Source organism: Micromesistius poutassou (genome assembly GCF_964030765.1).
Source record: "Micromesistius poutassou genome assembly, chromosome: 1".
NCBI lineage: Eukaryota > Metazoa > Chordata > Actinopteri > Gadiformes > Gadidae > Micromesistius > Micromesistius poutassou.
In genome coordinates, this window is record NC_140271.1 from 2,056,838 (window position 1) to 2,128,926 (window position 72,089).

General features: G+C 42.3%; 5 protein-coding genes across 6 annotated transcripts; 2 read left to right on the plus strand and 3 right to left on the minus strand.

Annotated features, from left to right (window-relative positions):
- Window positions 1-1,960: 1,960 nt before the first annotated feature.
- Window positions 1,961-5,187, minus strand: atf4b (activating transcription factor 4b). Its single transcript, XM_084467146.1, has 3 exons — window positions 5,038-5,187; window positions 3,820-4,287; window positions 1,961-3,604 (listed from the first exon to the last, which is right to left on the minus strand). The coding sequence occupies exons 2-3, from the start codon at window positions 4,184-4,186 to the stop codon at window positions 2,586-2,588; spliced, it is 1,386 nt and encodes a 461-aa protein (XP_084323272.1). The 5' UTR covers window positions 4,187-4,287; window positions 5,038-5,187; the 3' UTR covers window positions 1,961-2,585.
- A 1,113-nt stretch (window positions 5,188-6,300) lies between these two features.
- On the minus strand, window positions 6,301-11,628 carry LOC311381623 (uncharacterized protein; the record flags this gene model as incomplete). The annotated part of the gene is made up of 8 exons (XM_084488469.1): window positions 6,301-7,039; window positions 7,525-7,579; window positions 7,708-7,747; window positions 7,869-8,081; window positions 8,364-8,486; window positions 8,909-9,026; window positions 10,729-10,799; window positions 11,503-11,628. The coding sequence occupies 8 exons, from the start codon at window positions 11,626-11,628 to the stop codon at window positions 6,301-6,303; spliced, it is 1,485 nt and encodes a 494-aa protein (XP_084344595.1).
- Window positions 11,629-22,028: 10,400 nt separating this feature from the next.
- Window positions 22,029-22,868, plus strand: LOC311381639 (ras-related protein Rap-2a-like; the record flags this gene model as incomplete). The annotated part of the gene is made up of 1 exon (XM_084488470.1): window positions 22,029-22,868. One exon carries the CDS (start codon window positions 22,029-22,031, stop codon window positions 22,866-22,868), a length of 840 nt encoding a protein of 279 aa, XP_084344596.1.
- A 4,566-nt stretch (window positions 22,869-27,434) lies between these two features.
- Window positions 27,435-40,527, minus strand: prpsap1 (phosphoribosyl pyrophosphate synthetase-associated protein 1). Of its 2 annotated transcripts, XM_084482645.1 has the most exons (11): window positions 40,129-40,527; window positions 39,495-39,547; window positions 38,511-38,577; window positions 38,120-38,292; window positions 35,105-35,220; window positions 34,823-34,878; window positions 34,069-34,214; window positions 32,414-32,455; window positions 30,270-30,340; window positions 29,651-29,797; window positions 27,435-28,467 (listed from the first exon to the last, which is right to left on the minus strand). In XM_084482645.1, the coding sequence occupies exons 1-11, from the start codon at window positions 40,209-40,211 to the stop codon at window positions 28,309-28,311; spliced, it is 1,113 nt and encodes a 370-aa protein (XP_084338771.1). In that variant the 5' UTR covers window positions 40,212-40,527; the 3' UTR covers window positions 27,435-28,308. The 2 variants fall into 2 exon arrangements, with proteins under 2 accessions (XP_084338771.1, XP_084338772.1); XM_084482646.1 differs by lacking the exon at window positions 32,414-32,455.
- A 1,390-nt stretch (window positions 40,528-41,917) lies between these two features.
- On the plus strand, window positions 41,918-50,082 carry LOC311333464 (cytoglobin-1-like). Its single transcript, XM_084463390.1, has 3 exons — window positions 41,918-42,463; window positions 48,843-49,074; window positions 49,482-50,082. The coding sequence occupies exons 1-3, from the start codon at window positions 42,327-42,329 to the stop codon at window positions 49,686-49,688; spliced, it is 576 nt and encodes a 191-aa protein (XP_084319516.1). The 5' UTR covers window positions 41,918-42,326; the 3' UTR covers window positions 49,689-50,082.
- Window positions 50,083-72,089: the final 22,007 nt, after the last annotated feature.

Sequence of the window (72,089 nt, forward strand, 5' to 3'; positions counted from 1 at the left end):
AGTACAGAATATATTTACCATAATGCAAAAAAAAACATGCAAAATACGAGTTCTGAATTTGAATATCGGGATAATTAGCCTATGAAAAAAGTGCAAGAGCCTCACTTTCACAACTTTGACTGTCCTGTGTGGTCCGTCAACAAACTAGGATATGATCTCATTGTGTCATCCATGCAACATTATGTGTACAATATTGTCTGTATGGCCGAGACCTCTAAAGGCAAGGCACAGATAATGAGGTCATTCTTCTTCATTACCAGGGCGACAGAGCTTTCCTAGGAACAGTCCTGACAGATCCGGTTGGTTCCGATCCATATGAGGATTCACTGGTGTACCTGGAGCTCCTGGGCCGGCCGCCAGGGAAAATAGTCCTGCATCTTTAGGGACCACTTTGGATGCTCACAGATTCTGCGTGCATTGTAATTAAATCAAGAAATGCCTTCCTCAGCAGTCAGCACTCTCTCGCTCTCTTTCTCTCTCTCTCTCTCTCTCTCTCTCTCTCTGTTATACACTCTTATATCTCTCTTATATATCCCTCTCTCTCATATACCCTATAGCTTGTGTGGGACATACTCACAATGTCAAAGAAAGTCAGTCAGCATGAAAATAATTGCACACAGGGCTATAAAAATACCATCTTAATTATCTCTTTGTAAACTCAATAAGTTTTGAATAGGGTGTTGTTGTGGGTCCTTGCACATGATCATTTGACTAAGCAGTTGCGTACATCACCAACCACGGGTCCAACTGTTTCCCATAAACATTTTGGCTACAAACATGGTTTGCAGCACATAAAGACGGCTTCCACAGTCCCCCTAACTAAACATGTACTCTGCATAGATCATCAGAACAGGATGTGAGCCAATTATACTTTTCAGGCTCTTCTGGGAAAAGGGCTAATTTAAAATGTTTCATCGTAAAACATCCTGTAACTGAAAAGTCCATCAACTAAGCTTGCATTTTCCTGTGCAAGACAGTTGGTTAAGGGTGTTTGACTCAAAGTATTTTGTATTTAAACCCTTAAGGTCCTCAAGTCCTTAAGTCTATCTGAGGGCATCCTTGAGCAAGAAGCTGTAAGTGTTACTTTCGATAATAGTGTCTGTTCAGGATGCTATATTCTTTCTATGTACTTTCCGATAACTTTGTTCTTTGTGGTTTCCTGTTGTGATCACCAGTCCTTCATCCTCCTCTTAACCTCAAGTGAGTCGTCTTCTCAACTTAACCCTTCCCTCAGCTCATCTCGTTTATTTTATCTTGTCTTCTGTGTTGCTCTTCGCTACCAAAAAACCAAAACAAATAATGTAAATAATTGCTGCTCTTCAGTGGGCCGTGTTTGCTTTGCTCAATGTACGTTTATGCTCACAAGCAATCAATCATCCATTGATGAAAACAGAACTTTTGCTTAACATTGTTTATTCTCGTCCAACCATAAATATTATGTATACCATCTTGTTGGAGTGTTGACTTAAGAACGTTGAAAGCTATGGCAAAACGTTGCACAACATAGCATACTTGAACGTTCATGTAGGAACTGCTGCTTTGGCCTAATCATTTATCATAGAATCTAGAATGCAATTCAACTGAACTTGTGTCCCCTGGAAACGTTCATTCTATTCATTCTTCAAAGGTAGTTTCATGCCTTATCTTGTGTAACCATCGTTTCCGAACGATGGCGGGAAGTGTATTCATACACATGACTTGCATAACTTCAGCCTTTCCTCTGGCTCATGAGGCTAAAACTCGTTGGACTTGTAAACACAGTGAAGTGATTACATTCAACTGAAGATATATCAAATGTCTTCAAGGGTTCAGCGAAAGGTGAGAGTGATAACTCCATGGTAACCATGACTCATGAAAAAATGAAAAAGATTAAGCCCATGCATGTTTATAGTGTCCTGAACTTATGTTTGGTTAATTGTGCTCAAATATGACGGAAATATGACACTAAACTAAATCAAAGTAGGATATAATATCTTTATTGAGACATTAGACATGTTTATTCTAATTTCATTACATATTAGTCAGGTCCAGAGAAACAACGAGTAACAAATGCATAAGATACTGGATAGGCAATACAGCGTCACTAAACACTACTCTTCAGGCAGAAGTTATTAAAAACAAAGTTAAGAAATATAATTACACTGAAAACAAAGGAGACACATCAGGGCAAGTCCATAACTGGATAGTGGGTTATTCAGACATTGTAGGGGGGTTTTACAACTCAATACTAGCATTCGATTTAACAAATCTTTTCTTGATTTCCAATACTTATACAATACTATACTCAAAACGATGCAGAGAAATAGCAAGTATTCTGATCAGCTTAAGACGCATAGTTGCATTTGCTTGTCTTATGGGCCAAATATAAATATACGTGTGTGAATTTAAAACGTAGATACCGCAGCGAAAGTGATCTTGTTATCGGGTTTCGTTGTCGAGTTCAATACAGCCCCTGGTTCCGTGGTATCAACACTGAATCCTACAGCCTGAGACCCAGCACCCAGCTCTTTCTTAACACTCTTTGCACATACACTCGCCTTCCTCCCATCTCATCTTGCAGTCCTGTCACTTCCACTTTCCACCCACTAGAGGTCGGCACCGAGACCATTCCGGAGCCTGGCCGTGCGGACCTCCTCCATCAGCTCTTTGAGGTACTGGATCTCGCGGGCCATGGAGTCAGCCTTCTCGTTCAGCTCGATGTTCTTTCTCTCCAGGTTTGAGTACACGGTGCTCAGGGACTCTTGCTCCACACGCTTCTTTTGGCGGTATCGCGTGGCGGCTGTCTTGTTTTGCTCCATCTTCTTCAGTTTCTTGTCCTTGGGAGCCTTCGATGACCTACTACTGCTGCTGCAACTACTACTACTACCACCACCTGCTGCTGCTGCTTCCCCTGTCGATCCCCTGGTGGAGCGCACCTTGCCACCACCGCTGGTGCCGGGAGAATGGAGGCTGGGGTCGGGGTAGGGTCTGCTCCGGGAGGGCCTGGACGATGTGGAGGAGGCCCGTGGGGAGGACTGTTCCACTGCTGGCACGGTGGTCACGGTGGTGGTGACTTGGTCTTTTGGGGTCAAGAGGAGGACGATGCGGGTGGGGGAGAGGGAGAGGATGATCCTGGGGACCTGGGGCACGGCGGCGGCGGCGGGCTCCGCCACCAGCGCCGGCTTTGCCTCACATTCCTTCACCTCGCAGTCCACCACGTCCACCTCGGAACCCAGGTCCAGGGTGTAGTCGGGGGAGGGCGCGGGGGAGTCGGGCTCCGACTTGATCTCTAGCTCCTCCAGGGGTTCGGGGACGCATGGCGGCGGGGAGGCGGCTTCCCAAAGGTCGACCTCAAACGCGGGCTCGGACGAAGGTGACATAGACACAAAGTCGGTGGGGGTAGACACGGCGATCACAGCAGGGGGAGGGGGGCTGAGGGGGGCAGGGGGAGGGGGCGGTTGGGGGAGGGAGTCGAGCACCATCGGATCGTCGAGGGAGGTGAGGAGGGCTTCTGGTGAGCTAGGGGCGTCGTCATCGGCGCTGCACGAGCCAATCAGAGAGTCCAGGTCGAACTCGCTCAGGTCCATCCTCTCCGTCATCCAGTCAAGGTCACAGAACGCATCGCCTACAGGGGGACGGTGGAAGTGTTAATACATTAACTAGTTAAACATTTTATATATTGAGTGATAATCAAATCAAGTGAGATTGAGTCAGTTTTTGGCTGGCATATCGTTAACGACTTATTCAAATTGTGTACAAGATAATGCTACACTTTGAGCCCTTCTAAAGCTTCAAGATAACTGGGCGTGCTCTCTGCTCAGGAGACGTGAGGGTCTTTACCTTTGCCACTGGCCACTTCCGTTCCGACGCGGCCCAGCCTCGGGGACGGGGCTAACCAGGGGAGGGAGAGGACGTCCGGCCCAAGTCCGGCCTTGTCCCCGTGGGGCGGCGAGGCGGGGGGGGAGTAGAAGGCAGGAGGGGAGGCAGAGGAGGAGGAGGAGGAGGAGGAGGTGGAGGGGGAGGAAAATGAAGAGGGCAACGATGACGCGAAGAAGGACAGGGGGCCCTCCGGTCCGTGCGGCTCCTCTGCTGGATCAGAGTGGGGGTTCAGGAGCCCCGTGGGGTCAGCCGTGGGAGAGGAAGGCCCCCAGAGAAGGGCCTCCATGTCTCCCAGGCCAAACTGTGAGTCTGTCATCATCATGGTCATAGTGGCTGTTGTTGGTGACGAACGGTGTACGCGGCGATATGTGCGGGCCGGAGTCTTTTTTGCTGTCGACTGCAGCAGAACGGAGGGATTCCACAAAGGACCTAAAAAAGAAAAGAAAAAAAAAAGAAAAAACATGAGGTTAATGATTTTAACAACATTGATTTATATTTAATTCAGTGTATACACAAATAAAACTTATGAGAGATTATTATGTAATTACTGCATTTGCCACGGTGCCAAGGAAAAAGTGTAACATGATCTCGGTGTGCTTAACACTACACTGGGGTGGAGGGCGCTCATGCTCGGAACAATTAGGTTAAACTCCGCCTCGGCTCTTGTGACTCTGACGTCAATCGGGGTGTCAGCTCCAACATGGCCGTTCGGCTGCACCGCAGCGAGCCAGAAGGACGGCTCGAGCGGCCGCGCGCCGCTCCGCTCGAGCCGCCATTTTGGCCAAAAATGAGGAAACGACTCATTTTCTGAACGCCACGTTGGCAGCCAGCCCATCTCGGGAATTTGTATAATTAATAGAAATTCGATACGGTAATTTTTGTTTAGGTGATTTATGTCGAGAAAGGTGGATTATAACAACATTTAGAGTTAAGAGTATGTAAAGAGTATGTATGGAAGGATGTAGGCCTCACATCGCAGCTGTAACATTGAACAATGAAAACGTCTCAATATTGGGCAGGCTGCTATAAAATATTAAAATCAGACGGTACAATCTTTTAGAATCAGATTGTGGGTTACGAAAAACTCGTATTTCGTCGTTAAAATGTATATACTGGTACGCGAGCGGCATTTGAAGGCCTGTACGCAGATCATAGATAAATGAAGAAAATGATACTCACGTCATTTTGATTAATTAAAATTGGCTCAGTGCACTGGTTGGATGCACTGTTTGTTGGCGGCTGCTTGATCGCTGCTCTACACGGCCATGTCGCCAAAAACGCGCTGGTTCTGGTGGCTAATATGTAATTTGCTGGACCACAGAGGAGAAAATGGCGTTGTCGCGGGCGCGGTGACGGATATAGACGCGGAAGGTATTCTTCCGCTGAACTCAGTTTGTATCAATGCGCCGTCCAGTCACTATGCATTCCAGGGATAGCTTTTTTAGATACAAAGTAGAACTGGCAATTCATTGTGGAAATATAATAAACACATTTATATAAACACATTGGTAAGACCATTTCAAGTCTATGCGGAAGTATTTAAAATATATATGTAATCCAATTGTGGGATGAAATGAGTATCACAACAGACTTGAAATCAAGGCTAAATAATTAGTAATACAACCCTTATTATATACCCTAACCCTTATGGTCTTTTTTGATAAAAAATAAAACCTGCTTACAGTGAGTGAGTGAGTGAGTGAGTGAGTGAGTGAGTGAGTGAGTGAGTGAGTGAGTGAGTGAGTGAGAGAGAGAGAGAGAGAGAGAGAGAGAGAGAGAGAGAGAGAGAGAGAGAGAGAGAGAGAGAGAGAGAGAGTGTGAGTGAGAGGAACCTCCCTAAAAGAAAAAAGGCTTTCAAAACATACATTAGTAATTAGCCTACTTACACTTACATTGGCGCTCATATTACAATGCATAACATTTTAACGCAGCAAAGTTTATGCCATTTATTTCAAAGTAATGTGGCAACAACAATGTATGAAATAATACAGACATGGTCAGTTGTTGCTCCAACGGGTGTATGACGTAAAAAAGATACAAAAATAATGCAAATAAATATATACAGAAAATGTGTCTATACACATAATAAGAGTAGTATATGGGATATAAATGAGTTTGACTGATAGACGTTATTCTTTTAGTATCTCAGCAGCATCTCTTAAGATTTTCTCGAATGACAAGCCGCTCATGCCATGATGTCACAGAGCACACATCATCTCAAGCTGGTTCTAATCTACTGACGTGATGATGGGTTCAGTGGATCCATTCGCAGCAACTTTGTGATGCTATTATTTCAAGATAGACCAGAATTTTCTTGTGGAGCCAAGTGTAGTCCCTTTTTTCTAGTCTAAAGTTGATTATTCGGAAGTATACATTTTATAACAAACGAATACATAGATCGATTCTAGTATGATCGATCGAATGGAAAGGAAGCCAGGCATACTAACTACTTATCTTTTCCCACATTAGATACAGTTCATCAAGCACTTTCTGCAGATTGACTGCCAATTGGCGAACTCTGCATGCAAACTTCATCTCATTCGACTTTTTCAACTTCTGACCATTCTTCTCAGTGAAATACCAATCCAACTCTCTGGAAAAGGCCTGGAGCAGATTTACAGACAAATTCCGACCTTTGGTCGCCGTGGACATCCCTGACACACTCGACATGTCTTCCTCAAGCGTAAACTGCGATAGTTTGGCAATTCTCAGTGCCTCTGGCAGGACATCCGGTCCCCAGAGCTCCTTGCAGTAATCCCTCCTCAGCTTGTCCATCCCATCACGGATTAACAGCGAGCAGCGTTCCATGTCAACGACGTTGTTTGTGTAGCCGTGCACGATGCTCTCCATCGTCGATTTTTCCGGCTTGTGCTTCTTGTCGGCGATGGCGGCGCGGGTACCCATCCCGCCGGCGGTCGCCACCATGCCCACTCCAATCGCCGTGACGACCAGGGAAATGCCCATGGTGGCGGGAGCGAGGGCCACGCCCACCACCGCCGCCACCCCTCCCACGGCGCCCGTGGTGCCCCCGGCGACGCCCATGGCCTTGTTCTTCTTCTGCCGCTTGTCAAGGTCATTGCAGAAGGCGGTGAGCTCCGAGACGTGCTGTTGGAGGGCGTCCAGGAGGGACTTGAAGTGTTTGAGGGCCCTTGTCACTATGATGGCCTTCTGGTTGATGTCTCTGGTGAGGAGGAGGAGAAAAACATTCATTCATTAGACACGTATTGCTGTGTCTCAAGGGCAAGCACATTGTTGTAACGTGGTGTTATTCTTCTGCCAGATTTTTCTAAAGCATCTCCTTTTTCAGGTTGTGGCAGAATGTTCTGCAGGGTTCTGATATTCTGAGTTTCTGAGTTCTGCTGATTCGCCTAAATTTCCCGATAGGTATGCATTTATAAGTCATGCAGGCTTTACACTGACCCCTCTACTCACTTCCTTTTGAAAACAGCTTCAAGTAGAGGGGTCACATATCCTATGCCTATGCTAGCATGTTTGCCCATTAGCTTGCCCTTTAGCTTGTGCTAGCGTGCTAATGGCAGTAAGATATTGCTGTTAGGGGTCAACTGATCCAGCAGTTATGCTATACAATATACTATGACATGGCTGCTTACATGATGCCTTGTTAGCATGTTAGCATGCTGAATACAACTTGTTGAGTGAAGTTACCTGGTTTGGTCACCTCTACCATCGCCATTGAGACCAGGAGACATGTTATCACAGACTGCAGAAATACAAACAGAAAAACATTATTGAACATCAGTCTGAGAGAACAAAAGGCAAATACAATTTGCCTTTATTGACATTGTCATTATTTGCTATTTTCACTACAATATGCGTTTCAATTCTCACCATCGACCCTCTTCCAGTCGTCTAAAAGATCGTCTAAGTACTGTTGGGGAAAACAAGTGTAAAAATTGAATATGCGATAAACAGACAAACATCAATGTGGTGGTCTTCACAACACAAAAGCGAGGCGTGGTTAGAGTGGTGACAGTAGGCCGTTCTCTCACTGTGTGGCGGCTGCTCCTGTCTGGCAGGAGTTCAAGGTAAACGTGTTCCTCCAACTCCTCGTAGACAAGCTCTGTGCCGTAGCCTGAGGAGGAGTACAGGGAGGAGGAGGAGGAGCAGGAGGAGGAAGTCAGTGATGGCCTCTTGACCGGGAGAGGAGGGCGAGGAGGGGGAGGTCGTCGAGGACCTCCTGTTGTGATGTCTGGCCGTGGCAACTAGACAAACAACAATAAACGTTACCCTTTATTCAAACTTAAGTAGTATTTTTAGAGACAAAGTATTTTGTCTCTAGCCAAAGCAGCTTATTGAGGAGCAGGTAGGGTGAGGGCTCCTAGGCTAGGCTATGGACAGGTAACTTTTGGCTGGGTGTCAGACTCTCTCTCTCTCTCTCTCTCTCTCTCTCTCTCTCTCTCTCTCTCTCTCTCTCTCTCTCTCTCTCTCTCTCTCTCTCTCTCTCTCTCTCTCTCTCTCTCTCTCATAGTAAAAATATGTCTCACCTCATCGGGCAAAAGAGTTTTCGGAGTGTACGTCTGGGGGCGCAATAAGGAATTGGCATACATATAGGTCTTGGGAGGAAGAGGGGGAGGGACCTTTCTCTCTTCATACACAGGTGTAGGGTTCTGGAATAGAAGGAACAAGGATTAGTGAATGTTTTAAGTATATATGCAGGTGCATCTCAATAAATTAGTATATTGTGGAAAGTTCATTCATTTGAATAATTCTATTTAAAAAGGGAAACTCATATCATATAGATTAATTACACCCAAAGTGAAATATACCAAGCCTTACCTCAGATAATTAGTATCTCAGATAATTAGAATATTACATAAGTGCCGTAAATTCAGAAATTTCGGCCTTCTGATGAGTATGTTCTTGTATATGCACTCAAGAACATAGCAATAATATATGAAATCATGTTAATGCAACAACAAAAGCAACTACTTATATTACGTATCCTACTAAATAAATACGCCTTTAGCTAAAACGCCATTTATTTACAGGTAATTAATTTAGTCTTGAACCTATATTTCTTAACATGCACATAGAGCCTATTCCATAAACAACATTGACTTAATTTTTTTCTCCTCACATATAGCGGCTTTGAAGAGGGAGGGGGCGGTAGCCGTGGTCGTGGCCTTGGGGAAGGAGGAGGAGGCACTCTGTCGACATCTGCTTCCTGGAAACCAATGATAATAAAGTAAAGGGTTCAAGAGGGTTCAAGACATGATGCTAATCCTCTTGCATGAATTACTGCATCAATGTGGAGTGGCATGGAGTCGATCAGCTTCTGGCCCTGCTGGGGTGTTATGGAAGCCCAGGTTGCTTCAATAGCAGCTTTCAGCTCGTCTGCATTGGTGGGTCTTGTGTCTTTCATCTTCCTCTTGACATTCCCACATACATTTTCTATGGGGTTCAGCAGAAGGAAGCACGAAGTTCTCTAAAACGTACTGGTAGACGGCTGCATTGACTTTGGACTTGATGAAACACAGAGGACGAACACCAGAGGACGACATGTCATCTGCCAAATCATCACTGACTGTGGAAACTTCACACTGGACTTCAACAACTTGGATTCTGTGCCTCTCCATTCTTCCTCCAGACTCTGGGACCTTGATTTCCAAATGTAATGAGTCCACTGAGCAGAAGACCACTGAGCAGAAGAACAGTTCTCTTAGCCTAGGTAAGCTTGGTAACCTAGCCTAGCTTTCTCCTTTCACTCAACTTTCTATGAATATGCTTGGATACAGCTCTCTGTGAGGAGCCAGCTTCTTTAGCGATTCCCTTTTGAAGCTTAGCCTCCTTGTGGAGGATTTCATACCTTTGCACGTATTCTGAGGTAATTAGCTGATTAGTTGAGTGTGACACCTTGAGTCTACAATATTCAACTTTTTCAAAATATTCAAATTTTCTGAGATTTTTGGGGTTTTCATGAGTTGTAAGCCATAGTCATCAATATTAATTCAAACAAAGGCTCGAAATATTTCACTTTTGGTGTAAAGAATCGATATAATATATGAGTTTCACTTTATAAATTGAATTATTGAAATTAATTAACTTTTCCACAATATTCTAATTTATTGAGATGCACCTGTAGATGTGTGAAATCCTTACAGGGAAAGCATTAAATATTCTCCTTTGTATTGTTTGACAATAATTTGAACAACCTAGCAAGATCATTGAGAAACACATTTGAAGTTAGCCCATGGCTAGCTAATGGAAGTTTGCCTACATGTAATATGAATTGAGAAAGAAAATTATGCATCTGCTAATTCTGTTACAATGGACGTTTGTCCACTATTTAAGTGGAAAATACAAATGTTTGCTTCAAGTTTCCTTCATTAAAAACTCTGATTCTGGTTAACACACACACACACACAAAATAAAAACCTGCCCACTTCCTTGTTCCTGTAAGTACACAATGCCATGCAGGGGAAACCCTGCTTTCTCTGACACTCTTTACAGGGCTGAGTGACAAAGTGTCTATGAAGTAGTAAGGACTACAGTAAAATAATTATCCTAATAATAATGCAAGGTATTGTAATAATAGTACAAATTATATAGCAATAATAAGACTCAAATCATGTTAATGCAACAACAAAAGCAACTACATATATTACGAATCCTATTAAATAAATACGCCTTTTGCTAAAACGCCATTTATTTACAGGTAATTCATTTAGTCTTGAACCTATATTTCTTAACATGCACATAGAGACTATTCCATAAACAACATTGACTTAATTTATACATTTTCAAAGAAATGTCACACCAAGTCTTATGCAACATGAGGATGAGCTATTCACTCTTGTTGGTCAGGTGAGGGAGTTACCTGGAGATGAGGTTTTGAAGAGGGGGGGGGGCGGTAGCCGTGTTCGTGGCCTTGGGGAAGGAGGAGGAGGGAGAGGAGGAGGCACTCTGTCGACATCTGCTTCCTGGAAACCAATGATAATAAAGTAAAGGGTTAAAGAGGGTTCAAGATGCTAATATGGTGACAATATTCAATGGAAGTCAATCACCTTAATGTTTAATTGATTCATTTAGATAAATGGATGTTTTCAACCAAAGCAACATACAGGATATTTATAGTTAGGGCATCTTGCCTAGGATGCCTACAGGTAGAAATTGGGGATCGATAGACGCGTCTATCGATCAGAAGTGTCTTCCGGTCGGGAGTCAAACAGCCTAACCACTTCTCCACACCATCGTGCCCACCTTATCAAGCGCAATTCTCTCAAAACATCAGTGTTGCAGCTCACAATTTGTTACGACGAATGCAAAGAGCAGTGGGAGAATGAAAACATGACTGAGGTGAACTGGTCTTCCAACACCCCCACCCTGTGTCATTTGTCTGGTTAAAGTCACCTAGGTGGCGCTTTCACTTTAATTTGGCGCCTCCAGACAAAGCGGGATGGTGTTGGAAGAACGGTTTATTGTAAACATTTGCAGACAATGATGGATGAACTGGTGCTCCATGTTGCCATCCAGGAGAGCTCCTGGAGTGTGTGTGTGTGTGCGGTGATGGCTGGTTGTGCAGCCTCACCCGGGTTTAATTAATCAGATAAACATTAAGAAAACCACCACCAGGTTACTGATTGTAATAAAACAATAGATTTGAGACAATAAAAGCCCTCTTACGTCACCGTAACCTAGGTCCTCGTAGACGTGTTCGGCAGGGAGGGAATGCTGGTTATTCTCGTCCGTTGTGATGGAACTCACAAGCTGATGGGTTCTGAGGGGCTTGCCGGGCTGCTGAATACACATTTCACCCCAAGCACATTGGATAATTTTGGCACACTGAATATTTACTATTTACAACATTTACTGGATGATTTATTCCAAAGTAGTAGTAGTATTTTATGTTATTACACGGATCTTCTCAATGCTGTGGAACACTCCGTTCATGCATGGGCCTTCCCCACTTCCGGTGGTCAATTATTTTCTTTGATAATGACCGTTGCTAAGCATATAATGACCGCTGTCAAGGAAAGTGGATTTTTTTGCCTCTGATTCACGTCTTTCGTATCACTCCGCAAGTAGTCTGGTAACTTATCATCAACCCCAGCGTATTCGGTTGCTATGCGATGTCAACGTCTCTGCTGATCAACACTACGAATGCTGGTAACAAATAAATTGTAAAAAGACACACTGTGTGAAGTTTTTTTTTCAGTTTTTCAAGTAGCTGTGTAATAAGCGGGATAATGCATACGGTAGATTGTCGCCGGTCATTATCGAAAATAAGCCCCTTCAGAGCAAAGCGCGTCGGTGTCCGGTTCACCCTGTCGGGGCTAATTTTCCCGATAATGACCGGCGTTCTATACATTATCCCTTACTTATTTATCTAATTACAGAGCAGTGGTTACGGCATCTTCCTGAATGATGCCTATTAATACACTTCAGAAATGGGGGATCGAACCCAGAACCTTTCAGCTGGGAGTCAAACACCCTCACCTCTGACAACACTATCATGCCCCATATATTTTTTATTCAGATATCGTTGGGTTAACCCGAACTGAACTGGGCAATTTTTCCTAACCAATAAATGGCATGCCATGTTGGTTGATCTGGCACTCCTGGTTGAGTATAAGGAAATATTCAATTACAAAACAACAACTGCTAAGGTGAGATCAGCTGATAATACCCAAGTACCATACGCATACAACCTCAAGATACGGATAGTTGGTTATTTAACGGGTTTGTTTGTAACTTTGTTTGATTGTAAAAAAAAATTACAAATAATTTGTCAATGCTATTTTCAGTTTGTTAGTGAATTTGTTTGTTCATTTGTAAGTATTGTTTGCTTTCTCTTACCATTGCAGGCCTGCACTGTCCACTTTCTGTTCTTTTCCCCAAGTTTGAACTATTTAAACTAACTAACTAATTAAAACATACGTAAAAATAATGAATCGCCAATAATGTTCCTCAAATACGTTCAAATGTAAGGTGTGGGACAAAGAGAACCTAGTGCTGTGGACGTCTTTGTCTGTCGCTCAAAGTGAAAAATGAAGCTAGGGTGGATTCCTGCTTATCTTATACCATGTGTCTTTGGATAGTAGAAAACAATACACATGGGAACAAAACACCCACCTCAGGGCCCTCCCATGCACACATGCGCAACATTTTGAGATTGTTCTATTTTCAGATTGCTTAAAAGCTAAACCATTGCTGTTGTGCTAAAAACGATTAACACTACCTCTGATGGTTTTATGTATAAAAATGCATTCCCATCAACATCATCTTTACGTTGAATTCCTAAAGCAGCATATCATTCAAACCCATGAGAGACAAATAATGAAAGACTTGTCAACGTGTCTTTTGTTTAATCTTTGCTGTTGTTAAATTGAGGATAATGAATGGTTAAAGCCTGTTGAACAGGTCTCAACCGACCCTGCTGTAAGCTGTGAGAGACATCCAGTAGGCCGCTGCATGGCGCCCATCCATCATAAAACATCAAATCCAGTGCTTCAATGAAGGACTGGATATCTTTTATTTCATCATTTGACAGACACTTCTGTCAACAGTGATTTGCAATCTATTTGAGATACTGTACATGCCATTAAGGAGCAGGTATGGATTTAGGCACACAAAACATTGTATTATTGTGTTTCTGGGTTGCACAGTTACATTTCAAAGTAATTTCTAGGTCAATCTATTGACTATAATCTACAATCATAATCTGAAATTCTAGAAAAGGGAAAATGACAAAGTATCATTCTTTCCACCCTAATAGGTAAGGTCTAATTTGCAATGAATTACTATCTTCCATGGTACTTCTAGTAACAAATTTAAGCAATGACATTCTCTATAGCTCTGCCAAATGAAAAGCTTCTGACCCTACATAGACCATGACCCCCTATCCATATCCCAGGAATAGTATAGTTTACGCAATGATACCTAAAAATAACTATGTCTGAGGAACAGGTACGTCTGCGGGTAATTCCAAGAGTCTGTCATGGAAAGACCTTGTAGGCTTATTATGTATTACATATAGCAGTGTGAATGCGTTGCCTGTTCAAACCGTGCCCATTCAGAATAGGCAGATTGTCAAGAAAATCAAAGGACAGACACTCTTCTACTTTCGGGTTGATAGCGATTTAAACCTTAAACTAGAGTGAATTCATAAGATCCAGAGACCAATAGTAGCCTAAATGATTTGTCTCTATAGTGGTAATCAATTTGTTTCTTTATTCAATCATTGAAAGATTTGCTTATAGTTGTAGGATTTTATAAATGTATTCATTTTCATATTCATTAAGTCCCTAATCCAAATTTGTTTCTCTGCATTCATATTATTGTCAGGTTAAAGTATGTGTTTGTGTATATTCTATATAGTCAACTCTAATTCTACTCTGTTAACACTGAATGTATGAACTACCAGGAATTGACAATAGGTGGCAGTGTTGTTACAGATTGTGTCTCTACTGAGTAAAACACATTTGTACGGCGCCCCCTTGTGGTCACATGGTAGATCAAAATCCTCGTGTAAATCCGTGCGTTGGTTTGTTCTACACAGCAGGGATTCCCCATGAGCATTGTGACGGCGAACGCCTATCTGATTTAGACCTATACAGTATGAATGACTGAATGTAGGGTTTATCTTTTCATATGATGACGATATTTGAATGTTTGTTAAAAAAAACAACAATGAATCTCTGACTGAAACATGTTTGCCTCATCTTGAACATATCTTAGACTCATGCATGAGGCCTGTGTAGGATGCAAGGTTTTCTTTTCTATGATGTCACCCCAGAGGGCTATTGCCCGGTCGACTGGTTAGTTTTTTCTTTGAGTATGTATGATTATTAATGTACCGGTAACATCTGTATCTGTTTGTACGCGTGTGTGTGTGTGTGTGTGTGTGTGTGTGTGTGTGTGTGTGTGTGTGTGTGTGTGTGTGTGTGTGTGTGTGTGTGTGTGTGTGTGTGTGCGCTCACATATTTTCAGACAGACACACTGTTTACTTTTCAAACCCTCGATGATTGAACATTTAAGAAATAAATCTAAGTTGAATCCGACATCCCCTCAGTCCATCAAGCTGGAGGTTAAAGAAACAGGAGCCGTACAGAGGAGAAAAAGCATTCATCAGTACAATCATCAAGTGTTTTTTTTCCAAGGTTAACATTACAGTATGAGTCGAGGGAAGCAATCGAAAAACGCTTTCAACTCTTGGAAGGAGGAAGAGTTCCTGTGGGGGTAGCTGGTTATCGCGTCCTTCGGCCATTTTGATTACATCATCTGGAAACACAAAGGTGATAGCGTGCACTGGGAGATAGGATAAGGATAAGGATAGAAAAGAGAAGATAATAAATAACTGTGTTGTTACCTTGTAGTCATCTAGCATACAGTTTTAGTATAGAATAGTATAGTATAGTATAATTTAGTATAGTGCTATATTGGGGTTCGGACCTTTGGCTGGCAGTTGAACACTACTATACTATCTTGTTCCAGTCAATCGTCATGGGACTGTAATATCTAGAAGGATAGAGAAGGATTGGAGGATGGATGGAAGTATGGCTATAGTGATGGATGAACAGAATAGAACAGAGCTAGATTGATCATTAGGTTAAGATTTGCTGTGTACGACAGAACAACAAATGTCAATACAAACAACACAATACAATACATGTGAGCAAATCATGTATAGTTACAGACAGACAGACACACACACATTCCGTTCTCTTTTTCCCTGGAAATCAAAATTGTGGCAGAGTCAAGGTTCAAACTTGAGATACAAGTAAAATAAACGTAGAACCCAAGAATAAAGGAAAAACAATCTTCGGAAGTTTGAAGAGAGCCTTTGCTTTGCCTCTAATTAAACAGAGTGCCCTCAGAACGGTCACAGATTGTCCAGATAATTCCAAAATCCATCACAAACCTAACCACAGTGCCGCACAGTTTACACAGGTCTGTCTTCCACCGTGTATCCCGTCTGTATGAAAAGGTTTTTCTTGGTCAAGTCAATAAAACACAATAGCGCAGCTCTGAATTTTCAAAGTTGCACTACTTATAAAATAAAAGGCTCATAAGTCGGGCTACACAGAATGCTGCAGAGCGCCCTCATAGTGCTTTCAGCCTTCCTGACCTAGAAAACACCTCACCTTGTCCCTCTCCCGCTGCTCACCTATTAACTAGCATCAAAGTTTGTCTTTCTGTGTCTGTCTGCCACTCTGTCTGTTTGAGTGTATGCCTGCCTGTATGCCTATCTATCTGCTGGGACAACTTGGAGTACTTTACTTACCAGATGATTTGACATTGTCTGTAGTGATTGCGTTTTAAGGGTGAATATTGATTTGATAAAACATAGTGTGAATGTTTACCTGCTGGAGTTATGAATTCTGCTGATGCTTGTTGATGTTTTTATCGGGTTGTATGCTTCCCTCTTGGGTGTGTCTATATGTGGTCTTTATCTTGGTTGAATAAAGCTCAAAAACGATATATTTCAGAATTCACTTTCACTCAACAGGTGCTGTGGCTGCTTTGGGATTGGTAACAAACCGATTTTTGATTTGAAACCAGAAGCAGAAGTACCTCTACTTCCTCTGCCTTGAGTGTACTGTTGAGTACACCGAGTGAATATATGCAGAACAACTGTTATCCAGTTTTTTTAATTGCTAACTGATCTGGTATTATTACAATTAAATCGCCAATAGTTCATGGTCAGAAAAAAACCCTGTCCAGTATTCCAGCAAACCAATTTAAATTCTACAAACGTTGAGTGCAATTCGTTGTATTTTTCACATGAAACACCCACACATATTCAATGGCTCAGAACTTGATCCAAGGTAGGTTCTCACTCTCACACGCACACGCACACACACACACCCCTACCCATCCCTGGGAGGCTGGGAGTCAACCTAAAGGAGCAATGGAAGTATAGATCAAAGCCATCAAAGAAATAAATTAAAAGTAAAATATAATTTCAAATTGAATTTGGATTGAGTTGGAAGAGGAATTTGTCAAGGTTGTTAGGGAGGTGTGGAGGACTTAAGTCACACATAGAAAGACACACACACAGACACACATTAAAATAAACACACACATTTATGCACAAACACACGCACACACATACCTATAGACACCAAGATATGCAAACACATAAAAATAGAAACACCCAAAAACATAGTTGGACAAACATAGATGTACACTTTGAGATAAACACACATGCAACATACTGATGCTCAAAGACATGCACAAGGATGCTCACACAAAACTCCAATGGCAACCTTGGGGAATACAGGATATAATACAATACTTTGAGATAAGTGCAGGCATGGGAAGCAGAAAAGAGATTCCTGTTAAGAATATAGTGGTGGACTGAGCCTGCGCCTGCATACTTATCAGCAAAGTGCAAGTTTCAGTATGAGGAGTACAGAGTGCGTTTCCCTGAAACATAGCGGGGGGGGGGGGGGGAACACCCACCCTACCGGGTTGTCAATTAAGATTAACGTCACTCTTTGCCCGAGTTATAGTTCCAATAAGAAATGTAGAATCTCACAAGGATCCAAACCACTCATAATAAATAAAGTATGTCCCAATAATCTAAAATCCAAATAATCTAAAAGTGACCCATTAGTATCCCAACTCGTAATATTGTATCTCATAAGAATCTAAAGAAAGAAAGAAGTCGTTAAAAAAAAGAAAAAAAGAAAAAAAAAAAGATTTGCATAAGAAACACACGCACACACACCCAGTCACTCACAACGATCATATGCAAATGTGATGCAAATGAGCAGCGCCTCCGTACTACCGTGGCCATCAATCACCAGCTCGCTTGGAGCCGCTTCGGTCACTCACACACACACACACACACACACACACACACACACACACACACACACACACACACACACACACACACACACACACACACACACACACACACACATATATATATATATCAATCTATCTTTGTCCTATATATATCATGGCCAGGCCAAGTGGTTGTAATCATTTTTTTGAGGGTCATATAACTACTTTATAATGATATATAGAAATACTGTAGTGTACATGATATACATATACAGTGTTTCCCCTATATGCATTCAGCAGCGGCGCGCCGCGTTTTTTAATCTATTTTTTCTAAGGCTTATGATAAATATATCAAAGAAATAGCTGAAAATGAACATAAAAGATGAACTTAGTTTCTGCCAACTTCAAGGCACATTTGCACAATGATCTGGTCTCAGCAGATACCTTGACTCTGTTGTTATGTCATATTTGGAAGCTCAATCTGTAAATTTTTCCCAAAAAAATCTCACCAGGAGTAACCATTTAAAGGGTTATTTTTCATTTTTTTTCTTCCGGGGGGGCATGCCCCCGGACCCCCCTAGTGTTGCTAGGTTACCAACTCACAGCACCACTGCTACAAAAAAAAATCTAGGGGAAACACTGCATATAAGATGATCTAGGACAGTACATGTTGTTATATTGGATGACCGTGTTTGATTTGTCATATTAGTGGAAGGTAAGTCATCACTTTTGTCTAAAGCATCTTACAACCAGGACCTCTAATAGTAGTACAAGTAGTAGTAGTAGTAGTAGTTGTAGTATTCTACCATTTTACTGTGTTTTCTCCATGACCCTGAAACTGCCTAAGCTCCAAACAATTAGATTAAAAATCAATTGACACTAAATGAGTTGAATAAGTCCATGAGTCTGTGTAATAAAGGGATAATCAGAAACGATTTTAAAGCACAAACTAATTAAACAAGGAACAACAGACATAAGGTGACGCCTTTTAAATACTTAAAATTTTAACGACTTAGACTTATCTCATTTGACGGCATTTTAATTTATCAAAAATCTAATCTCAGGTATGAAGTTAGAGGTGAGATGTTATCACGATTGTTATCTGGCGCCAAGATGTACTGTTCCCCTTGCAGACGTCACACATCATTGTAAACAGATCTCTTACCGAAAATGCGGTCGCCGTGTGTGAGCCAACCCCTCGCGTTGTCCACGCCTTTTGTTCCAAGCAACCTGAGCCTGCCATAGCAGGGATTAAGATAAAGAACTCCAGAGAACATACGCTAGTGCTAGCTCTCACCGCGGCTTGCCCAATCTTTGGCCACCGGTTTTGTTCACATCCATCTCTGTTTTACAATGTTAGTTATTGTATCACATTACCTTTTTGGTCATTTAGCAGACACCCTTTTCCAAAGCAACCTACAGTGTGAGACTTGTACTCCGTTTCCCGTGCTGATTCAGCCTCATTTGTAAGCAATGCCCGATTCATGTTGTAAAGGTATCATGACTGTCTCTGGAGACTCACTTTAATGAGAACGTAGTCACTTTGCATACATAAAAACTCAAAGCCATAACTGAAGCAGTCCACAACCTCTTATATACTCCTCTAGTCAAACGGAAATGACCAAAGACTGAATGGCATCATGCATCCAGCAGAATGCCACACACCGGTGTCCCTGGGGTTACCGGGACTGATAAACCAACCCGGGTTGCAGCACACATGCAATGCCGCAAGGAGCCGGGGGAACTCAGGGCACATGCGATTGCAAGGGTGTTACGATGCAAGTGTTACACTCCTGCTCCTCCGGTTCGGGTCAGAAGGTCTGGCCCTGCCTCGGGTCAAATCCGCCTGCGTTTGCATCTTTCCAAGGTGAGTGAATTTGTATGGCCTTTAAAATCAGAGTAAGAGCCTCAAAGGGCTTCTTAGGCCCTTGTTATACAACACCCCCTCACTCGAAGTCTGGGAATACACATATTTCAGACTTATGAAGAGGTTTTACAAACAATGTCCATTAGCACCATCCCTCCTGCATGTTACTCTCTCTGTACATTCTCTCTTTCTCTCCCCTCCAGCCACCCTGCCTGTAATACCTCCCTGGCTGCAGGATCCAGAGCGCCAACAGGGGCTAACAGGAGTCTCTGGTTCCCAAGCTGAGTGACATTAGGCTCTGGGATTAGAGTGTCACGATCATCATCTCAGCAAGACCTCAGACTCCTTCAAGCTGGTTTTCATTATCATTCTTTTATGTACTATTGATCATTTTATGTTATAGGTCAAAAAATGTGAATCTGAAAATGTCACACACCCCTTTTATATTGGTTTCTTTCAAAAGATGCAGGATGTTAGTTACCAAAGCACTGTCATCACATCTTAATAATAAACAACCATTATATTTAGAAGTAGAGTAAGACAACAACACCAGTCCTCCCTCCTATCACTGGTCAACTCTGAGAATCACGTTTCTCTTAACTCTAGGAGACATTTGAAGGACCTGTGAATGGCGAGCGTCAACATGAATGATGGTCTGCTGGTAGTAGCACCGCCGCGTGGGACGCCCCCTCCCAGGTCACCTCCTGACCCCGCTCGGACGGGAAAACCAGCCGGGGAGGTATTTTCAGATAACCGATGACCTCTGCTTCCGTGGAGGCAACAGGATTTGGTAGTAAATACTAATGGAAAAGGCTTGTCTTAAAGAAGGAATTCTATGAAATCTATCATTTCAAATGCACAGACACACGTGCTTTGGATATGCAGTGTTTCTGCAGCCCACTGGGCTTCAGTGCCTTGCTCAACTGCAGTTGACTTTAGATACAATGACGCAATTCACATGACGGATTCATATTCTATATTCAAGTGCTATTATGTGACCCCCCTGGGGTCACATAATATCACAAAAAATATGGATAGGTTCTGAAACCGTGCACACTTTTTTCCCAATCTGTTCGCACAGATTTGGTTTGTTCTACACAGCAGGGATTCCCCATGAGCATTGTGACGGCTAACGCCTATCTGATTCAGACCTATACAGTATGAATGACTGAATGTAGGGTTTATCACCTATACAGTATGAATGACTGAACGTAGGGTTTATCAGCTATACAGTATGAATGACTGAATGTAGGGTTTATCACCTATACAGTATGAATGACTGAATGTAGGGTTTATCACCTATACAGTATGAATGACTGAATGTAGGGCTTATCACCTATACAGTATGAATGACTGAACGTAGGGTTTATCACCTATACAGTATGAATGACTGAATGTAGGGTTTATCACCTATACAGTATGAATGACTGAATGTAGGGTTTATCATCTATACAGTATCAATGACTGAACGTAGGGTTTATCACCTATACAGTATGAATGACTGAATGTAGGGTTTATCACCTATACAGTATGAATGACTGAATGTAGGGGTTATCATCTATACAGTATCAATGACTGAATGTAGGGTTTATCATCTATACAGTATGAATGACAATGTAGGGTTTATCACCTATACAGTATCAATGACTGAATGTAGGGTTTATCATCTATACAGTATCAATGACGGTTTATCTTTTCACATGATTGTTAAAAGTAAATAACTGACTGAAACATGTTTGCCTCATCTTGAACATATCTTAGACTCATGCGTGAGGCCTGTGTAGGACCAGCCATCACAATGCTCACGGGGAATCCCTGCTGCGTAGAACGAACCAAACCCGAGCGCACGGATTGTATCAACCGCGCACACGGATTGGGAATCCGAGGGAACGGTTTACAAAACCATGCGCACTGATTTTTTTTTTCTCTACCATGTAACCCAAGAGGGGCTCTGTAATTCACCCTATGTAAATTGATATTGTATTTAACACAAGTGAAGCTGAGTGGCTGCCGTAAATTCACCAGGAGACAATTCACCTCTCTGATTGGTTGAGAGGCGAAATGGAGGCAGGCAGTATCAGCGAGTGAAAGGCTTCATAAATGGAGTGCACACAGCCCCCACACTGACACACTCTCAGGCACACCTGCTGAAGAAATCGTTGAGCCGTGCTGGCATTTCACCCTCTCCCTCTCTCAGCGCCGGCCCTCTCGTCACCACAGTGCCGCGATTTCTCCTCAGCTGCTCCTCGTCTCCTGGACCTGAGGAGGTGAGCCTCGCACATCTCAGAAGATTTCCCTTCTTCTTCTTCTTTGAATGTATTGTACACCTCGGGGGTCTGAAGAGCAAAGTTGAGGAGCATAACTAAAGAGACGGATTGAATAAAGTGAGGAGCGGGGGAAAGTGAGCGTAAAACACCGGAGGAGAGGTGGAAACTTGGAAGAGAGTAACAGAGACAGAAGGCAGCGAGCGCAGAAGACGTCTGTGGAGCTGAAGGAGAAGACATCTGTGGAGCTGAAGGAGAAGACCTCTGCGGAGCCAAAGGAGAAGATGTCTGTGGAGCTGAAGGAGAAGGCGTCTGTAGAGGAAAAAGAGAAGATGTCTGTGGAGCTGAAGGAAAAGATGTCTGTGGAGCTGAAGGAGAAGACATCCGTGGAGCTGAAAGAGCAAACATCTGTGGAGCCGAAGGAGACGGCATCTGCGGAGGTGAAGGAGAAGATGTCTGTGGAGCTGAAGGAGAAGATGCCTGCGGGCGTGAAGGAGAAAGTGTCTGCGGAGGCGAGGGAGAAGACGGAGGTGCGCCTGGTGTTCCTCGGCGCGGCCGGCGTGGGCAAGACGGCGCTCATCCAGCGCTACCTGCGGGACACCTTCGAGCCCAAGCACCGGCGCACCGTGGAGGAGATGCACTGCCGCCGGTACCAGGTGGGCGGCGCCACCGTCACCGTGGAGATCCTGGACACCAGCGGCAGCTACTCCTTCCCCGCCATGCGCCGGCTCTCCATCCGGCACAGCGACGCCTTCGCGCTCGTCTACGCCGTGGACGACCCCGAGTCCCTGGAGGTGGTCAAGCGGCTGCAGGCGGAGATCCTGGCCGTGAAGGAGGACAAGTTCGCGCCCATCGTGGTGGTGGGCAACAAGATCGACCGGCGCGGCGAGCGGCGCGTGTCCAGCGAGGACGCGCGGGCCACCGTGGAGCTCAGCTGGAACCACAGCGTGCTGGAGGCGTCGGCCAAGGACGACGCCAACGTGGTGGAGGTGTTCCGGGAGCTGCTGCAGCACGCCCGCCTGCCCGGCCGGCTGAGCCCCGCGCTGCAACGCCGCGAGACCTTCCCCAAGGGCGTCGGCGATCGCCCGCCCAAGAGCACCACCCACGGCTGCACCGTCTCCTAGGGTTTTGGTGCTGCTGGGGGCGGGCAGGCGGGCGGCGGTGGTGGTGGTGGTGGTGGTGGTGGTGAGCACCGCTAGATGGGTGACGACACTTAGATTAGAGGAACGGGAACTTTGTTTTATATGAACCTGGAAGTTCTTGCCTTCTGGATTCATGAGAGAGACAGACTGAGAGATAGAAGGGAAGAGGAAGAGGGGGAATGAGAGGGAGAAAGAGGGTGAAATAGAAAAAGAAAAAAAGAAGGAAAATTAGAAGTAGAAAGGAACGACGAAAGAACGGAACAAATAGCCAATGCTCCAGGCTTGCAACTACAGGCTTCTGTGACGGCCACCGTTCCAAGTTTTGAATGTACTACAGATGTAAATTAGCCTTGTGGCTATAATCTGGCTCAATTATATATTGTGCATTGTCCCTGTCAAGTAAACGTAAAATAATACAATATGCCTCGCTCCTCTGTCCCCCAACTCCTAACACACCCCATTGTAACATCCCTCTAAAGAAGGTCGTGGCCGATCTGAGCAAAGAGAGGAAGTCATAAAGATTAGAACTGAGGCTGGGGAAGTCACAGGCAGCGATAACGGTACATTACGCGATGGTGAAGCCATTCTAGAAGGCACGAAATTGCACCAAGCAGGTGTTGTGAACACGTTGTCTCTCTGTGTCCTTGCTGGAACAGGTCACTGATTCCTGTGTGGGCAGTGGTATATTCTGTTGTTAAATCTGTTGTTTTTGTACCTTGTGAAATATATCTTTGAAAGGGCTTTGTATATATTGTGTACGTTTCGTTGAATATACATTTTTTATCAGTTTTTAAGTTAGAGAAGCCTGTGTATTTGTTTGTTATATTTATTCTATCTATTCCATCTTTTTTTTTTTAAAGCATAAAATAAAGAAAGTTGCCATGAAATACATGACGGCAACACAGCAATCATGGTTTGAACTGTGTAACGCATCATGAAGTTATGTTACCAGACAGTGTTGTTTTAATATAATTTAACGTCCCATAAACATCATGTTTGGGTTGTGTTGTATGAGTGCAGATAGGTTCTTTATTCATTTACATAGTTTTAACGGCCATTCCATCACTGCGTGTGTACTGGCATATCTCATATCTTCTATATTAAAAACCTATTAAACACTAAGTTACAAAACTCAAAGGGGACCCCCATCACAAATTTCCTGTCTGGGATTAATAAAGTACAATCTTATCTTATTTGGTGTCTTGACTGCATCATGTACAAACTCTGAATTAAAAAAGCATTAGGATATGAGCAGTTTTAAATTTTCATGCTAAATCTTGGCAGTGGTAAATATACTTAACACATCAATCCTTACTTTGATGTTGATTCTTTCCCAGAAATTGTATTTATGATCAGATATATTAAATTAATTAGTCAGGTATTAAAAATATATTATAGTTATCTTTTAAACAACAAAACTGCAATTTCACTTTCTGTGTATAATTTAACTTGTCAATTTCTCCTTTCTATTTTACCGCCCCCTAATAGCCAAACACATTATCTGCCATTAAGTGTTAATGAAGAAGCAAGTTAAAAGAATGTGTAGCGCAGATTGTCTCCAACCATCTCACTCTATCCTCTAACAAGAGTGCTATTCAGAAGGACATCCAATCCCCCACAGCTCCAGGCGAGGTGTGTAAACGTGTGTGTGTTCATCTGTGAATAAGGTATATTGATAAGACTATTGAGACTATTTACTCTTTACCATAACCAATGAGAACAGCCGTTAGTCTCACAAAGTGATGCCTGTAGCAGGTAGAAACTGGACCTATTTGAATGCATGCGTGCATGCGTGCGTGGGCTCTGATGTACATCACACCCACCAAAGGAACAGAGAGAACAATTATCAACACACGGAGAGAGATCTAGCACTATCGTGACATGCAAGGTCTGTGGTGGCTAAAATAAAAAATAAAGCGATTGTGAATCAGCTTGAGTGCCTTTTTACCTCGGAATAAACATCGTTAAGTCCTCAAAATCAACCCCTCCCCAACCACCACAACACCTACATGTTTTATTTCACTCAGCGTTGACTCTCACAATACACCGTTCACCACACATTGGCAACACTTACATAGAGGTGGTTTCAATACTAAATACGTAGACCGACAGGCAGAGGGACAAGTTAGACAGTCTGATAGAGAGAGAGAGAGCAGTATAACAGAAAATATAAACAGGGGGAATATTAGAAACGTAAGGCACACTGACATACACGCAAGGAGAGATTATTGTAGACGGACAGACAGACAAATAGAGCCAAAGGTGAAGGGACAAAATATGAACACAGACATATGAGTCAAGGTCAGACAGACAGCGAGGATGGATTGAAGCAAGCAGAGACCAAAAGACAGACAGACAAACAAAGAGAGACAGATGGACAGACTAAATATTAACACAGAGACAAATGAAATCAGGGCCAGACAGACAGGCAGGCATGGGAGGACCGATGCAAGCAGACAGAGACTGACAGAAAAAGTCAGATGAATCAAGATGGACGGACAAATCGACAGATGGACTAAAAGAGAGGCAGATTGATTGACCCGCCATGCCAGTTAGAAGCAGTTGACAAAGAGAGGCCGACACCCAGGCAGATGGAATTGAAGGCAGACAGACAGGCAGTAACGGTTCCCCTCTGGAGCCATGTTTAGCAACAAGGTGCATTGTTACTCTCACCTCCGAGAGGGAAGTGACCTGTGCTTGTCAGGAGCCTGCTTCCTCTTTCTGCAGAGGTTAACTCACAGCTGCCACCACCATCCTAGCCACACGCCTGATTTCAAACACTCCTTTCACTCCACAGACACACGGCAACATGTCACGCCACACGCTCAGGTATTGGACAAGGACCTTTTCTGCTCAACTTAAAAGAACATGCTAGTTTGCTATTTGGTTATTTAGCAGACCATTTTCGTATTTTCTTTTGTTCGAAATATGCTTTTATCCAAAGCGGCTTGTCAATTTAGTCAGATACCACACAGTAGGAAGGGGTTAGGCATATTTCTATAAGGCACCTTTTCGGTTGGAATTGAAAACCTTGTTATGACACAACCCTGCCGATAATAAGAAGTAAGTGAAATTTGTTTTATTTTTGATATCTGGACAATTTCTTACAACTTTTATGCGTTTCCTCATGTCTGCTAGTGTATAAAAGCCACAACGATCATGCTTGACGTCGATATTTCTGTGTGTTTCTCTGCAGTTCGGCCCCATAGTGTCTCTGCCCCTGGACTTGGTCGAAGCTCCTCAGGCTTAGTTGAACCTCTGAGATGTTTGGAACAAGTACAGGGTCTGGGGCAATGTCGAGGTGGAATGGTGGCTACGGAGTACTGAACTGCTTCAACACTGCTTCACTAAACTGCAGCTGGAGTATCAACTGGGCTAAACTGGCTGACATTCACATGGCAACTTGTTGAGTTGAACATGGATGGCTTAATAATATAATTAGAGGAATGCAGAAATAGGAGAAATATAATATTTCTCTACATGGTATACTAGCGTTATTAATGAGAGTGTAACAGCCTAGTTGATAAGTATTATATCGTCTGTTTCTTTCTGCATTGGCAGAAAGTGTGCCTCATTTAAAACCCAGATCACTTTACTGACTGAGGAACACAATGATATAATAAAACAAGGATTTTTGGTAGGCCTACTGTGTGCTGCCTACTGTTTTTATATTTTCAAAGCCAATATAATAATATAATAATTTTCAAACGGCGTACAGAGGGGATTGTACAAGGGATCTAGATCGCCACCAGGCCTGAAAAGATATTTAGTATTGCCCTTCTCAAACAATACTTAACAAATTCATTATTACTTTCCAATATGTAGATAATTTCTTCATCACTTAATAAAGATTTGATTTGTTTTCAAAGAGCTTTCAAAGAGCTTTTAGAGCACAACACCAAAACGCTATCGACTCATCTTTCAGTCATTTATATTACAGACCGATACACATAATAGTAGAATCAATACATCCATACAAGGCTATTCCACACATGTCAAATAGCCTTTCAGACATTAAGCTTTCCAGTCCAAACAGGCATTCCGAACACAGGTAAAATGCTTTCTATGGAGTAGAGTGTGAGTGTCAAAAATGTAATTTCTAGACTACCGTTCACTATTTATTTGACAAATGTAAAACTGTACATATCTTTTAGTAGGTAATCCCATTCATATTTTAGTTATCCTATCAAACAATAGTTGCAATTGTATTGCCAGTAATGATGCATGTTCTAATTGTTGCTATATACTATATACTTCCATTGAGGATCACATTGGAAATGACAATAATGTTGCTTTTATTCGTTAGCCTCTAGTCCTTTGTATTGCTCATATCATACATTACAATCAAATCAAAAGACTGGGCTGGGGTAGAAACAGTGATAAGCAGCCATGTATAAAAGCCTTACAAATGCAACTGTTGATGTATTCTTGAAAGGAGAATGAATTCACTGTTGGCTTTGGCAGCCACTGTTTAATCAAGTATATCGACACACACATCACTACAGTACAAGAACGGCTCAGTACCAATTTCAGCCACGAGCCGGTGAAAACATCGAAATGTGTTTATTATTCACGCCACACATGATAAACATCCTCACAAATCATACGTGCCAAATGACGCAAATCCTAAAATGAGAAAAGAGTTTGGTGCATAAACAGGATTTGGTTTCAGTGGATATAACAGGGGAGGGACCCTGCTTGTCGCGAAAGTAGTCTAGTTCTCTCAGTGAAGTCACAGTGATAGACACATCCCTGAACCACAAGGGTAAAGAAAAACAACCCAAAAAACATATGGGGCACACAGGAGCTACAGCCAAATGGTCTTCAAAACATCACACCAACTTTACTTTAACCGTTATTACTCAGTAGCAAGGCTGAATATTAGACAGCATATTAATCATATTAATCTCTAGTAAATTAATAAAATACATTAAACAAAGCGTTCTACAAGTGCTATAATCAGGTTTTCACAAGCTTGGCTTTGGCGGCAAATCACAAACTGTCCAACCTCTCTACTTAAGAGCTATCCAGTTGCTGGTTTCGACCATTTGGACCATTGACAGGAAGTGCATCATGGTTAACGTTAGCATTAAGAGCTTGGATCATTTTAATCTTGAGGTGAAGTGAACACGCAACATGACAACAGTGTGCATTGGCCATTACCAGACTCCCTCTTTCTGCCCTCTTTCATCTCCGTCTCTTTATGCTGTCTGTCTCTCCCGTTCCCATTTCATCCCACTGTCTCCAACGCTCTGCCTCTCTACATATCCCTCTGTCTGTTGTCTACTCCCACTCCCATCTGTCACCCACTCTCTCATCAGCCCGCCCCCCCCCACCCCCCTTCTCTCTCATCTCCCCCCCTCTCTCACCCCTCGCTCCCCCTGCATCTCTCACCCCTTCCTCCCGCTACCTTCTGTCTCGGCTAGTCGTCCACGGTGATGTTGCGGAACAGGTAGGCCATGGACTCTCCGTTGTTGATGCGGCGGATGGCCTCGGCCAGGATCATGCTGACGTCTACCGTCTTGATCTTGGGACACTGGAGCTTCTGCACCTCGTGGGGCACGGTGTTGGTCACCACCACCTGGAGGTCCATAGCGTTGTTGGATAATGTTAAAGTGACGGACAACACAAATCCGGAATATACCCGTCATTATGCCATGAAGGTTTATGCTTTTCAAGGAGTGCATTCAGCATCAGAAAATGAAAATGAAAATGAAATGAAAATGATGATCCATTGCAATCTCGCGTCATTTCAGACTATAGATTTTATTATATTCCTTCAAGCCAATTTAATGGGTTGAGTATTTTCCCAGCTGGCTGCGTGTCTAAATGGGTGACCAAATACGATACACTACCATACACAAAAACCATACGCTGAATGTGGCTACAGTTCCTTCTGAGTTTGAGGAAGTGTGAACTAGGCAAAACAGCGGGGGGGATTCCAACCACATCCCTCCAATTCAGTTTATTATCAGACTTTGAGATATATATTAATATGGTTTTCCCTGACAACATTTTCGGTAGGTGTGAGGTGGACACATCTCACTAAAATATTTTGGGGTTATATTTCGTTTTAAGATCATGTTGTCGATCACTTTAAAGTTAAACAGATTCCATAAATAGCATAATTTAGCAGGTAGCAGCTATGACTAGGGTTGGGTATCGTTTGAAATATTTCGATTCTGGTTCTATTTCGATTCCTGTAAACCGATGCCGGTTCCTAAACGGTTCCGAAATCGATACTAATTTTTTTGATTAAAAAATGCCCAGGCGCAGCCGCTCGGCGTAGGACTGGGCTCTGGAACCAGTCAAACACAACTTTATCTAACCTAGGTGATCGACAACAAGTGTCGACACACTTGACACGTATTTTTTTTAAAAGACTAAGAGAATATCAAAACATAAACCGGCTTTAAATAATAAACTGTCCAAAAAAAAAGAACCGACCATGTTTCCCCCGGTACCACTCGGTTCTCGGTACCCAACCCTAGTTATGACTAGGAAAAAGCTAGTCAAGTCAAACTTGACTGGTAATTGAGGTAATTAACATTACCTAAACAAGGAATAGAAAAGGAGTCATGAAAAAGTCATGCTATCACCAATACCTCATCAAGTCGAGAACACGTCATCATGACCATTAACAAGCTAGTTAAATCAAGCTTGCGTCATTACCATTACATTCATCAACAGGGGGAAGAGAAAAATCTATTCCAGAGAGAAATAAAGAAGTAATTTCCCTCAACCCCTTGGAAAGATGTGCTCACCTCGTCGATGGCGGACTCCTCTATGAGGCGCGGGGCGTCCCCAGACAGCAGGCCGTGGGTGGCCATGATGTAGATCTTATACGCCCCACGCTCCTTCAGGATCTCTGCCGCCGCCACAAAGTCTTCCACGTCGTCTATGATGTCATCCTGTGGGGTGTAGGGGGTTAAAAGTGTTGTCCTGAGGGCCACGGCCGCACCCCCCTCAAACGTCCACTCTTCGCATTTGCGTTTAGCCAGAAAAGCGAGTTGAGTTTTGCTTTGACCACACCTCAAAAGGCCTTGCTGAATGTGGGTTGAAAAATTCACCATAATAAGTTCAAGGGTTGTGATACCTGCAGGATTTCAGTTTAGCGACTTCGGATCACGTACGGTTAGGAATACACCACAAGTATCGGCCGTCATTGTACATCGTCTGACAGACCGAAGATAAATAATCTGTATCGATGTTTGTGCGAAAAAACATATGTATTTCTGCTAAACTGCATGCATTTATAAGCAAAGATTACTGCCTTGTAGAGTGTCATGACCGAAAACCTCCTCGCTATCCGCCAGGCGGAGCTTATAGAGCTCAGGTTCTGAGTAGCCGTGCTGGCAGAAGAGGTGGAGTCGTGACTCTTACCACGATGATGGCGATGCGTCCGCCGACGTCTCCGACCACGGTGATTGGAGGCTTCTCCTTGGCCATCATCACTAGAGATACGAAGACAAACGTGGATTAGCATCCGGACCGCCGAGCCGAGACACGAAGGATCCACTCCACGCCCATCCAACACTGGTCTCAGCCGGTAGATTAGGGTAAAATGGGTTGAAACCAAAAGTATTAAATATCAAAAGTGAAAAAAAAAATCGGTTGAAGATTAGCTCAGATTAGCGAGTGATTTCAGTTGGGCTGTTTTTTTGGATTGCTAATCCCAGGAATGAAGAGGTGGTCTTTTCTCCTGCCTCCCCCCATTCTACCCCACCTACCACTCAGGATAGGCCACGCTCGGAGAGAGAGAGAAAAAAAACGCTCACCTCACCTCATCACAACACATGCCATGCAAGGCCACATGATTAACACTAAGCACATCCAATCAGAGCACACTGCGACAGCACCTCCATCACACACCGTCGGGGCCAGGTGCCGTGGTGGGCAGGGTTAATAGCGATACGCTTCCTGTATGTACTAGAGACGCACTAACCATAAAATGGAAGCTGTCGCACACTTTGCCAGGATCGGTGCAATAAAAACTGGTCAATTGCTAAAGCATATCATTGACCCTACCAGGGTTAAGGGTACGATTCCCACTGGGGCCACCAATGCCAAGAAATGCAAGTACTCATGGTATTGTTCGACACTGCAGATTAAAGCATCCGCGTTAGGAATGGCATGGAAGTATTATTAGCTGCAGTCAAGTGCTAAGAATGTTTTCATGTTATTCTCTTATGAAAGGAAAATAAAAAAATAAAACAAAAAACTGAAATATTCCTACGCTCCCAGGAAAGACAAAAGAGAAACACAGACACTAAAACTCTCAATACTTCAAAATTAGGGTGGGAAACAGTGGAATTACTCTTGCCAATCAAAAAGTAGTTTGAGTTCCCTACAGTGTCATTTGTTTAGAGGAAGCTAACGAGATTGGATTCTTATTAATAACAAAAGTTAGTTAATTATAAGTTAAACAAATATTTAGTCAGCATGCTTCATGCGTTGCATATACACCAGACACTTTCCACTTCCTTACTCAAACCTGTCCCCTATGCTCACCTTGAGCTTAGGGCTAAAGAAGCGTTTGCATACGACCAGAGCGCACGCAGCACCAGTGAGCAAAGCCAGCCTCAAGAAGTGCACTGCAGCCAGTCTGCTGTCCAACAGCCTTCACCAGCGTTTATCTCAACCATACCAGCACGTCAACCCATCCCCGCCGCCTCATTCTCATCCGTGTCCCCTCGATCTGATTCCAACGTTTCTCAATGCACACTATCAAAACAACAAACACATAAAGCATGCGTTTAGCATTACCACAACATGCGACAATGAAGGCCAGATGTTAATCAAGGGAGGGAAGGTGTCAAAGCGAGTAAGGTAAGAGGAGCGTGATAGGAATGTTGGCGAGATGGGAAGGAAGAGGGGAATTAACACGATGGTTCCAGGGTCACATATGATTGGCCGAGTCTGAAGAAAAAGATACATCAGAGGGTTCCGTGTCATCTTGTAGAATTATTGGTGTGGAGACTCGGGAAGGTGTGGCGGCAACAGAGCTGCTTCTGTGCTCGGTCACTTGCAATCCGATTCCGAATGGTAATTAGGAAATGAATGAGATAGTATTCAATTTGATGCCGTTCAATTCAACTATATTAATGTTTGTGGCTATTGTTTGTGCTCAGGCTCTTACACACACACACACATACAAAAATGCACATAAACTCATCTCAAGTTTGTTTACAACTTCACACGCCCAGAGGCCTTTTCAACATTAATAAAGGCTGGGCATTTCCAAAATAAAAATAAGTCTGTAATTTGATAAACCCAATCAATGTTGTTATTCCATCCCCCCATTACTGTTATTGTGGAATAACAAGTATGTACTTGACAAAATAAAGAGCAACAAAGCCCAGTCTGAGTGTCGCCACATCCCTTTCCGTGAGAGTCCATACGGCCCGTTTTACAAGATGCACCCAAACCTTTTGATCCAGTACATGCACGTACCGTGGAACCACTTCCAAGAGGAATCATTTAATTTCATAGACACAGTAGGAGGTATATTAAGTTTACAGTCATACTTGGGAGCTCTATGCCAGGGAACGGAGCCTGCTGTTTGCCTGCTATTTCCAACAAAATAAACACCACATTAAAACACAAGTACACGAAAAAAAAACACTTGACATGGCAAAGACAAAAAACTGAACACTCAAGACTCTGAAAATCCTCTCACCCATCCCAACATAGAGGCGTTTTAACCAGCCACAAATTAATTAGCCAGCACTTGGGTTGCATTTCGGCCTGTTTATTTATCTAGCAGGCAAACCCTTTTGCCAGAGGCATCTTTCAAGTTGAATTTTAAATCATTAACAACGAAAGTAATGTTGCCCTTATTTCCCATCTGGGATTAAAGTACATCTCATCTCATGTTGGAGCAACTTTGAAGTAATAATTCAAAATTCAATCAGATACTGATTAACTTTAATATTGGAAGTTTTGAATGGGAGGATTTTTGAGTTGTCGGTTGCAACTCTAGTAAAAAATATAATATATAATAATAACAGTCATAACAATTATAATATTTAATAATACATTTGATAATAAGAAAACCGCTGGTCCAGTGATCATGGTTCTGATTGGACAGGATCCCTATCCGTCCTGGATTAGGTATATTAATCTGCATGTCCCTTTCTCAACCAATTATTTGTTTGCATACAGCTAATATCTGTATTAAGGGCAATGGTCTGTCAACTTTTTTCTCATATTCCTCTCCTCGTGGTTGGGCTTAAAAAATAGGTGTACTTTGCAATATATAATAAATCTGCAGGCCTACTTTAAGTACTTTAGTACGCCTGTGGGCCTGGACTAGTAGAATAAGCATTAGTAGCAGTGGGATGTCTCCAGAGTTAATACATGCTTGTTATTCTGTAGTTATTCGATGCGTCAGAACACGTAGTATGTATTAATATTAGTGGAGGCGCACAGACAACAAAAAAAATAAACAGAATAAAAAAAGGTTTGGTGGTTGAGTGCCACCATTTTAGGCTATGTATGGAATAGTTGTAAAAGTGAGGGCCTATTTTAAGAGAAGCTGCTACAGATGCTACGTCAGATGCTACGTGGTCTACCACTATGTGGAACAGTGGTAGACCTGTCTATATGCAGGTATGACAAACGTCTCATCTGTAAGTCATATATATATATATATAAAAAATGCTTCCCTCTTTATTGCAAATAATTAATTATAACTTAAAACAAATTAAATGAAAATGATTAGTATTATTTCATTCTTCAATCTTATGTTTTGTATATTTAGTAGTAAAGCACATTGCATGGCATCCCTGTTTTAAACTCGCTGTAGTGATGACCTTGCCTGCCTGTCTGTGTGCTGGCTATGTGTGAGCACTAAGGGGTGGTGATGACCCTGCCTGCCTGTCTGTGTGCTGGCTATATGTGAGCACTAAGGGGTGGTGATGGCCTTGCCTGCCTGTCTATGTGCTGGCTATGTGTGAGCACTAAGGGGTGGTGATGACCCTGCCTGCCTGTCTATGTGCTGGCTATATGTGAGCACTAAGGGGGGGTGGTGATGACCTTGCCTGCCTGTCTATGTGCTGGCTATGTGTGAGCACTAAGGGGGGGTGGTGATGACCCTGCCTGCCTGTCTATGTGCTGGCTATGTGTGAGCACTAAGGGGTGGTGCAGGGGGGGCTCCACCGGGGGCTGGAGGGGTACTCACAAGGAAGCTCCAGCCCCGGGTGTCCGGTGGGGTTGCGTATGCAGGGGGGAGAGTGCCGTCCGTCAGCCATGTCCGACTCAGCACACTGGGCCTCCCCGTGCATCACGGCCAGGCCCAGGCGCAGCCGCTCGGCGTAGGACTGGGCTCTGGAACCAGTCAAACACAACTTTATCTAACCTAGGTGATCGACAACAAGTGTCGACACACTTGACACGTATTTTTTTAAAAGACTAAGAGAATATCAAAACATAAACCGGCTTTAAATAATAAACTGTCCAAAATGGTAAATTGATATGGTTAATATAACTTCCTTGTGAAAACGTTTGTTACATTTTTCAATCTTTGACTTCTTCTGTATTGAACAATAATATGAATAAAACAAACCAATAAAATACAGTTTAAGAATACGATTAATACCATTTCATTATCAATGAAGGGGCGAGGGGCCTAGGAATACCTTGAGAGCTGAGGGTGTGCACAGAATGCCCCACCTTAGGAAAAGCTTTTGCACCCTGAGTCAACAACAATCCCCTACACCGGCCACATTTGCAATGGATACAGCCCAACCTTTTTCAATGAGATTAGGACTTTTGTCCCTATTTACATCAAATGTCAACTTTGTAGCGGGAGGGTGGTCAATTATTGACTTGAGGAAAAGACCTAGACCATCATAGGAGGTACACCATACTTAGATATGCCAAGCTAAACAGTGTGTCCAGGATCCACGACAGTAAAAGGGTGCGGAGGTGGTTACCGTTTGGCTGCAGATGGTGACTTGGCCACAATGATGGCGTTTCGATAATCGGGAATCTGAGAGGGAAAGGAATTAAGATAATTCATTTGATTGATATGATATTTATTATTAGGTTATTTATGGTTATGGCCACTTGTATATTTTATCCATGCTTTTTCATTTAAACTTTGTTTTTTATTTTTTCATATTATCATATGAAATTACATTAGACCCTTGGGCTTTTGCTGTCCAGAACTATTTTCTTGCCGATTCATGCATAAAAATGGAAGGGAGGCGGCTCACCTCTTCCTGGATGTACTGCAGCAGGAAGGGGGAAGCTCGCAGGTTGTCCACCGGGAAGCTGAAGAAGCCCTGGACCTCTTTCTGGTGCAGGTCCATGGTGATGATGTGAGTTAAACCTCAAGACGGAACCAGAGAGAACATCAGACATGAAGCTTACCATTTTAATGTACAATATCATTCAGGCCTACACATGCTCGGGCAACTGCAGCTACTATAGAACCACAACCAGGCGGCCGCAACAACATCACACGTGTCGATCGAAACAAAAAGGCTGGACAGCAACGCAACGTCCACAGAGATGTTTGCAGATCACCGATTGCTGAATTGACCAGCGGGGCTGCGTGCGCAACCTCTCAGAGTTGTAGGCTACAGCTTACCAAGCATGGCTTTTATTCTAATAAACGTTGAAATCGTGCTTTTTTAATGGAAAAATGTGTTATACTCCTGACTTTTTATTTATTTATTCTATTATCCACAGTTGTTGGGCACATTGCTTGTATAGATGTCTGATAAATCACCCTCTAGTGTACATTCGACGTAATGACCCCTTGTTACGCATGTTCGGCTAACTGGAAACTGTTTGCGTCACTGTTGCATTGCGGATGTGCGAAGTATTCAGACAAACCTCTTTACTGTTACAATACTGTTTTCATGTAGCAGGGGCTACATACGAAGTGACTTGCTAGTGAAATCAAATACAGGTTAGGCTTGAAGGTAAACCTAACCCCAATGGGGGAGCCGGCAGCCCTGCCCTAGAATGCCCCATACAGGTTAAGCTGCAGAACTTAGGGATAGAACTCAGTACCTTTGGGCTAGGAGCAGTACACCCTAGTCACCACAATACTTTGCCCCTATTTCACTAATTTGTTATGTTTTATGAACTTAAAACATCCAGTGGGACAACTTAAAAGTCTTAGTATTTCAAGTGGAATTTGAACACTGATAAAAATAAAAATAAATTCAAGCCGATTGTTCTAGGAAAGGGGAGAGTGTATCATCCCCATGGTTATGACGCACGGCATCTTTGCTCTACTTTTTCCGAACCCTCGTAAGAGCAATCAAAATAAATTACTATTAAAATAATGCCAGGAATAACATTTAAGTGAATACAAATAAAGCAGTGAACTAAAATTGGGTTACACTTTACAACAGGTTCAGTGAACTACTTAGTGTACTTAAGCGATTTGTAATAAGCAATACAAAAGCATGTAATAACATTATAGAACTGCATGTTAAGATCAGCAGTTCCATGCTAGGGAGTGACACTAGCCGCGTTTACATGGACACTTCTGATCCGATTAGATTTCTAATTGGAATAGATCTATTCCTGTCATGCAATCCGAACGTACTGTATATATGGCCAAAAGTGGTAAGCGAACGTTCTGTCTCTCGCGCACACCTGACACATCTGGACCGGCGGCGACTTAATGGACGTGTTATCACTATTTGGCATTTTTATGTATTTTGTTGGTTTTGTTTGTATCGTTTGTTGGTAAGGTTGGTCTGAAGCACTCGTAGAAACTTCTTAGCTCTACCGTAGTGATGATTCAGCTCCTGACGCATTCTCCGCCACTGTACAGTAACCTTTATAAATCCCTGTTGTGCATGGCACTGCCACATTGGCAGTGGTGTTTCACCAATATACAGTACATTACATATACGGTACAGCAGGCGAGGTCAGTTCGACTCTCTTCCAATAATTTCAAAAAAGAAAAAAACAAAGCAGTCTCAGCATAAACACACAGTTGTGCGTTAAATTTGTCCATCGGGGAACACGTCAATTCCTCTAATGCTGACGTTTAAAATAAATCAGCACCTATTTACCTTGATCTTCAGCTGTAGCCTTGCTGAACTCCCTGCATCCTCGCTGTCTTTATTTGTTTTTTCCAGATTTGTATGGCGGTCTTATTATGGTAAACTAGCTCATTGGTGAACACCTCGTCAGGTGTTAAAACAGCGACACGCACTCGGAGACAGTAGGCCTAAAGAAAGACAGGTCCATAGCTGCTATGCGCGTTTGATGTGCTCTCACCGTTCTCCTGCACAAAAATAATGCGTGCCAAGCAGTAGACCTAGTTGGTCTTAAAGGGGGGAAAAGCAAGTTCAAGTTTAACATCGATTTGCAGTGATCACTTGGCTGAAGGGTTTTATATGCCTATTCATTACATAATTAGCGCATTTGAAACTTGTGTGGCCTATATGGGTGCGGCTTATTCTGCTTTTTTAAATACATAAATTCAAGGCTTGCGGTTTATCCATGAAGCGGCCTATATGCGGGAAATTACGGTAGGCCCCGACAGGGCGAACCGGACCCCGACTTGAAGCGGAGGTGTCTTGCTTCTCCCTTAAGGGGCTTATTTTAGATAATAACCGGCGACGTTCTATAGGCTACATTATTACACGGCTACTTGCCGAAACGAAAAAATAACTTCACACAGTGTGTCTTTTGACAATTTATTTGTTACCATTCGTAGTGTTGATCAGCAGAGAAATATTCAGCCGGACTACTAAGTTACCGGACTACTTGCAGAGTGATACACAGACGTGAATTAGGCAAAAAAGCCATTTTCCTTGACAGTGCAAGTACGGGTTGCATAAAAGTACAGACGGACCAATTGCGAACTACTGCAGCTGCTGATGCCATCTCTCTAAGTTACCCGCACCCACCCCAAACCAATCGGAATAAGTGTATACATGTCGATTATAGCGGACTACACCACCTCTTCTATTCCGCATAGAATTCTATTCCGATCAGAGAATTGTATTCCGATTGAGGCGTATATATGATCATTTTTTATTCCGATTGAGCTGTTCTTCCACTTCTATTCGGAACAGAAGTGTCCATGTAAACACGTAAACTACTGTTTGTACCATTGCTCATTATATCAATTTCAGTACAATTGCGTAATTGTAGCGAAACAGGGACAATAATGTAAAGTGATCCCCAAAATTCTATTATAAACAAACAAAATGGTAATCTAATGGACCATGATCTCAGTAGCCGGTATAGCCTACCTGCTTTAGCCAACATGGAGGCCAACAGTTTACACACAATGGATCCCCTCTTCCTCATCTTGCACTGCTTGCTGTAGGGGAAGTACGGGATGACGCCAATGATGTTCTTAGCGCAGGACGTCTTCAGGGCGTACGCCATCACTAGCAGCTCCATAATGGCCGTGTTCACATCTCTGTGATGGGACACGAAAGTCAAACACAGGCGACTTTATTTACACAAATGTTTATGACAGTTACAGATAGATGACAAATTATACTTATACTTATACAAATAAAGTTAACATTGGGAAATTGTTTGCAGTGACTTGGTTTGCTGTGGATGATGCTGATAAATGTCTTAAAGGGCAGTTTGTGGTTGTTTTCATATATATTGTATATCGTTGTAACCCACCGTGGTATGGTCTGAATGATGAAGATAGTCTGTCCACGGACAGATTCTTTCACATCCACTCTTGTCTCTGAGGAAACAAATAACCAATCACAGTAAACCCATTTTCGAGTCAATGCCCTGCCACCTAGGCTATTGATGTGACCTTTATCATTAGCATTGGGTCAAAATTGCAGAGACTGTTAACCAAAGCGACAAAGTGAATTCATACACGTGATAACAAGATTGAATAAACAGAAAAAAACACAAAGCCATCATTCAGCACTGTACAAAAACGACAAAAGCAAGCTTTTGTTGAACAGGGTGCTCCAAATGTGTGCTATTGGCGAGAGAGGAAGTAAGAGCATAGATAGCGTTGCGCTAGAGGGGATAACACTACACCTCATGCCCTTCTCTCAGCCTAACGTTCCAACAATTTCAATGTATTCAGCAGTGCCTCCAGTAGTGATTTCATGAATGATACAAGAAAACAACTCAAGACATCCTCATATCCTTGCTTAGTATGAGATAAGTTAATACTTTCAAAAGACTGCAGACTGAAAGATGCAAATGAGTTGCCCATTATCATGGTCGGGGGCAATTGAGCATATTTCTCAATCAAAAACAGTTTAAACGGTTTGCTTATGATGTCATTACTTTAGCGATGAACAATGTGACTGTGTGTGGTGAGTGGTGTTGTTTATGTTTGTGGGAGGGATTAATTAACTTCCGTCCCGACCCTGGGAATGCCACATTGTCAAGAGCACTACTTACTGCAGGTAACTACTCACAACCTGCCCACATAGAGTGGCCAGGAACAAATACACTTTCAGATAAACAATACAACTAAATGTAATTGAAGCCTGATTTTCAAACATTTATCCATCTGGCTTTGTGTGGGATGATACATCATCCATTCAATTAACATGATTATCCTATTTGTTTTGTAGTAAACAGTTTCAGTACATCCTTTAGATTTTTTAGTAGTTAACATGATTTTTTGCTTACCTCTATTCGATGCTTGAAAGACGACAGACTTGCCCAACTCGACTCCCAGACGCCTGTGTAGGGAAAATAAAGTTGTAAACGGCTGCTTTCCAATACTTGAACATTCCTTATTGTCGCAGCTCAAAGGCAATGCTATGATTTCAAAACCGGAAGGGAAAATGCATATTCTGTATGTTAAGTTTTTAAACTGTGGGGTCATGGAATAGAGCGATTGATAGACATTATTGTGGAAAAATAGGTTTCAGGCCGATTACACTTATCTACTCATGAAAGAATGTGGTTGGGTGGTAGTTCAGCATTGCAACCAAACTATACTTCTCAGCACAGTGTCCCCTATATATATATTATTATTATTTTTTAAATAAGAGGCGGTCAAGTATAATGTTACATGTTAATGTTAATGTTATAACTAAATGCCCTGCATTTAGTTATCTGGGACTTGAGGTTCCATGTTATAGACATGTGTTGCAGTACATGAATAGGGTGCAGATATGCATACCCTTTAAACTTATGAAACAATATGACAGTTAAGCCTTCCAAAAATGATAGAAACACCCGAGTGGCATGATGACTATATGTATATATAAATGTTTTCAGCATCTTAGATATGATAGAAAAAACATTTCAACGTTACTCTGTTATCTTCTTGGCCAGTTCTGTACATGCGGCTGTGGAGTTTGCAGAGAAAACACGATAACCGCTCTTGGCGACATTCATGTTGAGGCTTGCGGTGGTTCAGTAGAGGAACTCTAATAAATTAAACAGCAGCAATATGAACCAGTTAAGCACTATGGTTGCTGTATTCAACTAGCTGCTGTAGCATAGCTGACACGCGTTAGCCCTCTAGCAAGCCACTCAAATGACTCCCAACGTGACACTGACGTTAGCTCCCAAGTACAGTAGAGGACTGGCGTTATTTTTCCTCAACAATGAATATATATTTTGAATACTGAAAGCCGTTACATGTTGGCTAGACAGCAAGTAAAATATAAATAAATATCTGCACTGAATGACAAACGCGTGTATGTATCGCAAAAATACGGAAGCCCGGGATTGCTTTTGTATGACAATGGTGTGGGCGTTTTATCTTTGCTGGTGCAGTAACCGTGAATGTCCAGTAGGGGACAGCATTCCGCCTCTTTCCGTAACCTCCTACACAAACGATTGGTACCCTGGGAGTTCCACGGAAGAACACTTGTATAGAAGTTAAGTGAGAAAATGAATAGTGTTTCTGACCCCGTGGTCCGGGATCTCTCTTCCACATTTGGAAAGTCCTGTATGCAAACAGACGGCCTTATAATGCACATACGATCAGTTGGAAATTGATATTACCAGCAAATGTTCACAGGGTTAAAAAAAACGTTTTTAAAGATTTTTCAGACCAAATAAATGTGAGGACAACCGAGTTGTATTTTGTATAGGCTTCTTGCTCCTATCATCTAGCCAAGTAAATATAACTGCCTTCTACTCTGGTAAGGTTAGGGGTAAATCAAAAGGTAAAACACTAGCATCCGCTCATTCATATGGGCTTCTGATACGAGAATGAATGACTTTGACTAATGAAACATTAATGAATCAGAATAAGCTAAAAAGGTTTTTCAGATGTCAAATTGTGTTGCCTCAGTATATGAATACCAGTGACGTGTTCAAAGATGTGCATGAAGTTAACGTTTAGGTTTTTAATCTATTATTTATTCTCTGGTAGTCACCAAGAAGATGAGGATTGATGGAAGATTTTGACAGCCCCTATCACTGGTCTCTTGGTTATGGTGTTGGCTAAAACAACACAAGTGCTTGTGCAGTATTGAATTCTAGACAAGTAAGCGCAAAACATGAAATACAAAACATGTCTATTTCCTGGGGCAGCTTGAAATTGCTCAATTTAGATAATTGTGAGGACAGCCAATATTGGATTTCAAGGTTCATAAATGCACTAGTTCCAGTGTCATTATCTTAATATTTGTGTGAATTAGAAGCAGTTCACATCTCGTAGTCCAATTGGAATTGATTGACCCTTAAATGGTTGGTTGAATTGTACTTGAATGAATGTTAAATAAGTGATTTTTAAATGTCAGAATCTTAAATGTTTAGTGTCTTCAGTGATTTATTCTTTAATTGTTGTTTAATCTTTAATGTTGACATTCGGCATGGTGTTATTATTATTAGTATTAGTATATAAATGATTAAAGGATATGATTTAATTGAAACTTTTTCTAATCATGATTTACAAAATAGTAGTAGTATAGAGTATAGCTAGTATAGAGATTTGGGCAGGGGGGTGTGAAAGATAGAGAGGAGGAGGGAGAAGGGGAGGGAAAAGGGAGATAGGGAAATAGAGAGGGGAGGGAGAGAGAATGTTTAACTGTGAACACAGAGGCTCCTCCTTGCACAAGTGTGTGGTTTATTGTGGTCCCCTCGCTCTCTCTCTCTCTCTTGCACTCATCTGCTGCCTCTCTCTCTCACTGTCTCTCTCAGTCTCTCTCACTCACTCGCTCTGCCATTTACTCTCACTTACCCTCTCTCTCATCTCACCATCTCTCTCAGGAGAACAGGGGAGTGGATAGAAATACCAGCTCTTCAGGAACAAAACATAGCAGCAGAAGAAGGGAAGAATAAGGAAAGAACAGGAGAGAGCGAGGGAGAGAGAGGAAGAGAGAGATAGCGAGAGAAAGAAAACTATAGGGTTGGAGAAGCTAGGTGGATTCTTAGGGTTTGAGAAGCTAGGTGGACTCTTGGGTCTGTTCTTATCAGCCCACTAACCTTCACCACGTGCACCCTCTCGTGCACCCTCACCTCTACCACGTGCGCTCCCGTGCACGCCTGTCCTCTGACATGGACCGGGCTGGGGAGCAGGCGGAGGAATTGGAGGTGCCAATCCCGCTGAGCGAAGGGGAGCAGGTCATCATCCAGGACACCTGGGCTCAAGTCTACCTGAATTCTGAGGAAGTGGGTGTGGCCATCTTGCTCAGGTAATCATTGGCTTACCTTTGCTTTCCCTTGGGCTCCGCTACGTAGCACTGACCTTTGTTCACCCTCACATTTAGTTCTTGACGAGTTGGACACGGAAAAACTGAAGTTGTAATGTTATATTATATATTATATATATTATATATTATGTATATTTTATTCTTGCAGAGTGTTTGTCGGTTTGGCTAAATTATATGTAGGATCGCTTTTCTGAGAATTTAGCACCACAGCAGCATGGAGAGTTACAAGCACCCAGCAAAAGCCTTTCTTCACCACAGCTGTTATTTAATTATATCAAGACAAGACCAAGTCCCGTCTAAAGACTTTGTTTACAGTTTAGCACAGCTACATTTGCAAAAGTCATTGAATTGGGTAAAATAGTAGGCCTTTGTCATTTTTTCCCTTTAGTTTACCTTTAAATTTATATTCCTTGAATACTCAGATAATACGATCTGAATGACAGATACAACACATACAGCCAAAAAGAGTGGTTAATTTGTACATACAGTGGGCCACAGAAAAAACTACAAAGAGTTTTTCTTTTGGCATCAGTGACACATTTTTTTCCACATGTTTGCAATAGATCAAATGTGATCAAGAAAGATTAACGCTGCATTCAGACATTTTTGGTTTTGATTGTATTGTGTTTTGATTTGCCATGCTATAGAGCGCCGAATGCATGAGAACCATGAGAAAATTGTTGATAGTAGCTTTAAAATATCATGGAATGTGTGAGGTGTGAACCTAATGTTAACCAAAATCAAGTGTGTCTGTGCTATGGAAAATCTGGATGAACACTTTATTTGCTTAAAAAAATGTGTTTTGACCATTCATGGAGTTGGGGATCTGTAGATGTGCAGATCCCCGCATTACATGGCATTAATCTATACCGGAAACACTTGCGGTACAAGCGATACCACAACAAACGGGATACGCCTGACCATTCATTTCGGATCCAGAAGAAGACAATGATGAATTTAACAACATCATCTTATTATGAATATGGTAGGCCTATCTCTCCTTGGCCAACAGCAAACACAAACTCACTGGTAAAGCTGGCTACATGTTGTAAACCAAATTGCCCCTTGGGGACATTAAAGACTCTTCAATTCTATTCAATTCAAAGCACTGGGAAACTAAACTGAGCAGCAGGAAGGCAAGCAAAAACATGCTGTCCAGACAACACAGCCCTTGAACAAAGTGTCTGTAAAGGTTCAAGAATGCAAGTCAAGTCAAGTCAAGTCACTTTTATTTATATATAGCACATTTAAATACAACAGGAGTTGACCCAAAGCGCCTTACATGGCAGAATAAAGAGCAAGTATAATAAGGTAAAATGTAGTACAATGAGTTGTAAAATGCAAAGCATTTCAGTTGTGGCGGGTGACAACCAATCTCAACCAAGACCGAGAGCACACATTAATAACAGATTATATATATAAAAATAAAATATCTTGGTTTGATTGCTATAGCTGTTAAAAATGCTCCTGCAGTACTTTGTCTGTACAGTCTTTGGAGTTGCTTGAGGTTGATTGTATTCTCTGATTGTCTACCAAATGACTAAATGTAACACAATGTCATGTACGTGGTCTTTCACCAGAAATCGTTGCGCTTTTGGAAAGGTCACCTCATGCTATGAATCTGTTTAACATGCGTCAGACATGTTTACTACTTTCTTGACATGGACACTGCTGGGATATGTTTTTTGTTTCTTGAATGATTTTTATTCTTTTACTTTAGTCTATTACTCTTTATTTTTAAATCACAAATTAGAGGAGCCTTCTTCAACAACCTTCCTCTCGTAAAACAAACACAAGGCCTTTTGAACACATTCCATTTTAAACACTTCCATCTGGATCTGGATCCACAATCGTAGTCAAGTTGTACAACTAAATCTCTGGTTCTAATCACAGGTCCAAACCCCTGGTTGATAGCTGAGGTCAAAAGCAGGTTTGGGGCAGCTGTATTTTTATTCTCATCAACTGTAACCTTTGGGACACAGTTTGGACCAACCCATTGTTAGCTGGATCTTCCTCCAACACCTACGTGGGGTAAGGTGGGGAAAGCTTTTTTTCACGTCCTCAGGGACGTGCTGTTATTAGATCTGCACACAATTATCATCTTCCACACTATTGGGAAATTGTGAACAATAGTGATGATGGGTGTGGTCTAATGTGTCCAGGCCTGTCTATGGAGAAGATTGCATTACAGGTTTTGATGCCTCCTTAATAATCGCTTAGCAGGTTGAGTCAGTTGTTTTAACTAAATCTTTCTCTGCCTATTTGACCTTTACCATAAAGACTTAAGTGACTTAAGTGCCACCATCAATTTCAGGTGACCAGGTAATAGCACAAGGAGTTCCTTTCAATACATTAATTTATCTTTAGGAATCTCAGGAATGATGGTCAATTTAACCATGGTGAATCATAGCTGGGGCTCAGCAAGACCAATGCAGCACCCTTAAGAATGGCTGCTATTTTCTGAATAGAAGAGAGTCTGGCTTCATATGCATGTTGTGAGTGTAAGGTGGGGGAAGCTTTTACTCTCAGGGACGTGCTGTTATTAGATCTGCACACGATTATCATCTTCCCCACTGGCGTGCCTGGTGCCTTGGGACATTGTGATATGAACAATGATTCCTTAGCCCTGTTTGGATGGCTTTATATGAGGGGAATCTTAGAAGCGAGGGGACAACTTCCGCGTTACTGGCTGGTTCCCCTGGGCCGGCCGTAACACAGAATCAGACTGGGCTGGGCGTGGTGCTCACAGATAGAGAGAGAGAGAGAGACAGTGAGAGAGAGAGAAAGAGAGAGAGAGAGAGAGAGAGCGAGAGAGAGAGACAGAGAGAGAGAGAAGTGTGGATTAAGTAGATCCTGATGACTATATAAAATACTAATGAGGCTATTTATATGCGCCCACGGGTCGTCCAATTACAGCAGGGGAGATTAAACACCATGATTCCTCTGTACTGGGTGAAGGCCGACAGCCGACCTATTAGAACATGCGTAAATGCTCTCTGAGATGAAAGTGAACAATGTGTGAGTGTGTGTGTGTTCCTCCTGAGAGACCTCTCTTCCCTAGTAGTGGACGTTTTTTGCCCCAAATTCGTGTGAGGCATGGTGTGTGGAGGTCTGCGCTGATGTTTACCCTTCAGAGGAGAGTGTGTTTGTTTGTTTGTGTGTGTGTGTGTGTGTGTGTGTGTGTGTGTGTGTGTGTGTGTGTGTGTGTGTGTGTGTGTGTGTGTGTGTGTGTGTGTGTGTGTGTGTGTGTGTGTGTCTGTGTGTGTGTGTGTGTGTGTGTGTGTGTGTGTGTGTGCTTTTGCACAAAGGTATGTGTGTGTTTGCTCAGGTGTGTGGGTGGAGGCAGGAGAATGCATATCTAACTGAGACATCCTGTACAGTTTGACCCTGACAAACACACAAGGGAATAGAAGCCTAGTAAATTATTAGATTCAATGAATATGTTTTATATCCAGATTAAAACTAAAGGGTAATGCTAGCGTTTTGGAACTGTTTTGGAACCTTCAAAAGAGATATTTCATGTGATTGTGGTATTTTGAATCTGCATCGATTTAGATAAACAGTTGGAACAGGATAATCCTGTGTCTTCCAATCATATGTTGTAGGATTTCACTCTCAATTCTTAGGACCACGGAAACCTGAATTTGCTATGTAAATGACATTACTATGAGAGTTACATTACAGACCTACGCTCATATGTGGTTGATTTTGGAAAAAAAGAGTCTGCTGAGTAGATGAATTCCAATATGTACAGTATACAAGCAAATTATATATTTATATTTGTTGATGTAGATTTTTAAGCAGTTTTTAAGATTACGATGTAGCACGCTTGTATATTGCTTAATAAACAAACCAAATGGCATCAAGCCTTACTCTAAATAAGTGAGGATTTTTTTGGAAAATCATGTTTTTGAAAAAATGTTCTTGTTAGAGCAGAACTTCTGAGAGAGCGCAACACACCACACCTGAGAAACCTTCTTACTCACAGCTCCCCCTCGTTGACTGAATCGTGTGAGTGGATGAAACTTTCTTATTTTGATCACATTTCTAGCGAGAAATCTGCAATTTTTTAAATAATCTTCATAATTGTTGCGGATGTCTTTGATGTTTGGTTTGTTAGTTAATATAATGTTTTCTATCTTTGCATGGTGATCTGGATGCTGCCTTGGGTCTCTTTTATATGAAAGGGTCTCAAGTACACAGACGATTGAATGAAAAAACATGCAAGCTGCCTAGTTTTAGTTGTAGAAGATCAATCCCCATGGCAATGATAGAAAGCGTTAAAAAATGAAATATCCCAAACATTAACTGAACGACAATTAGGAAAATAAAATGCACATTTCTTTCGAGCAATGTTTTGAAAATGCATTTTAATGACAAAACTATCTTAAAGTATGGCATTATCCGGTGAGAATAAATCGAATGTTGTCCATTTAATTCTGGCAGACAGAAATATGACATATGTGTCTTTGTTGCTGTTCTTCGACAAGTGGGTGGGGGGCACTCTACAAGGGAACGCTTAGATAGGAAGTTTCTGGTCTTATTCTTTTCTGTTGTTTAGGCTGGTGGTCACGTTGGTTCACCCAGATTTGAGCATGTCTGCCCTCAGACTATAGACATATGAATCTAAAGTCTGATTGAGAGAAGAGTTCTAGACAAGAGAGTCCACTGAGTAGATCAAATTAATTTGATTGTAGATACAGCAAAATAATGATGTAATAAGATTTAGTTTTGTCAAAAAATATTTTAAATATGTTAAAATGAAAATGTTTGCACATTGTGAATACCAAGCCTGACACTAAAGAGGTGGTGATTTTAAAAAATGATAAGAGAATTGTTTTAGTATCAGAGCCAGACGTTTAGACAGAAGGCTACCACTCCTTTCTCGTGCTATCAGAGATAGATTATCTACTAAGAATTATTTCTAACTGGCTCATACTTTAATGTTTATTGCAGAACCTGCGTGTTCAAAGATCACAGATGTCTTCCTATAATGATTTTTATTTTATCAAAGTCAACATGCTTATTCATACTGACACATACACACATTTACAGAAACACACACACACATCACCCATACACACACCATAGACATACCACATATACAAACATACAGACTACACACACATCAAAACATACCACACCACACACACACACACACACACACACACACACACACACACACACACACACACACACCACAACCACACACACGATTACACTCTGCTTACACATACATGACCGCACAAACAACACAACAGTTAAATATTACAAGGGAGAAAAATATGCAGTGTTCCCATGTCAACATTCAGTGTTTACTTACGATATCTTGTAGATGAAGAATTACACAGGGGAGGGTTATCAGGCCTGTGGTGGACACCGGTGAGATGCAGGTCCAACAGCTGTAAATGCTCTCTTTCCTGGGTTAAGAGTTAAACCACAAACCCCTAAACATGTTATATCTCTTAGGGTTCAATTACAATCTTTGAGTGGAACACATCATTCCTTGTCAAAATCTTGGACGTATAATGAGGAAAGAACTTTTTTTATAATGTGGGTTTTTCCTGGATGATGACCCTAGTGAACTACAGACTCTAATGTCTGTTGTAAATCTAGTTCTCTCTCTCTCTCTCTCTCTCTCTCTCTCTCTCTCTCTCTCTCTCTCTCTCTCTCTCTCTCTCTCTCTCTCTCTCTCTCTCTCTCTCTCTCTCTCTCTCTCTCTCTCTCTCTCTCTCTCTCTCTCTCTCTCTCTCTCTACGTACACATTTTGTTTCTTTATATACAAACTTTGATATAAACAATAGTACTTCATAGTCTGTCTAACTCAAGGGTCACAGCTTTTTTTTTTTTTACAGGTTAGACAAGTGAACGAAAACGTATATAATCACATATTTTATACAGTATACATTTTTTGCTAATATTCTATAGTTTTCTTTTACCTTTATGTTTATATGGGAATGCATGGAGGGAAAGAACTGCACTACGTTGCTGTTGGCAAGTCAATCATTCTGATTCGTGAGGCTTTTACATCACAACGTCACATCTTCAATGAGCGCCTCCATTTTTGGAGTATAGGAGCATTGGAATGTTAGTTATTATGTTGGTGGTCGTAATGTTTTTTGGTTAATGTTAGGTTATTTATCGTGAAATGATTTGTCATTATGGAGAGACATTGTTGTGTTTGAAACTTCCACAGCGTTTCTCATGCAAGATGTGGCAAAACGTATTTAATAACCTTGGTTATGGTATATTTTAGGTGATTTAGGATTTTACAGTATATCTAAATATTGTGGAGAATTGCCATCATGATGCTTTCCCATGATGCATTCTGCTGGACAATCCCTGTACCCCTTCCTCCCAGGTTGTTTAGGAACTCACCCAGCTCCAAGCGCTTCTTCAGCCAATTCCGGGACATAGACGACCCCCTGGAGCTGGAGAGCAGCACCCAGCTGAAGAAGCACGCCCAGCGGGTGATGAGCGCCATCAACACCCTGGTGGAGAACATCCAGGACGATGACAAGATGGCATCCGTGCTGAAGATGGTGGGCAAGGCACATGCAATCAGACACAACGTGGAACCTGTCTACTTCAAGGTACAAACACACACACACACACACACACACACACACTGTATAACATACAAACATGCCACACACTGACTTAAACACATAAACATGCTCATGTACACAGAAAAGACAGATTTATAAACATGCATACGCACACTCTGTTGTCCAGAAAAGAAAGTGGTGAAGATTTACAGCTAAATACCAACCTCTCCCTACATTCCTCTCTTTCTGTCTTCTGAGTCCTTGTCTCCATCTCTCCCTACATTCCTCTCTCTCTCTCTCTCTCTCTCTCTCTCTCTCTCTCTCTCTCTCTCTCTCTCTCTCTCTCTCTCTCTCTCTCTCTCTCTCTCTCTCTCTCTCTCTCTCTCTCTCTCTCTCTCTCTCTCTCTCTCTCTCTCTCTCTCTCCATTCCCCTGACCCCCCCCTCCACCCAGGTCCTGTGTGGGGTGATCCTGGAGGTTCTTGCGGAGGTGTACCCGGAGGTGGTGACGGCGGAGGTGGCGGTCGTGTGGACCAAGCTGCTGGCCACCGTGAGCTGGAAGCTCTCTGCCGTGTATGACGAGCTGGGCTGGACCCCCGGGCCTGGGTACCAGGACGGCCAGCAGCAGCACCACCATGATGACACCTCCAGCAGCAGCTAGTCATCAACACAAGCCCTTATGCCCCTACGGCCACCACGCTTCTCCTGGCTTTCTGAAGACTTTTTGAGTTTTGTATTATTGACGTCCCGACACCAAAAATGAGCATGTGCGCCAAAGCACCTGAACCACCATACCCCGTACTAAGGCCTCGTTCATACTGGTGACTTAATTCCGTAGCAGTTCAATTCAACACAGGGTAGCTGTGCAGCAGTGGCTACTGGGCTACACTTTCCAATAAATAGTTCAATTTAATTAGTGACTGTTTAAACCCCTGCGCTTCACGTTTGTTGAAATGTGTGTCTATTACTCGTTGATCCATCAGACCACAGAATTAGTTTGAGTCAGAAAACTGTTAATTCAAGTTCAGAATATATTCGTCATAATTACGCGTCCTGCGTACAGGTCCTGGATTAAAACAGTTTAAGACAGACTGGTACCATGTCCAACTTGGTGACCAGGAAATATTATAATACATCCATAAGTAATGGGCATGCTCACGTTCAGTGAACTACTAATGAGCACTCATGGGCTCAAAATGACAAGCAAGGGGTAAAAAGCAATGTTGAGCTTCTGAGTGTTTGGTTCAAATGTGTATCCAGTTCTTAAAGACCTAATACAGCTGAGAGGTTGACCCTAAGATGGGCCAACAGTCAAGCTTATTAGAAATGGTGGGAAAATAATGTAATGGTTAAATAAGTGGTGGTTGAAAGAAATTGTATCATAAGCAATATTAGACAACGAGGACCTGTGTGAGTGAGTGAGTGAGTGAGTGAGTGTGCTAAACATTGAGGCTAGTGCTAAACACGGCGCTAAACACATGCTAGAGACCAGCCTACTCAATCTAACAACCTAACACAAACTAAAGCTACAGTCAAGATCTCCATCTCACATTTTACATATAACAGCTTTTTTACAATTTTTGTTCTAAATGGCTTATTTTTTTCAGAAACTAAACAGATATTGGCTGTTAGTTTGTTTGTCACAGATATTGTCTGTGTTTTTATAAATGACGAAACTGTATAAAGAGGAACTAAAAGATATAAAGGGACTAAACCATATAAAGGAAATATGCCCAAACCACCAGCAAGCCAATGATTATGTCAAACTGGGTTGTGCCTTCTACAGAATTTATATAATCTCCATGTGATCTAATTCTAAATGTCATCTTGTTCTAAATACCATAGAAATATTCCTAGTTTTTTTATCAGTTGCTAATGAATTCTTCACTCTTCAACGCAGAATGTATTTCTATGAATTTGACACAAAGTATACAGTATACATACAGTACAACAACTGTTCTTTATTGGCTTTTCTTAACAATTGTATGTATAAACAGACAAATAAAAACATAAACTTTTTTTTTTTTAAGGGCCTCATTTTTAAGTGCAAGCTACTGATACAGCGTTCAAGACAACTTGGAACTGAGGTAGTTTCAACTCTGAGATTCCGACTCCAGCTGTTGAACTCCATATGGATACATGAAAGTGAAATATAATACATTTACACATTGCATAATAACACTTCAAACTATGTTTTAAAACACTTTTATAATAATTGTTTACCCATTGACGATGAGGGCCAACATATCTGAATGGTGTTACTAACGTAAAGTCTGAGCTCTGAAATTATACCTGAATTTCCTACCTGTAATTCCGAGTTTGCCAGCCTAGCGTCACAGAATGCAATGCTTCCTATAACCCACATGCCTTTGAGCCACAGCCCGGGCCTATAAGCATAACTAATTCTTAAGATAAAAGATGTGTTAATATTATGTATGTGTTGGGGTGTTTTGGGTGTTGATGCGCAACTCTCAATATTATTACAATATTGCTAGGTTTACTGGGCATTCATAAGTCCTGATAAGTCTAATCTCTACTCAAACTCAAGTCAGCTCCACCTCCGTCACCTTGTGTGACAGGTACACCCTGGGTAGCCTGACCTTGCGGTCGGGCAACGGAGTAATGAAGCCGGAAGGTGAATTAGCCTCTTTCTTTCTGGAATAAGTAGACCTTATACAATTTTCTCTATCTGATTAAGTGTGAAGATCCTGATTTGCAGGATATGTGTGATATATCGCTCTGATATATATTGTTTAGTATAGGGTTAATAAGTAAGATAGTGACTTATTCCAATATAATACCAATGGAGCTAAATCAGTGCCATAAGTTTTGGCTCAGGACCATTAAGATAAGGACATGTCACATAATATAACTTCGAAGTTCGACATAGGAAGAGATAGGAATGTGAAATCTGCTTTAAGGACAATGTGCTGAGAAGTTGGCGCTTGTGTACAATGGCATGAAGGTTGCACAAGTTGCTGTCGCTCTGGCCCAAAATGTCGTACTATTGGACGTCAAGCACATTATTCAGGGCAGACTTACCATGGTGAAGAGTAAAGGTGAATGGGGTGAAACTAGCAATAAATATACAGCTGGTATTACCCCACTGAGGAATATGCCACCTCCACCAAGGAAACCTTCTTCCGAACACACAGTGCAAAAGATGAAAAAAGACCACCCATCTCATAAGATCATTGCTGCTGGTGACTTAAATGCAACCATCGGTCATGACTGCGATCCTGATAGTTGGGATGGAGTGGGCCCTTATCAATCAAAACCCAACCAGCTTTAATGCAATGAAGCTCATTGAAACGGCAGAAGGAAATAGACTACATCTTGAACACAAAATTGGACTAAATTGGAAACAGTTTGCGACTAGGATAGGTGGTCTTTTAATTTGAATCTCGGCTGCAAGTGAAGACTGGATTATATAATGGCATGTCAAACGTGCTACCAAGAACTGCAGAGTATACCCTAAGAAAAGTCAGCCTTTCTAATCAGACCACCGGATTGTTATGGCTCCTACACCACACCCAGATCTACGTCGTCTAAGACATGACTCTTCCATTCAAGATTCATTCAGTACTAAGCTTGATTCGCTACTATCAGCTGAGAGATTGTTGTGGATAAAACCCACAATGTAAAATACGAGAGGTCGAGAAGGACTAGGGTTGAATGATCAAGGCTTTATTGTCGCTGCACAGAGTAACAACATCACCCGAGTTGGTTTACAAAGAACTCGCAAACTCTCCTAAACTTCGCAATATATTCTCCCATTGTCTGACCAGCCCTAACATGCCCTTGGCCAATCACAATGCTCTAAACTACAGGCCTTAGTCCCGTTCCCCGTTAGCATTTATCTTCCCGCCCCGCCCCCGCTGTCCACAGTGATCAGTAACACAATATACATATCCAGTAATACAGTCATTTAGCAAGAATTACATAAAAACAGGGTAACATATTAAACATTGTAGTTACATGAAGTTATAGATTACTGTTACGACCCTCTAATCTAGGTGGTGGAGGGCCTAACATAAAGCCCACTCAAACATCAGGGTGAGCACGGGCCAAAACAAACATAAGTGTCACCTTAAACAAAAACAGTCCAATTAAAAACCAAAGACAAAGGGTAAGCCTAGCTTCCTCACTTGCACGAAAAACAGGAGAAAAATGGGACACCAAATAAAAAGGCCACTCACCCCTACCAGCACCTTAGCAAGAACTCACAATCAAACAAAAGAAAATGGCTGACCAATGGCCACCAATGCAGCAGACAGCATAAAACCAACAGGCAGTAGTATGGTGAGTAAAACACTATTTAGACAGCAATACAGACACAAGCATGTGCCGATAAGACCAGGGACCGAAGTCACACATGCATCCTTTCTGCTTTCTGGTGTGTTTGGCATTCAGCCTTGAGCAGGTGGCACTGATGAGCCTTTAACTGCTGGCTTGGCCCTCGTTGTCATTCCTCCACCAATCAGTGCAGTGGAGTCCCGAACGGCCATTTTCCATTCCTAAAAACAGGGAGAAGGAGAAAGGAAAGAAACAAAGGGAAATCCAAAATACCTAGGAATGTAACAATTACACATTAATTATATGAGGTGAGGTCTTTGATTAAAGAATATTCATCGCCTTGTTTATAACCTGATCTTAAATCACCATGACTTACCACGTGTGTGGTAAGTGATGCAGAGCATCACTCTGCATCTCTGCATCTCTACCACATGTGTGGTAGAGATGCAGAGCCCTAAGAGCCCTGTAAAACCAATATTAATTTAAACAGTAAAACATGCATTGTAATAGTTAATAATGCCACTTTATTTGTCTGTGGCATACACAGTCATAATCATAAAGCTGGTACTGTCTGACTTTAGTAAAAGTATGGATTAATAGAGTGAAGTCAGCCAGTTCACTCTGTCAGAATACACATCACAAGAACATGAGGGGGAACCGCAGGAGGGGGTCTCTTCTCACCCGGACATGAGCCAGTCTCTTTCAGGGGCCACTGAAACGCATATGAGGTGGGGCTTCCTTCTTTTGTAACACGTGAATGAGAGACATTTGTTGATCAAGGAGAGCCAGGTAAGTGAGTTAACATTTGGCTTCATTGTAACAATACTTATCTTATATTACTGTATGCTTTATACTCAAAGTTAATCTTACTTATACTTGTATTCTAGTGAACTGAGAAATAGGCTGATATCATTGACTAGAGGAATGTCTGTCTGGTGGTCTCCGGTCAGCCCAGGACCCTCTGAGGTGTTATGAATGACAAATGACAGAGCCCTCCATATCCTGTTGACCCGGTTAATTTTGTACTATTATTCCAAACATATGGCAGAGATATCCTTTTAAACCTTCATTATTTTCTACCATAAGATCAGCACCAATGGTTGCAATTGATGCCATTGAGGAGTTGCTGCCAAATGCCATACAGGCTTCAGGCTGAACAGGCTTCCACTGAGACAATTCCTCAGAGAGTGAAGGATAACATGGAAAAACCACGAGCAGATAATGACAGTAGAATCAAGAGCAGGACTCTGTAATAAAGAAGGCACTAGCCTATGATGTCGGAAAGATGAACACAAGGCTTTAGCCAAGGATATTGGAAGAACACTTCTCAAGGCACTTTTCTGTAGCCCTTATGATCCACAGACATACCGAGGACCCCAATTTTCATAGCCTTTATCGATTTACAGTCCGCCTACAATCAGGTTCCACGAGATGCCTTATTCTGTTGCCTTGACATTCGACTCAGATGTGCACACCTGATAGCTATAATGCGTACAATGTACACTGGTACAAAGGTGTGCATCAAAGGAACTGTTTATTTCTTTGACACACTAGTGGGGTGCCGCAAAGGTTCCTCGGAGCCCCCTCCCATCTTTAACATCTATATGTACTTAGCAGAAAAACTTTTACATAGAAGTAAAAAAAATTAAAAGTAGCCTGAAGTGAAATATTGAAAAGATTTCTCTGGCTTCACGGTGAAATATTGAAAGATGCTTCACGGTGAAGTGCTGTATGCCCAATTAAGTATCCCATAGAGAGCTTTGTAGTAAAGCACTATCATCTGGTCAAAGCCAAATCACCGAACTTCTCTAGGCCGACAATCAGGTTATATTTGCCAACTGCAACCGCATTTAGCAGAGGAACTGCAGAGCATACTCTCAATTTACGACAACACCTTTAAATTGTATGGAATGCAAATATCATATGATATTTGTGTTATTGTTATTGATATTGATGTTCAGCAGGCCAGGAGAATGATGATGGAGAGAAGTTCCGGCGACTGTTGGACCACAGGTCCAAGCAGGAGCGCCCCAAAGCCACTACGGCGCCTAGCAGGACAATATGAGGATAACGATGATGATGTGTTACTACTAAAGTACAGCCTTTTTTTAATCTCACTCTGAATTTACATATCCACAATGGCTATGTTAGGCTTTGTATTGTTATTGATTGATTTACGATGCTATAGCAGCCTTCATCCCCAAAGTGACTCACAGTCAACTTAATGAGCAGGTAGGAGTTGGCTCAATGTTTGATTTAAGCAATACGTGCAATTGATGTGTTTCTGCTTCTGTTTCTTTCCAAACCTGTCTGCGTTTCCCCCTCAGGACAACGTGGGATCAATAACATTTCAGTATTTCCTCTTGTGTTAGGTATTTGATCTGATATTGGTGTTTGGTGGTTATTGTGGAAGCTTCTGACCACAACAGTGTTGAAGACAGGGAATGTTTCTTCATTCCTAGCGGCCATCTAAGTTCCTAGCACCAGTTGGGTCGAGGAAACTCACCGAGCTAGTGTTTAGGCCCATACACAATTGTCAATGACTGAAATGACTGAATTGACTGGCTTCATGTGATTCACGCAACAACGACTCCACTTCTAGATGATGTTGAAGTTCGTCTTCACTGCTTCTGTGATTTATGGCAAATCTGGCTTGGAGTCCTCTGCTGTGCCAATTGTACAGTGAGGGGTAACAGTTGGGGCTTGCTTGGAGAACAGTTAATATACACACGTATACCTGCACACACTGACACACACACACACACACACACACACACACTCACACACACACACACACACACGAATATGCACAAACACATGCACACAGAGGAAAAAATAACTTCATTACAGTGCTTTGAGTCCTGTCATGTAAAAACAATATTGAGGTACTTTGTATTGATTGCATGCGATTACATGTAGCCTAGCCCCTGCAGCAAGTAGTGAAGGTTATTTTGACTGGAAGGCTCATGGCACATGTTTGTTTGAACTCATAACTCATTAACTCTCATTGACTATTTTACATCAAGTCAATGAGTATGTTTGCTTTTGTTGAATGAAGGACCAATTCAACCAAAGCACTGTTATCTGAAGGAGATTCTTAATCCTATTCACACACACCCCCCAGCACGCATGAGCGTGTGCACACACACACACACACACACACACACTTACAGGCACAGACACACACAATCAACCTGGATGGTCTGTTTGGCTAACGCAGAGTATTCCAATCCCTTGTTTGATCCTAGATAATCCCATTGGCTAATCTTCTCGGTGGAGCAAGGCCAAGAGAACGAGAGAGAGCGAGAGACAGGAATAGACTTGCCGGGATTACAACACCGACTCTGTGTTTTACAATCAACAACACCCTCCAGGGTAGCCCATCAGCCAAGTCAAGGGGGTCGGGATCTGAACCCCTGACCCTAGCCGGGGTTGAGAGCCAGGGAGGGCAGCTCCTCCTCCACACTCAAAACCATGTGCACCACCTTGATGGTTCTCACCACCGTCGCCCTCGTTCTGCGTCAGAAATTCTCCAACAAGGTCAAGCCGTGAGTATTTACAGTGTTTGTCATTTACCTGGCGCTTTTATCCAAAGCCACTCACAGTGAATTCATATTCATGTCATTCAGGAGAAGGTAAGGTTCACGGCATCCTGCTCTATGCCGACAGAGGTAGACTGAAGACATTAGAGGAATGACCGTCCTAACCACTAGACTGTCATTGTTTAAACCGCTAGTATTTCCCCACTGTTGTTTTATTTGAACCATATTTGTTTCCCAGCCCACTCACTGGGGAACATGGGCCTGTTTCATATGCACGTACGCACGTACGCACGTACGCACGTACGTGTGCGTACGCGCGTACGTGCTTTTCCAATTGCGCAACGAAAAGGAAGCAAAATCTCGCATGAACTTTTCTCTAGAAACAGTGAGAGCTTCATTGACTGTAGTTTTGGGGGTACATTTGTACATTTTAATGGTTCTGTGTATTTGAATATGTATGCAAATGAGTAAGTTCCCTATGCAGGATTTATATTATAGCAATAATTAATACAGCAAAATTAAGAGGCTAACTCACTAGTAAAGCGACATGTATCTAAATATAAAATATATTAGTCAGTGAGAACAATGTTGAATGAGAGAATGTGTGAAGGATAGAAACAGAGATGAATAGAATAATTAAAACAAGTGCATTATTGATATGATTCATTAGTCGATTACTGTAAGGTTTGTGTGGAGCAGTAGTGTGTCGATTAAGAGGGTGCTTAACAACAGAGTGCCACAGTATGGAATGAAGAGAGTTGTTTCAGAGCCGATAATTAGATTGCTAAAGTGTTGCTGATAATGACCTAGCCCAGCCGTACCTTTGATTATTTTGTCATCTAACAATGGCTCCCAACCTGTCTGACACGGCACCCTGGGGCCTTGACGAGTCGAGGTGTGCTGTGGAATTGGTTGGAATTCTATACATGGTCCTGCACAGCTTTCAGCAAGGATAGTGAGCTAGTGAAACATGTTTACTTGACACTTGCACTTAATATTAGTACTATTTATGATTTGCATCAGCATTAATTCAAATTCTTGCTTCATTTCAATAAATATTTTCGACCAATTACGCAATTGGCAGATGTTGATAAGCCGGTGTCCATGGGAATTTTTGGACCATCTGTCATGTGTGAAATAGCATAGGCCTTTTGCGAAAATTGCTCAAAAAATATGAGATTAAGATTTAAGTTGGTGTGCCTTTGTTTTAATGTTGAAATAGTTTGCCCTCAGCCAAAAACGTTTAACAACCAAGAAGAAGCCACTGCTCAAGAAGATGCTTGAGCAGTGGCTTGAGCAGAAGTTTGGATGAATGTCATGCAGTGATGCTTAGAGGTTCTGCATGTGTTCTTCTTCGGGCAACAGAGAAAAAGACCAGGCCAAAGAGACCAAGGGCTGCTCTGACGATACCATGGACGGCCAGAAATGAAAACATATTGGAGGAAAAGCATGGAGGTACTATGAGCTGGAACTAATGATTATTTTCACAGTGGACTGTATGGATAAGAATCTCGACGATTCATTCATGGATTTTTACCAAATGAGGACAAAACAATATCATAATTGTTTGAAACATTTTGAAAGGGGTACATGATGTCAATCAACAGGCAGACATTTTCTAATCAAGTACCCACCCTGTATAGTTAATTTGTCAAAAAAACGACACATATGAGCATTAACTGATACAGCGCCACCTATCAACTGGTCGAAGAAACACATGGGTCATTTTTGGTCATATTGACAACAAACTGTTCTGTCGTTTAGCTCAGAGATCAAGTTGCTGAGGCTGTTGGGTGTGGCAAACTGTTCCGTAACAAAAAACCTGTGAAAAATAGCACAGAGAGCTGAGAGACAGAGACTTCGGTCCTCTCACCTTATTTCTCAATTGAAAGAGTTAGACAGAGATGAGGGAGAGAGGGGCAAGAGAAGAAAGAGATAAAGAAAGACTGAGAGAGGGGGAGAGAGACGGAATGATAGAGAGAGGGATGGGACTATAAAGAGAGGGAGATATGATAGGCCCAGAGAGATTAGGTGATAGAGAGAGTGGGAGCGTTAGAGAGATAGGAAATGTAAGCGAGAAACGACTGATGTAGAGACAGAGAAAGGTGGAGATGGAGATGGAGAGATAGAGAGAGGTACAGAAAGACATGAGATAGAGAGAGATGGAGAGAGCGTGTAGTAAAAACAGGCTGTGTCTTACAGAGATGCAGAGATGCATAAAGTAATAGGCCTGCTGCCCCACATTTGGCTCTCAACTCTTCTCTGCTACGTGGCTGGCGCTAAATGATTCAGAGAAAGCACCAACAAGCCGTTCTTGAGGAGAGTTTGCATCCCTGCTGCCTCACTCATCATCTAGGGGGATATGATTGATATGAGCTATAGCACAGACCCATGTGAACCCCAGTGACAGAAGGTATGCAGGTCATAACCCTGGGGGATAGTGTTTCAAGGCTGGGTCGAGCCTTTGTTTTTTAATAAAGACAATATCCTTAATGTTTTTAGCTGCGTGCATGAGGCCGATTTTTCCTCATTCGGCATGTCGCAGTGAATTATGCATGCCTTTGCATGTCGGCTTCGGAACGCTCATCCTTTTTTCTCCTCATCTCCCTCTCTCCCACCCTCCTCTTAGACACGGTGCGAGCCGGGCGTGGATCTCGCATCTGGTTCGCGGAGCACCTCGTCCCAGCCGAGACCTCGACACGACATTCATCAAACAAGGAAGTAAACGACGAACAACGCGCTTCCTTTTTGTTCTCTACGTTCCTCAGCGTTGCAAGAGTTCAAAGGAAGGAACGTATATATATATATCAAGGAACGTCATCTCACTCCCATCTCCATCTGAGATGGTCCAGAGGGAGAAAGGTCCTCGTGCAAACCCTCATGAGGTTCTATTTGTTGTTATACCACTGACATTGTGTCCCCAGACAAATTTTGGTCCACCACCACCGACTCACCAACCAAAAGACATCCAGTGCAAAAACAACAACTGCTTGCTACCAGGATACTCTTACTTCCCTTAACTGCCGTTCATGTGGAAATACGCCTGGTTCTACTCTCCTGGGTGGAGTGGATCCTAGACTGAAATGTGGATCATAAAACAAATTTAAACGCGAGCCCCCCCCAAGGGTGTAATGAGGGATACGGCAGCGGGTAGTCAGTTGGCATGCTTAAATCGTTTTTTGTGTTTTTTGTATTTGTTGGATTTCACAACATGTCATGTTTATGAGCAATGTGTTCAGGTTTCGATATGAACTCTGTTTGTTCCATATTGTGCCAAAGTTGTCGACGGTTTGTTTTGCCGTACCGTCTTCCTGTGAAGAAGAAACATTAGGCCGATGTGTACATTGTTATAGCAGGTCCTACCCTACACCTTCCATTGTTTGACTCTAACAAAAGATGATGATTTATGACAATGTGCACACATTGCATTATTAAGTTATTAATTCTATCCGATAAGGTCGTTCAAGCTGTGAGCAAATGTGTAATCTGCACAAGCATGAAGCATGTTCTTCATCTTGTTCTCATTGTGTCGTTTTACACAGTGGCAGCGAATTTTGAACTTTGAGATTGTGTTCACCAGTGGTATTTGTGGTATCATCATCATCATCATCATCATCATCATCATCATCCATTTATCATCCATTTAGCGCAATGGAGAGAGAGGGATGAACTTTCGATAGAGGCATAGGTGCTGTCCGTTTCTGTTGCATGTTTCGGATATTGCTTTGACTAATTGTACGTAAAAAAACCCCTGTCTTTGGTAGGCCTACTCTTCTGCTTCGTCATGTTCTAATTATTCTTGCTCAGGGCATGGAACGAAGAGAGCGGAAAATTCATTTTGGTAGACCAGGGTAACTCTACAATTCATGACCCTCTCTGAACCCACTAGCAAATGCAGGTGAAAGACATTAACCAAAGTGCTCCTGGAGACAATGGCGCCATCTATTGGAAACTAAGGTTCAGGAACAGAAACTGAGCATTTCAAATATTTTATTTGACATTAATAAATAAGAACAACAAATAAATAAACCATCCGTACTGGAATAAATAAATCTTATTAAATTATTATAATATTACAATTAAGTATAATGACACTTGCGCGCGCACACACATACAATCACACACTCACATTCATAAACATATAAATAGGTGAACATTATATTATGAATTTTTCTATTCAGAGTGTGGTTTCCCTCTGTTGTCCAGAAAGGCTTTGAGCTGCTTGAACGCGAAGAGGAACTCGGAACGTATCAATTCCCAAGCACACTCCTGCAAGACAGAAGAACAGGTCTTGGTCAATGAAGAGAGGTGGAGCGATAGATAGGATTCAACATAAAAGCACACTACTTAAAGTCAAACAGATAGACACAACGGCTGTCAGAAAGACAGAGAGGACAGTTAGACAGATATCAACACACGAAGGCAGGCAGACAGACAGACATAAAGCCATGCAGAGAAACATACAGACATATAGATAGACTCATCACAGTTATTCAAAACAGTAGAATATAATATATGAATATGAACCTCCTGAGAGTGTAAGGCGGTCAGCTGATCAGAAAAGGAGGCCAAGGCCGGTGCTGTGGTTGCTGTGTCCGTCACACCATCCTGGTTCACCTGCAAAATCCCATTCATCAGGAATCAAACTCACAACCTACTGATCCATTGGATTAAGTCCCAGACCCTCACCCTACTGATATATTGGATTAAACACACAGCCTACTGAAGCACTGGATTAAGACCCACACTCACAACCTACTGATCTATTGGATTCAAACCCACAACCTACTGACCCATGTCTCTAACTCAGAACCTACTGGTATTTTGGATTCAAACCCACAGCCTACTGATCTGTTCATCAGGCTAAATAGTGCCAATCCATATACACCAAGTGTGGGGATTCAAACCTAAAAACTGAATGGCAATTCAGAACATCTAGACATATTTAATCTACGCCCCTCCAGTGGTTGTATATTTAGCTATCAGACACAGAAAAGGGACTGGAACCTACACACTGCTGTAGCTGGGTGGTTTGGCGGAAAACGTGGTTCCTCAAGAGCTGCACTTTCTCCGGATTCCATGACAAGGAGCTCATGTTGCCCCCAAAAGCCTTTATGAACAGTTGCCCCGTCTGCAGGGCAAGCAGTGGGATTGAGTCCTCCTGTAAAAGAAGAGAAGTTAGGTGTTAAGAGGAGAGGAGAAGAGAAGAGAAGACAGGAGAGGAGAGGAGAAGAGAAGAGATGAGAGGAGATGAGGCGAGAAGAGATGAGGGGAGATCACAGGTAAAGTGAGTGTGTGTAGACGGCAGATGAGAGAGGGGCCAGCTTTGTGAACAGGGTTTACCTCTGCATCAGTGAAGATGTTTTCTGGGAAAAAATGGACAGTCCGTTTTTCCTTACACTGCACAGGTAAATATCCTCCCTGAGAGCAAGACACAGGGAGAGAGAGAGACACAGAAAGACACAAACAGAGAGAGAGAGAGAGTGAGAAAATGTACTTGATTAGAAGAGTGTCAGTGGTGTGTGTGCATGCATGCGTGTGCGGTCTCTCTCTCTGTCTCACCATGTTTTCCAGAAGGAGGATGATCTTGCTGTTGATGCGGCCCAGGTGAAACTGGTTCCAGGGGCAGTCCAAGGAGGACTGGGCAACACCTGTCCAGCACAGCACAACCAAAGACACGAAGACAGGCCACATTCTGACTGCTACAAGAACTACACAAGAACTAACCTGTAGTCAAACTAAAACACTGCAATCTATCTAGCTAACAAAGTCAATCACAAAGTCAAAGACAAAGTCAATCACAAAATAACTATTTATGTTATTCTCTCTTGCAGTATCTTCTACTGTATCTCTCTATTGTCTGAAGTTTGTAGGAAGATGTCTGTCACTTATAAAGACACCTTCCGAAATTTCCATTTTCTTGTGGTTTGCCAGATGACGTGGTTACATTGACCACAACAGGCCAGGTTGTCTAATAATAAATGTCTACTGGGTTGATGGTTGTGGTTTTACCACACACAATTTATCTGTTCCGTTAGTTTTGAGGCTTTGATTCCTGTTAAACAAACTAGGAGGTAGTAATGCAGTAGGCCTATAGGTTTTTGGGGGATTGACCCTTACCACAATAGATAAGCAGGTTTTTGGGGTATGCATCCTGTATTAATATATAATATTAATATTAATAATATAATATATTCATTCATTATAAGGCCTTGTGAAATATCAGTTTAGTTTGTTGATATGCCAAATGGATCAGGAGGGTGTGGGGTTTAAATCCAATAGAGGGTCATACATGCATTAATATAACAGTATAAGTCAGTCTTGGCTGATATTACTTGAATTCCAGCCATCCTCAACTGTACACCACAAATAAAATAAATAAATAATAAACCAGTAGATTGTAGGTTTATATATAATTTTAATGATAATAATAATAATAATAATAATCAATATTACTATTATTAGGCCTATTATGTTTTGCAGACATTCGGTGGTGCTTGCGCCAGATATCGGAAATACATTAACTTTTTTATTCATTCTCTCTTTCTCTTTCCCTTTCTCTCAGCTTCTACCTAAAGCTGCTTCGGGCATTTCCGTGCCAACGGAATTGGTACTTCCCCTTTACCCATTCATAAAATAACGTAAGAATAAAACAAAAACGAACAAAAGTGACGTGAATGAATGGCCATGTATTATTTGACCAATTAGAGCAACTTCTTCCTTCTTTTTAAAGCGGCTTTCCATGAAAACATCCTCTATGCTACTAATGGTAGGCCTAACTGGTATTATACACTCTACTTACTGGCCCATCTAAACCCATGTTAATAGATAGTTCTACAGACACTATTCAAATGTCTGGTTGATTTACCAGCTCAAAGCCAAAAACCGGATATGCGCGTCTGAAATGCCCCACTCGATAATCGAAAACGAAAGCCGAAAACTAATCTCAGCAACTGTGTCCTGGTTCTTCCCCTTGCCATTAACTACGTTGGTCTTCAACGGTGACGCTATTTAAAGATATGGAGAAAAAATCGAACCACCAGTTGGCACCGAATTAACGCAAACGCACACACACGCGCGCGCGCGCGCGCACACACACACACACACACACACACACACACACACACACACACACACACACACACACACACACACACACACACACACACACACACACACGTAACTGTACATCTCACCACTCGTACAAACCATCAAATAAAAAAGGTAATTGAGTAATGTCATCTCCCATTTTACATGGTTTATTAGTACACCATGGATGTGTAACACAAAATTATGATATATTTAACAAGGGTAGGAAATGTTGGAGGTGGCCCTTGAATAGAGAAGAAAAATAATTTTAATGAACTTAGGGTTCTACACTGTAACAACATAATTACCAGAACAATGGCTGTATTTCCTTCAGTAAAACTCAACAGTAACTGTTTCATAATTTAATAACCTACCTTTTGTTGAGGAATTGTGAAGTTGAGAATTGCGAAGTTATTGTTCAAGTATTACTAAATGAATGAGTCATTCAAAAATGTTTAGTTAAAATATAATATAATTTATAGCAATGGCTACTTTAGCAAGCCAATATCAACATGCAATATCAACCTGGACATGCCTTGGCCTCTATTTTATTTTTTATTTTACCAAAATAATATGTTGAACTTTGTTGCAGGCGACCAGCTTTTCATCATCATTTGGTGAGGATGTTTTGCTTGTGTGTTCCTTATCACTTAGTTTGTTTTTGTTTCTTCCTTTCCGACGACTAAACGACTAAATAAACCATTGATAATTAAGGGGCAGCACTTTAGTGAAGTCATTTCAAAATGAAAGCTGTGCATATATTGTAATGGCTTGCCACATGTCAATGGATTTAAGAATTGAAAACATCAACATACCCTCATGACTGGTGGGAGCTCATGAAATGTGAAAAAGCAACTTTTATCTTGCCCTCATATAACATATGTTAGAGAGTTGAGTGTGATGAGGGCTTCCTGTGGCTGATCCTAAACAATTTATGACATTACGATGGACATCAATTTTCATTTTTCAACATCTTATCGAGAGCTGTTTCTTTAGGAGTCAATTGCTCTTAAAGAACCTCTACTTTACCAACAGGTGTACGTTTTATAAGCCATTAAAAATAAAGCTGGGTATCGCCACCAATTTCCTGAAACGATTAGATTCCGATCACCAGGTCCGGATTTTATTTTATTTCCGATTTGATTCAATTTGATTCAATATAGATTTGGTTAGGGATATTTCAGCTTCAAAACCAATTTTGCTTAAATTGAAATTGATTCTATTGACTGATGCTATAAATTGTACAAGGAACCCTCTAACCGGTTGCATTATTATAAATATTAATGTGTACATAAAGAATTTATCCCAAAGAAGTTACATTAATATACTTTTTATTAAACATGACCAACGCCTGTCGGGCTTACATTATATCTTATTTGTATCTATCCAAAAGTCAAGTAAGTACTGTAACAAGGAAGGCAATGAAAGGACAAAATCTGAACAGATCTGAGCAGCAACCTGGGATAGAGAGAGAGAAATCCCATATATGGACCATGTATACACAATTCAGTGTATCATAAACAACTCAAAATTTTACCCAGGCAGCCAGTGTAAATAAATAAAATCACCATATGTGCAGGCAGCTCCCGTATCCTTTGCTTCTCTTTGAGCTTGTGGCTTGCATTATTATTTACTCGCCGTGGATTACTCATCGCGAAGTCTGTAAAACATGAGGCATGAGTCTCCAGTCATCGTCGATATAGTGAGAAGTAATCATCAGGTACGAATCTGTTGCACTGGATGTCCAGCTGTCACAAGTTAGGGCGACTCTCTCTAATGACTTATGTGAAGTTGTGTATCTGACACTTAGTGTATCTGACACTTAGGTATATCGAAATATACTACATTGCCATACAATAGGTCCAACATTGACCACATGCAGCTTGTACTTCTCTGTAGGGAAGAATAATTAAATATTTTGGCCAGCAAATATTGTTCAATCCTTGGATCAAAGACCTCGAAGATCTAGAGGAGTTGTTGTTTTGAGAAATGGAAAATGTATCATTCTGTGTCAATTTGACCGGGTGCATTTTTAATATCTAAGAATTGTCTGAAACCAAAAAATCCCCAAAACAAATTTTGTATCTCACTACTAACACCATTACTAACAATTAAATCAATATTTAGTACAAAAGGGTTATTAACCTCTCACAGATCAATGTTTAATAGGATATTACACTTGTTCTTCTTCAGAAAAACATGTTCAAACTTTTTTTCATGTACTTTGCAAACTTTGATTCAAAATACATTCTGTTTACATCAGGTTTTTTTTTCATGTATTTTCCACTTAAAATATTTTTATTTCCTTGGGATGAGTTTGTCCTGTATGGTTCAGTGTCAATTTGACCCGTTCACTAAAATAAAGCCAAATTCAGTTCAAGATAGTTTACTGGGTTTCTACCCAGTACTGGGGCTGCAGAATCACGTTGTCTACACAGCACATGACTGACATGTTGTCACACTGGGTTTTGTGCAAATTAACTTTGCACACACACACACACACACACACACACACACACACACACACACACACTTACCTCAGGAATTGGTATACTAGGTGCAGCCCCCTCCTGGATCTCCCTCACTGTGTCAGTGTCTGGGGTCCTTGGCATGTGCTGCCTTCGTTGAATATGCGGCACCTCAAGTGCCTTCCCCAGCTCCTTGAGGGAGATGCGCCTCTTGTATAGCTATTGCTCTACTCAGGAAAAATCTATCTCCAGATGACGAACGCGTTGTCGGCCAACACATCAATTAAAAAAAAAAAAAGATGACCAAAAGCCAGCATGCAGTCACTCCCTTTACCCAGAGTTTACCCGCAGGAAAAATCCAAATTTCCCGTCAAAATCATAATAACATCTGCATGTTGTCGCACTCACCAAGTCCTGTCAGTCATAACATCTTTACTTTCTTGCATATTACAGGTGAGGTAGTAATAGTATGTGTGTTTGTGTGTGTGTGTGTGTGTGTGTGTGTGTGTGTGTGTGTGTGTGTGTGTGTGTGTGTGTTTGTGTGTGTGCGCGAGTTAGATTCGTTGGGAATATTGTTGAAGGGAGTATGTCTCACATTTGCAAAGAAAGAAATGGTCAAAATCTGACAATTTTCTGACCGCTTTTAGCCTTTTTAGCCCACTTTCACTTAACAAACATTTCACCTATGCAGAGTCAGTTTACCTACCTCGGTAATAAGGCAAATGAAAAGTCGTTAAATGGTCATGCAGTCCAAAATTGGTGCCTATTGCATCTGTTGGTTGGTGACAGGTTTAAAGCCGGCCACACACCGGCGCCGAAGCGCCGCGGTTGACAGTTTACGTGCGTCAAATGCCGCCCCTAGCACCAATAGGAAGCGTCTCGCTGCAACACCGTTGTGATTACGTTTTGAAAGCAGCAGATCAACAAACATAGTCGGTATAGGCTACCATTACATTATACCAGTTGTTTTATGACTACATATATGGGCCTGATGCCCATGGTCCTCTGTTTGTGCTTACAATGCTAGTCACTTCAATTCATAGTTAGGCCTACTTATTAGGCCTACTTGTGTACTGTCGGGCACTTTGTTTACGGTTTAGTCACTTTATTTACAGTCATTGCTCATTCTTTTTGCATTGTGGAATTATTCATCTACTGCATCAACAATCTCCATATGTACAGGACCTTGTATTATGTACAAAACAGCTTTAAAAAAACGCTTTTTCAGGGGCGGCGACGCTAGGGAATAGGACAGTGGCGTGAAGGATAGCAGGGTGGCACGCCGACGAGTGCTGGCGCGCGTCTAGCCGCCACCGGTGTGTGGCCGGCTTCAAGACTCCTTCTCAAAGTAGCGTGTGGAAGTTGATTTTGCTCTTGAGAGAAATTGGCAGGTTTGTATGTTCACCCAAGATTACGACTGATCAAATTGCCGATTTGGGGGTAATCATTGAAGGGGACATTGAGTCTTGAATACAGTTATTTCCAGGCCATCCCCTTAAACCAAAGTATCATTATCTCTGTCACTATCCTGAAGTAATACTTCAGTTTGGGCCTCTCATCCATCTCTGGACATTGTAATTTGAGAGCAAGCACACTTATAGTAGTTCAAACAGTGCAAAAAAATTGCAACAACTTCAAAAACCTGTGTGCTACTCTAGCACACACCAGATCCTCAAGCATGAGTGCTGGTGGACTGTTTCCACCTGCCATTTGGAAAGAAAGAGGAACATTAGTGACTATAGTGAGAGCATCACAGCAGCAACTGCAGCATTTATTTCCAGAGGACACCCCTGTATTCATCAATGCTGTCACTGTCAAAGGTACAAAGTAAAAAAAATGGAATGCATGTTCTTCTCAAGCAAGTTGAGGAAGGGCTACACATTAGTGGGATTAAGTTGATTTTGATCCATGCGATGAGGTCTACTTTGTTGTGAAATGCAGCAGGCTGTGGAGACATTCAACATCAGTGGATGAATCCAAGTATAACGATAAGTGTGTGTGTGTGTGTGTGTGTGTGTGTGTGTGTGTGTGTGTCTGTGTGTGGTGTGTGTTTAACAAAAGGTAAACTTGAAATATTGTGATTACATATTCAATCTTAAAGAGAACCCAACTTTTAAAATGTTAGTCAAACACTTAAAATGGATATACATGTAAATATATTCTCGGCAGTGAATATAACACAACACAAAATATAATCAACATTCAAGAGGCATTCACATCAGTGGATACATGTGTGTGTGTGTGTGTGTGTGTGTGCGTGTGTGTGTGTGTGTGTGTGTGCTTGTGTGCGTGCATGTCTGTATGTGTGCGTGTGTGTGTGCACGCACGTGTGTGTGTGTGTGTGTGTGTTTGTTGTTGACAAAAGGAAGAAACAACACTAATGTGGCTGTGGAGGGCATAAAAAACATCTGAGAAGAAAAAAATGAATAAATGCCAGTCAACAGCCACACAGCCAGTAAAAGTCCATCAGGCGTCCCAGGACAGTGGATACGCAAAAGTTCATTTTGTTATTCTTGGAGGAAGCCTTGGTCCCAAGAGTCTGGTCAAAATATATATTTTTATATACTGTATATTATATACATGTAACTCTAGAGCCTGGGCCGGAAGCTGAAGAGGGACGCCTTGTGAAATGTGTGAAAAAAAGTTAAATAATTTGTGCGAGTCGATGAAAAGGACAGAAAAGGATCACATAAGTCTGCTTCTGTAGTGGCCAGCCTACACGGTGTCGATTTAAAACCTTTAGACATTTTTTCCAAGTACATCTGTATCCAGTAAGGATGTTTTAACTCCAACACTGGGAAAAGTTAACCAGCTGGCCGAGCAAGTGTCTAACCAATTACTAATCTAACCATTAAGTCGTTCAAACATTGTGGCGAGCAGCACGGGAATGGCCAGATGGGAGCCCAGGTTACAGCAGTTTGCAACTCTCATGCCCCATACACTGCATGACAGGGGCGGAGTGGCCGTCGGGACGATCAGGAGTTTTCCCGGTCGGCTGGTCGGCCACCGAGGTCAAGTGGACCAGCCCACATTTAATGTGAGCTGCCGCGAGACGTGTGTAAGCCGGGCCTATGCGTTATACATCATTATTCTACTTCAGCGCTCGTCGCCCCCCCCCCCCCCCCCCCCCCCCCGTCAACAATCGCGACCGTAACAGCGCTCGTCCATGATCCCCCCCCCCGTCAACAATCGCGATCGCTACGCCACTGGGCTGGTGGTGGGCCGGTGGTGGGCTGGGCTGGGCCGGTCAGAATTCTCCCGGTGGCTTTTAGTGCCCCACTCCGCCCCTGCTGCATGACCCCCCCCCGGGAACTGCCTTTATTTGAACTGGACCATTCCGCCGTAGGGCATGCAGGCGCTGGGCAGCCTGCAAGCTCACCACACCGATTGGCAGTAGCGGTCGGCCGGTCCATACCAGGCCGGGCAAACCTCCTCCGCTCCATCCAGACCTTCCTTACAGTACGCTCGCCGGACGTGTGGTCGGGAAGTAGTAGATGGCTGCTGGCTGGGGTGGAGAGCTCCACCTCCGCCCCTTCTGCATCACCGAGTGCCCCACCGATGGACTCGGCCCTGCTGAGGCAGACGTGCTGCAGCGACTGCTCTGGCGTGACCCCCTGCAGGAACGCGCGGTGAGCCGGGTCCTCCTGTGCAGCTGCAGGGAAGTCTGGGCCTTGGTGAGTCTGGGAGCATCGAGGCCTGTACTGCATCTGCTGCCGTCCCCAATACCTAGTTTTCAGCAACTGCCCGTTCCATTTTATCGAGGAAACCAATGTCTGTAAGTGATTTCAAATGATTGTACAGTCCTTTGGTCGTAAAAAGATGCGGCCGGTCAATCCTCAAATCAACAATGGATGGAGGTGGGCAGGCATTGATGGATTGACGTTGAAGAGGGTGTGTCGCTTCCATAAGTTGACCTAGCTCTGACCCGCTCTGCTCCAGCCGGTCCCTCAGTGCTGTAGAGGTCTTTCATCTCTTGCTGTTTTCTTCCGAGCAACTCCTCAGATTGTTCCGGTGGCCAGGCGGGCTGCCATCGCAGAGAGCCGTACTGGTCAGCTGATCCTCAGGCAACGTCTTCCACTGATGAATGTAAAAGTCTTTTAGGCTTCTGATGCCTTGACAGTGTGTTGCCATGATTAACATGCTCCACACTTATTGTTATTTGTGTGACCAGGGATGCCAATTCTAGTACCATCTCTCAGGATATTGGCAAAGCTATTCGGATACAATCTTCTTGGTGACTGTGGCGCAGTTGGCTCTTGTTGGATTCAACTGCTTCAGTCTCATTTCATCTAAAACGATTCAGACCATTTCTCTGCAGCTTTTAGCAGTGGGGACGCTTATTAAGTGCAATGGCAGTTGTGACACAAGAAGGTATCCAGGTCCAAGGGACAACAGAATTGTCTAGCCAAGAGCTTACATCGATTGTTGAACTGGAGCTTTTGGGGCATGACGTCTTGGAGTGCTATGGGCTGTGCCAGAGGTGCTCGAGGTGGAGACCTCTGCATCGGCTGGGTCGACAGCAGTCTGTGAGACATACCCATCTAAAGTAAATGAAAAAAGTCATTAGTTTGACTCGTTTGTGTGCTTTATATTATAGGCTAAATATATATATAAGTATTAGGGAAATCACCGGACATACCTTCAACACAGCATGCATTGAGGAGCCTGCGACATTGGTGTGGTCTTGCAGATCCTCCTCTTAGATGAATTGCAAGTCCCCTTCAGATTCAACTCCTACACTAAACAACTTATTCAGAAGGGACAGCAGTTTCTCCTCCTGTAGGGAAGGTAATACTGCAAACACAGCGTGTTTCATGTCATTACTCGATTTATGTTCAAACCATCAGCATCAGCTAGACACTCTTTGATTACTTTTTTCCATAGTAATTAAAAATGTAATTAGGTGCCAAGCACAAAGTGCAAGGCAACCTATTGTAAATCTTATTTCTATTTATAATTAGGGGAAGATGAAGTAAACCTATGATTAGAGACTTCGCTAGATGCACCCTATGAAGGTTTCTTGCTTTGGTGGTTCGATAACAATAGGACTGTGTTAGCTCCTCAAATACAAGACTGGTATGTCATTAAAAACTGAATAATGCACAGATACTTTGATGATGGTGTCAAAAAGAGTTTTTGTGAAAGTCATATTTTCCTTTTATTTATCTGGGGCTCTGTCACAAAAAATAAATCCTATTTCCAATAAAGCTGCTCTGGGAGGGGTACTATCTCTTCCAACCAAAGTTCAACACAGCTATGGCCCCTTTTATCTACCCTATAATGTGTTGTTAGAAAGCATGGCAAGCTTTCCTCATGATCGAGCCGGCATCTTACCCTATGAAAAATGAAGTGAATAATTGTCCCCCTGTCCCCCCACCGAATGTCACAGACTTCAATTCTGCATGGCAGTTGGAACGAGTTATCCCATCACTCATCGGTTTATAAAAAAAATGGGTCCATGATTTTCAGTGCAAGCTGTTTCATGTGACACTGTGCTCTAGCTATTTAATGAGATAACCTAAAATGACTACAGTTTATATTTACATCCTCACCAGACTGCTTGTTGTGAGTAGAAATATCCCCTATCTTCAAGCCATGGCAGAATAAACTGAGACAGACAATTACAGGGTAAATATTTGTTGCAATTGCAGAGCTGCCAAACAATGT

Bases quoted from the DNA above. Each gene is read 5' to 3' on its own strand.
- LOC311333464 (XM_084463390.1), top strand. From the start codon at position 42,327: ATGGACCGGGCTGGGGAGCAGGCGGAGGAATTGGAGGTGCCAATCCCG. The intron at 42,464-48,842 runs GTAATCATTGGC...CCTTCCTCCCAG, and splicing joins GGTGTGGCCATCTTGCTCAG to GTTGTTTAGGAACTCACCCA. The intron at 49,075-49,481 runs GTACAAACACAC...CCCTCCACCCAG, and splicing joins TGGAACCTGTCTACTTCAAG to GTCCTGTGTGGGGTGATCCT.
- atf4b (XM_084467146.1), bottom strand. From the start codon at position 4,186: ATGACCATGATGATGACAGACTCACAGTTTGGCCTGGGAGACATGGAG. The intron at 3,605-3,819 runs GTAAAGACCCTC...GTCCCCCTGTAG, and splicing joins GGAAGTGGCCAGTGGCAAAG to GCGATGCGTTCTGTGACCTT.
- prpsap1 (XM_084482645.1), bottom strand. From the start codon at position 40,211: ATGAATGTCGCCAAGAGCGGTTATCGTGTTTTCTCTGCAAACTCCACA. The intron at 38,578-39,494 runs GTAAGCAAAAAA...TTGTTTCCTCAG, and splicing joins CTTTCAAGCATCGAATAGAG to AGACAAGAGTGGATGTGAAA. The intron at 28,468-29,650 runs GTGAGCACATCT...ATGGACCTCCAG, and splicing joins AGGAGTCCGCCATCGACGAG to GTGGTGGTGACCAACACCGT.